The sequence below is a fragment of the Populus nigra genome, chromosome 17 (genome assembly GCF_951802175.1).
Source record: "Populus nigra chromosome 17, ddPopNigr1.1, whole genome shotgun sequence".
In the NCBI taxonomy this organism is placed as follows: Eukaryota; Viridiplantae; Streptophyta; class Magnoliopsida; order Malpighiales; family Salicaceae; genus Populus; species Populus nigra.
The window spans coordinates 11,237,689-11,308,147 of NC_084868.1; the positions used below are offsets into that span (position 1 = coordinate 11,237,689).

Consider the following 70,459-nt stretch of genomic DNA (forward strand, 5'->3'; position numbering starts at 1 on the left):
AATGGCAACGATCTTCGGATCGCACAGGTGCAATAGATGGCTGCAGTTTCGTTCATGCTCTAAATTTTTATGTTTGAAATAAAAAAAAATCTAGTACATTCATGAGCATGTGCCATGGGGCCCTAAATATAGTTCAAGAGATTGCAGGATTGTTATGCTCCTAGCATTGGCCCATGTAATTTAGTTAACTAGGAATAGCCAATATACCTGCAGATATAGTGTTGACTCTGATTTTGTATTTTCTTCCAGCTTCAAAAGCCAGCACCTGAATCAAGAATGAAAAAATTGGAAAAATCAAAATGAATGCTAGAATATGGTAAGCTAGAGATATAGAAAAAAGAAATGGGAGAGAAATAAGAAACCCACTCGTGTATCACTCTCGAGAGCAGCCTTTGCTGAACTCATGCCTCCACCATATCTGCATATGACAATTTATAATGATGTTTTTAAAAGGGAAAAAAAAGAAAGGCATGGTGACTTCTAGAAGCAATAAAAAAGCATGTGAGTACCCTGGAATGATCCTTTCAGAAGCAATGTAGGTAAGAGAAATTGAAGCGCCACCTGCAATATTAACATTCAACATTGAAACTTAATTTCCAGGAATAATCACTGGTGATGCCCAAGAAAGAAAATAGGATGATAGTTATACCTGGATTCATTACTGAAACAAATTCTTTCAGCAACGAAACAAAGGAATAGCTCGAAGCTGAGATGGCAGCGAGATATCCATTCCTGGATGTCTCTAGGAGAGGTTTGCTAACCTGTGAAGTTAAGTGATTCAGTGACACAAAAATCTTAAAAAGAAGCGCAAGAGGGAAAAATGAATATCACAAGACCTCTGGCCCATTAGCAAGTGAATGCACAAGGATGTCAATGCTCCCAAAATCCTGCTTCACCGATTCAACAAGCTCCTGCAAGACATGTTACTCGTTATAATCTGGTTTAGTATTTTAACTCAGCGGATGGAAAAACAAGTACATCCTAACCACCTACTCGAAAACAACAGATTAAGATAAGTTCAATTAATTTCATGTTTCGCAGATCACCGTAACAGATTGAGAAGGAAATGACTTTGTTTCTGAACAGAACTTGAAGTAAATTGAACACAAGTAGAAGCACTAGATTTATGCCCTCACAAACACTAGCATGCAATGCTGGATTCTTAATTTACGCAAATTATTTCATGAATTAAACCAAGCAGCTAGCCCTCATGAGAAAAGAAAGAACAAAACGATTATGAGAAAATACAATGACCCAGCCATCTTATCAAGCAGTTTGAATTACTTTTGAAAATTCATTTATTGTTACTCGAGTCAATCAGTTCAAATACGTACGGTTGGAATCTGACCAGTATATTATAAATGCAAAAACAATTTCCACATTTGTGTTGACCATCTTATATGTGGATGGCAATTCATAAACAAATAAACTCATTCAAAGAATGTTTTATTACACTTCACGGGAATGTAACTTAAAAATTATAAACTCATTATATCTCATTTTCGGACTTCACCACCAAGTATCAACCAACCAACTAATGAATCAAACAGATGAATGGGTAGATTAGATATTTCATTAAGCATGGTTGGAATAAGACAATTATGATACCTTAACAGTCCATTTTGAGGACCCTGCATAACGTTTGTTTGACTTTACCTGCACAAACCCACTAATAAGAAATGCAAACAAAAATAAAATATTATACGTATCATATATGAAAATTGATTAAATGCTATCATTACATCCTCAGGAACATCATCTAGACTGTCATAGACTGCATCCATTGGGTAAACTTTAGTAATTTCCATTAAAGAACCATCTGGCAATCTGAAAAATCAAATTGCAATAACAATCAGCAGTAAGCAAGAAATTGATCATTAAATATTGAATCATCTGCATACATTTCATGAAATGTTAAATTTTCTCTTACACGCGTGATTCATCAAATTTCCCACGCCGTAGACTGCTTTCAAATATGTTCAATGCCTGCAGAAAGAAAAATATAATTTTTGTCAGAGACTTTATTGTCAGAACTTGAGAATTACAAAGGCCACAAGGGAATAAAGTTGGATCAATTTACATACAGGCACCCATGTACCAACAATAATCTCAGCACCGGCAGCAGCAAGGGACTTCGCTATTGCCCAGCCATATCCATTGTCATCAGCTACACCGGCAATAAATGCTCTCTTACCTGGAGACAATGGTCCCATTGTTAGATGTACTGGATGTTATATTGTTTAGCTGGCAATCATTTCAGATCACAGCAGAAAAACATGTGGCTAGGAATGGCAGCATATCTGGAATTGAAATTTTCTAATGAAATAGAAAATTCAGAGGCAACATGAGAAAGCCTCCAAGTCAAACCTAAGCACTTGCAAACTTGTCGATGAACACAGTAGAAAGCTAGGACCATTTGTGAAGCCATTTTTACTAATATCATTGTTTTACATTTCCTAGTTTTGCATTGTTTAATTTGAACAAAGTATGAAAACTATCAAAGGATACTTAAAGCAGCTATAGTAATTGTGAAAAATATGCAAGGATGTGCATGAATTTTGAAGTCAGCCTTAGAAAGGTTGAAAACTATCAAAGGATCCTTAAAGCAACTATCATAATTGTGAAAAACATGCAAAGATGTGAACGAATTTTGAAGTCAGCCTTAGAAACAATAGGGGGAAAAAGAGACGCCTGACCTCTTAAATCAACAGGCAATCCTGGCAGAGGTTTGTTCTCATTCGCAGCAGACATTGCTCTGGTAACAACCTTCTTAAATTTTATTGGTGCTGAGAAAATGCTCTTGAAAAAAGGTTGCCTTGATGAGATGTGAGAGGAGCTTGTAAGCCTATTCCAAGATGCCTCTTTAGATTCAGTACTGAAACTTGCTGCACTTGACATGAATACTTTGCGAGAAGAAGAAATGCAAGGCTTGATCATTGCCATGTTTGTGGCAGGAGTTGCAGCCGTGGCCATTTTGTAAAGTCAGATCACCAAATATAAAAACAATTCTGCAATATTGAAAAGAAAATATATAATTAAAGCAGAAACATGGTAAGGCCATATATCGAAACATAAACCTGGTTCGTGTAGCTCCCATAGGTAATTTCTAACTCAAGGGAGAAAAACTAAAAGGATGAAAACTTTTTACAGTATCCAATGAAATTCCCAATAACTATAACTAGTTCTTCCAAGAAAATCAAAATTACCAAAAGAATTTGAAATCTACCTTGTTCATAACTGAAAGATATAAAATGACGATGCAACTTTTTACCACTAAATCATGGCCCTAAAAATCACTCCGGTGCTGCTTTTAAAAACAAACAATTCCAAGCCAAAATATAGAATTATTCCACGGGCACAAACATAGTATCAATTAGAAGTCCTGGAATCATTTTCACGTAACAAGTTTTGCCACAAACCTCAAAACTTATCAGGACCACTCTCAATTCCATTATACAGAACAATTTACATGGAAGACATTTATGTACAAAGCATGCGAGGCCTAGATTGACGATGCAAAGAAAACATTGATGAAACATGAAATAAGAGTACATGTCTGGTGTAAACAATCATCCATGTAGCCAATACCAAAGCATTTTGAGGTGCCCAGTTGAGAGATGATCACAAAAACAATAGCAAAATATGTGTTCAGTCAAGATTAAGCGCACCAACATTTCATTTCTTGATCAATATGAAGAGCAGGAAAACACTTGAAATGAGAACCAACAGAAATACTAATGTACTAGATTGAATTGTTAAAACAAAAATCATGAGACACTGGCCTTGTCATGTCAAGACCACTTTGAAACTCACCTCTGTTGTGAGTGTGATGGCCGAGATTTGAGCTAGAAAGATGGGGTGTTCTGTTTGGATACAAAGGAAAATGTGCTGGTTTGGTTTATAAATTAAGTTGGTGGTTTGGGGTTTCGATGAAACCAAAGTTTTGGTTTTGTTTGGTGACAGTTGGTTTGGAAGCTTTGAAATTGCCGCAGGAACTGGTAGGGAGAGCTTTCCCTGTTGGTTTTGGCGCCCGTTTGGAAATACTCTTTTGCCCCCCCTCTTGGGCCTGAGCCCAGTACAACCTTGTAAAAAGTGTTTGATGATGCTTTTACAAAAGTATTTATTAATTTATACTTTTAATTATTTTTCTTTAGTTTACATTTGTTTTTTTTCCCACGCAATGCTGTGAAACAGTTTTTGGGCATACCAACTCAGAGTACATACAAGAACTCTTTTCTAAAAAATTGCATTAATTTGGCTAGCAGCAATTAAGAGGCAAAATCATAATTTTCTAGAATTAGGACTAAACTGTAATTTCTGTTATCTTCAATCGCCACACGGATTTTCTAGCATGCAACACTAATTTTCTCTACACAACCTGAACAATTATTAAAAAAAATCCAAAGATAAAATTAAGAAAAAAAAATTAACATAAAAAATAGGGGAAATGAAAAAAAATGACTTGAAAGGAAAAAAAAAATAAAGAGGAGCATGATAGATCTTTTAGTATAGAAATGTAATGAATTTTGGGTTAACAATATATTTTTCTCAATATTTTATTTTTTAATCCTCTAATGTTTAACTTGGTAATTTTACCATAATTACAAACCCAATTTCTTCTAATTAGGCTATAAAAAGATGTAATTGAAATGAAAACAAAAATTAGAAGACCAAAAAGAAGTTGATATTGGGATGATATGAATATTATAAAGTAATAGATAACTCACACAAAGACCACTTTAAGACTTTAAGGTACAAAAGATACAAAAATAAACAACTCGCTACTCTAAATATATATATCAAATCACCCATTTAGAGATATAAAGTTAAGGTATATATCTACCAGTCACAAATGAGATACAAAACTTGATAGTTTGTCAAAAGACCAAGTCAAAGATTCTGAATTCAAATTTTGCTAAAAAATCCTTAATACATAGTTTGAATCACAAGTATATTATTGGAACAACTCTCCAAGTTCAGAAAAACACTAAAATAACATTATTAAGACCCTAATAAATGACTTTGATATAAAACTAGACTAATATTAACTAGCACATGTTTTTGACTCCTTAAAAACACAAACAAACACCTAAACTAAAACATGCATAACTTCATTTAGAAAACTTCAATACATGTATGGTTGGACAATATGAAAAGATCACATTCTGACCTTGAAAATCATATATGATAAATTTATTTTTCCATGCAATAAAGACATGTAAATTCGATCTTGAAGTTGGCCCACGGGCTGACAAGAAAAAATTATCAAGAACTTCATTCATTTGGATTGCCAACCCAAACTCAAATAGTTTAATATAAGTAGGACCATTTAAGAACGCTTTTTAGTCAATTTTCTTATGGTTGAGAAAAACTCGTCCTTAAATTCAAATAATTCTTTCCCTTAGTCTTGTGGATATTTATTCAAAGCATTTACACTTTCATGATCCTTCATGCAAGCCTTGAATTAGAGTCTTTTAACATCAATTACATTACTTTCTATTCCATGAATGTTCCTTGAATTATCATGAATGAACAACTCAACTTCTTCATCTTTTTCTTAGCTCTATTATGTTTGAGTTATTAATAATTATTTATGAAATGTTGTTGAAAACATTGATAAGTTCATTATTTTTCAATCTAAGAAAATCAATTTTGATCCCATTAATTTTAAAATTCTTCTTAATCACATGTGAAGCATATTCTTTATAATATTTTTCATCAAAACTCACTTTTAAAACAACCCTCTCAACCTGATGCTCAACTAATATAACAAGAATTTCATTAGCATACTTAGGATCATCATAAACTAATATTTATACATCAAAATCTTCTTTTTTAATATCATTTTCCCCATCCTCATTGAATTTCGGTGGTTGATTCCAATCCATAAAAAATCTAAATCATAAAACAAATCTAGTTTTTTTAGCACTTTTTTCTTGCTAAATTCTCTCTTGTATATCCCGATAAAAAGAATGCCTTATCTGATTATTATTGCTAAAAAAACCATTTTCAAGAACATTAACTTTTATATCAAATTCTTGATATGGAATTTTATTACTTTTTCTTTGATGTCAAAAAAAAGAATCATCACTTGAATCACAAAGTGGTTTGTGAAGGGAATGACTAATTTCATTATCATTATGGTTTCGATTCACAAATTGATCAAGTTGCTCCTGGATTTATAGAATATGCCTTTTTATTTTGTTAATTTCAAGAGCATGAATCTGCCTCTCAAATTTTTACACACGACATCCATAAACAACCATAGTTTTAAACTCAAGACTTTGATACTAACTTGATACTGATATGGTATAAATATCACAAAGTAACAGATAATTCACATAAAAAAATGACTTTGCTCATCACTCAAATTTACAAAACCAAATAGATGCAAAATTAAATAACTCACTACTTTAAAGATAAAAATTAAATCACCACTTTAGAGATACAGAGTTAAAGTATAAGTCCACCACTTATAAATGAGATATTAAACTTGATAGTTTGCCAAAAGACCAAGTCAATGACTCTAAATTCAATTTTTGCCAAAAAATCTTTAGTGCGTGGTTTGAATCATAAATTTATACCTGGAACAACCCTCCGAGTATATGAAAACACTAAAATGATATTATTAAGACCCAAATAAATGAATTGGATAGAAAACTAGACTAATAGGAACTAGCACATGATTTTTATGCCTTAAAAACATAAACAAGCACTTACAAAACTTAAAAACTAAAACATGTGTAACTTTTTTAGAAAAACTTCAATGCAAGCACGGTTGGACAACCTGAAAAATTCACATTTTGATATTGAAAAACATATATGATAGACTTATTTTCCTATAGACATTGAAGACATGCAAATCCGGGCTCAAAGTTATCCCACGAGCTAACAGTAAACATTATTAAAAATTTTATTTATGTGAATTTTCAACTCAAACTCAAGTAGTTCAATATAACTAAGACCATTTAAAAGCACTCTCATGTCAAAAACTTACTATTTATATCAATAATGAAACTTTATGATACTTGTTAATTGTTTTAGTATATTAAGGTAACTAAAAATATTTAAAAAATAAATCTAGTTGTAATACTCACCTTTAGTACCATAAAAAAAAGTCTTCAGTTAAAAGGCCTAACTTGTCATGTTGAGCCCAAAAAGTAGAGGCAACAACTTGTCTAGGCTCAGTCCATGCAAATTGGGTGCAACCTTGCTTATGCCCAACCTAGTGTTAGATGAATCCAACCCATTTTATGTATTTCTATACATATTTTTCTTTTATTTTGACTAGTTTTTTTCTACATTATTGTTTTAGTATACTCTATACAATAAATTTTATCATATAATTTAATAAATAAAAATATTTAAATCCACACTTTTTATTGGACGGACATCACGACCAATCAAGCATCATTCACTAAACCAATAAAGTTCATTCTCTTATTTCACAATGTAAAAATCTTTTCAGCGTAGCCTCCTTATAAGGGAAGCTACGAATAGCTTTGTCACCCTCAAGTCTGACCTTTGTATTAGGAAAGGCAAGTCGTGGAATAAGTTTTTACTAGAATTCATAACCCACATTACTACAACCTTATTTTTTGTTTGCCGTGAAAAAATCCAAAGAAATCATTGAAGTTTTTCATCGCCTTAATCACTTATAATTCTAAACAAAAATAGTATTGCAAATTGTAATTTTGTGATATATATATATAGAAGAATGCCCGAAATTAAACTCATTTTATCTTTTTTTTTAACTACAATCCTATTCCGTTCAACCAAGTTTTTATAAATGTAACAAAACATTTTTTTGTCAAATTTTTCTTCATTAACAATAGTAAAAAATAACTTTAAACCAGTTTATATATATATATATATATATATATATATATATATATATATATATATATTGAAACTAAATTTTTTATTATTAAATTTTATGTTCCCTTCATGTTGAAAATAACCTTCTTGAAGTATTGTACCAAGATTTATCACTAAGCCAAACATGCACAAATTAAAATCATCTTATAGACTAACTTCTAAGCCCATTAGAATTATTTGGCCCAATTACTCTTAATCAATTATTCTTGGATTTCTCACTTACATCAATAGATACGGCCCACGTGGGATGCTGACGATTTTTATTTTCCTTTCCTAAACACTCCATCAACCATGTTTGTTTTTTTAACACAAAAAAATCATTGTTTTAAAATTCCTTGTAGGGTGACCCGTCATAGAGGTGATTCAAGATTAAAGCCGAGCTTTAATTAAAAATAAAAAAAGAATTAATTCAGTATAATATTAATAAAAACTTGGATCGAAGAATGAATTATTCAACCCAAAAAAACCTCATATTTTTTTTGTTTTTTAAATGATATTAATTCTATTTTTTTATAAAATAAAAAAATTAATCTAATTTGAATTAACTGAATTAAGTCATTTAATTTCTCGAAACTTGTTCATAATGAATTTTTAAATTGAGTTCAAGTATATATTTAATAATATGATATATAGAGCTTTGCAAAAGTATTTTTTTAATAAAAAATATATTAAAATAATATTTATTTATTTAATTCTTATATCACTTTATTAAATTCATAAAAAATAACTTTAAAAAATATTAATTTAATATATTTTAAAATAAAAAATAATTTAAAAAACATTTTATAAAACGGAATGATGGAGTATAAAAACAGTGGGAAAAAAAAAGCCTCTAATAATCCAGCAAATAAATATAAAATAATAAATAAAACTCCTCTTAAATAACCAATCATTAAAATATAAAAATAGTTATCTCTCTCTCTCTCTTCGAACCCTGCCAGCTTTAGCTGCTTCTCCAGAAAGAAAACCCTTATCTGGGGGTGAGGGTTTATGCTCCTGTATCTCTTGTCAGATTCAGGGCGTTAAATCTTTGAGTTCATTACCTAATTGGGATTTTCCAGCTCGTTTTTATTTGGATCTGAGATTTAAATCGATGATGGATACAAGAAAGAGAGGGAGACCTGACTTCGGCACTAATGGTTATGGTGGATTCAAGAAATCTAAGCAAGGTCAGTTCTTTCTCTTAATCTCAATATCCAGCAACTTAATTTCCTTAATTACTATCTGGGTTTTATGTGGTTCATTTTTTTTTTGTTGTTTTAGTGATTTATTTATGCTTTTGATCATTTTATTATTTTTTTCTGGATTTCTATGTCTTAGCTATTAAGAATTTGTTATCTGCACTGTGTTTCTTTAAGGAGAAACTTAGGCTCATACGTTCAAGGAAAAATCTATAATCCTTTGCTTGTTTTAAAATTTAGGTACACGTCAAGAATGGAACTTCTAATCCGAGTAAAAACTGGCTGATTGTTATCTTTGTATTTTTTTTTGTTCTTTCTAAGATGTAATTTATGGTTTTATATTCTTGTTAGAAAGTTTTAAAGTATGGTGTCTTGGGGGTTAGCTGGTTAGGCTTTCATTTACATTGGTTGTAGCTGTAATTTGGCTTGCATGCATGCCTCACCTTTGTTGCTGTTTCACTGGTAGGAATTAACCTCATTAGCTTTGATTGTAGTTGTGATTTGCTTGCTTATCCCACCTCTTCTGTTCTTTTTTGAATGCTGGCATAGTATTGCCAGGCACTACCTCTAATGTCCTTGTTAAATAAAAAAATTGAACTGTCGTTTGTCGTTGAACATGCAAAATTTTAGTCTGGAGAAACTTGCATTTATTACAAGTTATACTGTAGGCACCGATATTGTAGCATTCATTTATTGGGTGAAATGCTGCAAATAGAATACTTCAAACCATGCAAGCACTCAAATTAAATTATCCACAAACTTTAAGAACAGTTTCTCATTATCAAAAGATTGCCCTTTATTTGAGTAATATAATGTATTATATTAACCCAATCATACTTCAATGACTTTGAGAGATTTTTGGTTTTTCCTCAAACTCACTTTTGTTACATATTTGTAAAATCACCAAACATAACTAACAATATACAGCTGCAAACACAAATACATTTGGCCAAACAAAAACCAAATCATCTCCAAACATCAATTAAACATGCCCTGAACAAAGTGAAACTCACAACAAAAACAACAACACCCATAACTTCATTGGAGACTTTGGTTTACTGATGAAGTAAAAAAACGGTGACAGGGTTACCCATATAAGTGGATGCTACATAAGGGTGAAAAATTTGTTGGAATGTAATTGTCAATGTACATCTCTCATTATGCCTTATGCATTCTTTATGTTAGTTGGACAATTTTATTTAAAGAGCTTCAGTTTTTGTAGGGAATACTACTAGTATTAAACTTGGGAATGTTCTAGAGCAAGCAGATTAAGAATCTGGAAATCTTTTAACTAAGAACAAGTAATTAATGTTTGTAACAGAAATGGACTCCTTATCAACTGGTGTAGGAAGCAAATCAAAGCCATGCACCAAGTTTTTCAGGTTCAAATCTTCTCACCTAAATAAGTATCTTGAATTTCATCTTTTATCCTTTAATATTTAGAAGTTACTGTAAATTTTTATTTATTTTTTATTTCACAATATAAGTTATGTACTGCCCTAATGAAGTGGGTATTTAGCTGTTATACAGGTCCTTAATCATAACTGTGCTTTGTTCAGATGAAGTTAATTAATGGAATTTCATTAGAGACTTTGGTTTACTATTGAACTACAAAAAAGATAATTGCTTGCTGGAATACAGTTGACGCTAAGACAGTTATTTGAAGATTGATATTATTTCTATACCAAGGAATGCCTTCTGGCTGTCCCTGCTTCCCTAACAACAGTAATATTTAACATTAGCTTCAGCTATTGAACCCACTTCCTGTTGATAAATGTGGAATCTGTTAAGATAAATCTCAGGTATGATGCCAGAAATTTTGAATAAAGGATTTTGCTGACATGGACTTGTTTTACTATAGCAGCAAGTTCTATTTTTATAGATTTGTATCAGTTTGTGATCGCTATGTTATTAGTCATGCCACTGAAGTTTATGCTATGCTTTCTTCTAGTCAATGATAAAGTTAACAGTTTGGAGTCTTGTTACCTTAGCATGTCATCACATTATGGAATCTTAGTTTAAATGCACCAGCTATTTCCCTTATTTCTGGTTATAACAGAATTTTGACATGGAATTTCATTTTTATAAATGGTGGATTGACTTGCAGAACTGATTTCTTCTTTTTCCTTGGTTATGCATTGGATTGCAGTACTGCTGGCTGTCCATTTGGCGAGAGCTGCCACTTTCTCCACCATGTTCCCGGTGGCTACAAGGCTGCGGCCCAGATGGTGAATCTGGGACCTAATGTTGCCTTACCGCCTGTACCTAACAGCTCTGCTCCGTCTGCTGTTAAAAGCCGGCTATGCAAAAAATACAATAGTGCTGAAGGTTGCAAATTTGGTGATAAATGCCATTTTGCGCATGGCGAGTGGGAACTTGGCAAGGCTTTTGTTCCATCCCACAACGATCCTCATGCTGCTGGAAGTGTTCCAGGACGTCTGGGTGGTCGGGTGGAGCCACCCCCTCCTGGCCCCGCCACCAGCTTCGGTGTCTTTGCCACCACTACAAGAATCAGTGTAGATGCCTCCCTTGCTGGATCCATCATTGGTAAGGCTGGTGTGCATTCCAAGCAGATCTGCCGCCAAACAGGAATCAAGCTATCTATTAAGGATCATGAAACAAATCCAAATCTCAAGAACATTGAGCTAGAGGGGTCATTGGAACAGATTGCCCAAGCTAGTAAGATGGTAGAAGAGCTTGTGAGGGTGACTTCAGCAAATGCCGCTGCAAAATCCTCTGGGGGTCATGCCAACCCAGGAAGCAACTATAAGACTAAGCTGTGTGACAATTTTGCCAAAGGGTCTTGCACTTTTGGTCAAAGGTGCCATTTTGCTCATGGGGCTGCTGAATTGCGCAAGTCATCAGTGTGAGTGGACTCTTCAGTTTTCCTAGTTAGTTTATGGCTTTAGCTGTCGTGCAGCCTTTGTATGAGTGAGCTCTATTTTAGTTCTGGCTGTGCAATGGTACTTAGCGAGAGAAAATTATGATCTTACTTTTTTGGGTCTTCTTGTATACTTTTTAGAACTATCATAGCTTTAGCTTCCAATCTTCCTCAATTTTATGTATCATACTCTGCCAGCTTGTCGATGCTGAACCTGGATTTATGTTTCCGAGTAGATAATAATAGCTTTGTCTAATTTGCTAGAAACCCTGGACTTTTGTATGTTATGACATTACTTTCTCAAAAGACTTGTATTGCAAACTGCAATTCTTCTGTTTCACACTCCAAAGCCTTCGGAATTATTCAATGACTATTTCTACCTGATCATTACCAGGTGCAAAAGTTTCTATAATTGTTCGGTTTCTCTATCATGGTTTGAAAGGTTTTAATGGGACAAGGTTTTTCCCTGTAATGCAATAAAATACAGAGACTACAAACATACAGAGTGTAAAATATCACTGCAGAATAAAATCATTGCCCTTGGAATTCAATTTCGCAAATCAATGCCGAGGCACATTAACCGTAATTACCTCATGAAGTGTGCCCAAGTGCTTGCATATGGTTAGTTCAACAGAAAACAGAGATTCTATCTGTCCTATGCTCTCCATTATATAAACACTACGTCTTCTTGGTGGGATTTCTAAAGTTGATGCGAGGGGTGTTTTTGAAAAACGAAGGACGAGAGTTTTTAATGGGTTTCAGATAGTACAAGAATAGCTACAAAACACGTCGCGGTATATTTTATTATACATTGCTTTTCTGATACTTTTTTTTTTTATTTGAGGAAACCCCACTTCTCGAAAAGCACACTTTGTAGGTCTAGGTGAGTGAGTAAAATCCCAGCTGTCCGAGGCTCTTACAAGAGGTGCACGCCCTGACTCGAACTCGAGACCTGCTGTGCAGATCTCAAGCCCTTTACCACCACGCTACACCCTTTAGGGATTTTTCTGATACCCCTCGTGGGTCAAATTGAAGTGGACGATATTTAAATTATTATTTTAACATTATTTATGCTCCTTTTTTTAGATGGAAAACTAGGTAGGTTACCATGCTAGTTGCTGACTCACTTTTCTTTTTATTTATTGTAGAAAATATATCAAAGTGATATAATTATTTTTCAAAAAAATAATAATTTAAAATTCTAGTAATTGAGTTGAATAAAGTTAATAAACTTAATTAATTTAATAACATAATTAAAAAATAAGATATTAAGAGGAAAAAACAACAACAACAATTCAATACAAAAGATAAATATTTTTCAATATTATAAAAATATATTTGTACAATATTCATAAAACATCTTAATATTCTTATTTGTACACTATTCCTATAACATTTGAGCTTCAATTTTTTTATTTGGAAAGAAAAAAGAGACTCATGTTCTTAAAGAGGTAAAAAAAATTCAATATCCAAATTAAATCTTGATTAATTTAATAATATGATAAAAATATGAGATAACAAAAAAATAAAAAAAATATATAATAATGAAATTAAAAAATAAAAAATAAAAAAATTTCCAATCCCTGTTAACTTTTTAATTTGCATTAATAAAAGAAAAGAAAAACAATACTATATAAGGTTTCATATATTAAAAATTTTATAAAAAAAATCAATATTTTTAAAAACAAATTCAATCTATATAATTTTTTTTAAAACAGCACTCAATGAAATATATCACTCTTTAAAAATTAAATACACCTATCATAAAACATAATTGCAATCTAAAAAAGGCTAAATAAACCAACCAAACCACGTAGAAGTGATTAATTAAATCATATACTAAAAAAATATTTTAAAAGATTCATATAAAATAAGGCATTAATTAAAAATAATCATCTTTATTTTTTTAAAAAAATTAGATCAGGTGTTGTTGGATTTAGTAAGCTAGGGCATGTGTGCGAGCCTTTTATTTTTTTTTAAGTTTAAAGAGGTGGACAACATGTCGTCCTCCCCAACCAATTCCAAAAAAAATTAACATATTGTCCGCTAAGTCTAGAATCCAACCAGTGGCAATTCCAGAAAAACATGATTTTTTTTAAACTTGAAAACTCATTTTTAACCTAAAACACTCATAAAACACTTTAGAAATCTTGTTAAACCAATTCATTGCCTAATCATTCTTCATTTTTTTTTTATGATTGCATAGATAATTCTCTATTTATTTAATTAAATACTTGCATAATTTTTTTAATTTGAAATTAAATTTTTTTATATTAAAAAACATGTAAAGAATGTTGTTCGTGTTGAAATTTTTTTTATCTAATCCACCAAGAAATACAGGTCAGATAAGAGTGTTTTTTTTAATTTATTTATTTATTCTAGTAACAATCTAGTTTATGAGAATGTGTCAATTAAATTTTCCTTCGGAAAGTTTCTTCTTAGTAAACCATATAGAAAAGTCACATACCTCAACATTGATACTCCATTTCGGCTTAATGTTTGATAAAAAATCAAACAAGATCATATGTGTATGTGTTTCCAGATTAATTAACATAATTATTTAGCTAGTTGAAGCCTCCGATTTATTAATTAGCTTAAGCCAACAGTAGCATGCCACTTGATTGAATATCTGTGAAAAAAACTAGTAGAAAGGTGAAGCTGCCATGAAGCCAACCATTAAAGAAAAAAAAGAACCATTCTACTTGCTAAAAAAAACTTAGATTGAAATACGTGGATCTCACTAATGAATACTAGAATTCAACGATGGCAACCAAAAAATAAATGAAAAAAAAACCCTCAAAACAAAACAACAATGGCAGCCACTCAAATGGATCAAACTCCCTTTTGACTTGAGCTGTTAAACAACGATTGTAGCAACGAGTGGAAGGTTTTTGGAAGTCCAAGTTTGGCCGTTTTCCAGGTTTGATACTGGTGCTTATAGCAGACGCGCCGGTGCAACCCATGTTCCACCTCTGTTCATGTCGACTCAGTAATCTTTGAAGATGGATTTCAAACTCAAAATGTATTTTATTGCTTATTTTAAATTATTTTTAATATATTATTGATTTTTATACATATTGTGATGGTATATTAAAATGTTGGGTTTCATATATAAAGTGAGGATTCATTTTAATTGGAGAAATAAGGATAGAAGTAATACCCGTGATGGGGTTAAGAGGATTGGGATGATTTTGATTTATCCGAGGCATAATAAATTAACCTTGGTGTTAAACATTTTGTTTGAATATCCATGTTTGCTTGTTGTGTAAAGAGCTTAATCTCTAATTTGATTTTGTTTTTTGGGTTAAAAATCATGGGTTTTAGTGATTTTGATGAATGGTGGCGTTTGAGACAGTTTTTGTTGGAGATATTAAGCAGAAGCTGACTAGTGATTTACATTGAATTTGATATGTGAGTGAGGAAATTCTTGGATAGTGTATGAATCTGTTTTGTGAGAAATGATTTGGTTAAAAGAATATAATGTCTGTTCTTGCAACTGATGATCAATCATAAAAGTTTCATATATGAATTTGTTGTGTTAAAAGGATAAGATATCCTTCCTAGACCTTTTGGTTAAGGATTTTAGAAAATTTAATGTAATGTTAGCTTTGAATAAGTATATTTTATTGTGGATATATATATTTTTATTGTGGTTTATTAAATGTTGTTGTTGTATATTTATCTGAAAATTATAGGCTTGGAAAATATAACAATTAACCCAAAAATTTATGAAAATATTGATGAATTCATCAACAAAAAAATAAAATTCTGTCAGCATTTTTGTCAGGAATTTCATCGGAATCTTTGCACCTATTCAAGAACTTTTGATAAAATTTACAAAATGTTAGATTTAATTATGGAATTCATGACGAACAATTCTATCAACAAACTAGTTGTCGATTAAAAATTAGTAGCAAAATCTAATTTTTTTAACGTAAATATTTCATTACTCACTCTATCAGCATTTGATATTGCTAATGAAAATACAGAAAGAAATAAGATCAGTGACTATATATTTTTGATGACATGTTTTTGTTGGCAATTAAAATGATGATAGAATATTTGCCTGAACTCCGACGTGTGTGTATGCGCGCGGCGGGGCAGGTAAAGTGTAGTGACTGAATGAGACTAGGAAGTAATTAATGGATGGTTTTGGATGCCTAAATTGCTCCAGAGGAAATGCAAGAACACGGTTCTGTTTTCTTTAATAGATAATTACCATGAAAGCACCTAAACCACGATGTATTTGATTAGAAGTCTAGTCTGGAAGCAACTCACTTCTGCGAAGCATGGCAGAGGAGATAGTCTGGAATTCAAGGAGAGCTTACAGAAAAAACACACATAACAAAATGCTTCTATTATTTGTAATTGTAGACACTTGATCAAGCATGACTTTTGTCACTCGACAGAGTAAAGTAACCAATTGACCAGAATAGCAAACACTAATTATTATCTGCTGGCAAAATATGCCAAGAACAAAGGGAGAAAAATCATCGCAACGCCAAAGACAGGTTCTGGATAGATAGAAAAAACGAAAGCCACACCGAAGTCGCTCCAAGATTGTTCTGATGAGCGTAGAAATATTGAAGTTTTCAGATTTAGGCGTCAGGATTTGCCAAGAAGTAAGCTTCAACAGCCTTGAACAAGCCTGCAGTTTTTTTGCCATACACATCCTTGATTTGATCTTTGTTCACCTCAGCATCACCCTTGATGTAATATGTGCTGGTTCTCTTGCAGATGGATCCTCCTTCAGGAGCGGGTATAAATTTGTGCTCGTAAGTGACCTTCTCAACTGCATCCTTCCAGACATCAGCTTCAATCAAGCTAAAGCTGTAGGTTAAGTTCTCTTCATCAATTGCTTCAATCTTCTGCTTGGCATAATTGAGTTCCTTACCTGTAAGTGAAAAGTTGGACCATTACCTCTTTGTGCAATACATATTTTGATACGCAGTTTCAGAAGTTACGTTGCTGCTAGGCTATAACTTAATCCGCAAGGATATTTCTTGATTTTGAAGACAAAAGGCAAGAGTTTTCAATAACTAAACAGGTTGATTAATTAAGCTAACTAGAAGAGAAAAATGAATAACCTTCAGTAAAAGTGATCTTTCTAATGGTTCCCGGCCCTCCATTTCCTTCAATTATCTCAGAGCTCTTAATGTGTCCGGGTAGAATTTTAGGCATAAGAGTGTCGATATCAAGGCAATATGCCTTGAAGAGCTTGGCTGGTACGACGGCAACGGGAAACTCGTTTTCCAAAGTGATGACACCCATTGTAATCCTGGTTTTGGAGAACGTACAAGTTTGAGAAGGAGAGGAACTTGTTGAGTCGTGGGATGGTTTACAGGTGAAGAAATGAAAGAAGCAGAGGTGCTATTTATAGGATGAGCTAAAGGTGATGCTGTGTGAAATATCATCTTAAAAATGGTCAAAGCCATCGACAAGATTCTTCATATCTTATGGATGGCCAGGCGATCAATTATTTTAGAGGCCAAAACTCAATTTTTTAATGAAAATTGTTATCCAATTCAAAGGAACTGCCTATAAAAATAGACATATACTCTGTTCTAGATGCTGCACCTGTAAGCCGTCCCATTGTTTAATAGAATGTGAGAAAAACATTAGCATTCGGGTAATTGAAGCATATAATACATTTTTCTCTTTCTTTTTTAGGTTTTGAATTTTTAGGTGAATGAGTGAGAGCACCATTGTTGAAAGTTAAGGAGGCGATTTAATTGAACTATACTTTGAGCCAGTGCTGTTGTCGATCGTCGGTGTTACAATTTTGGCTAAATATGTCTCCTCTCTCCCTTTTCTTATCAATTTCATCTCATCGTTTGTCTTGTTCAGGATGTAGAGATATTCAGTGCATGCAGACATAGCCCAGTGCGCGCAGGCAGGTTGGATCAGGTTGGATAATGTAACATAATTCCTCAAATTGCACTTTTAATTCATCAAATTTAACTTTTAATTCAGAATTGTCGTCCTGAAACAAGTTTTCAGGATTGATTGGTAATTATTTATAGAGTTAAAACATTTTTAGAGGTAAAAAAACCCTTAAAGCTAAAAACAAACTTGGCAGATCTAAGCTCATATGGAGCTTGACATCCTCCAAACGCCAAAACTAGATTTCATGGTAATTATTCAAATAAAAACATTACAATTTATGGTTAACACGCCAAAGTAGATAGAGAACACATGAAAAGTAACAAAAGAAACAACATTCTGAACATAAAGACACCAAATACTTAAAAACTACAATTGATGAAAGCCCAAATGACCCATAAAGTATTCAGACCACCCATAATTTAAAGCTGCCAGCCAGGTGCATTGCTTCCGGTTCCCGTCCCTGTAGTATATCCGGTGCCACCAGTCCCAGTGCCAAATGCAGCGCCACCGGCACGCGTATTATGGCCAGTGGTGTCACCTGGAAGCCCACCTGGATGTGTCCTCACCACACCCTCCTCCACTTGCCCACCATATGGCTGTCCGGCTCCATGTCCTGGCATAGCCGACGTTTGATGAGTGCCCATGGGGTAACCAGTGACCCCAGTGGCTGAATGGGTGTGGGTGTCATGGCCACTTGTCATGTAACCACCAGTAGCTTGACCTCCAGTTGCTGAAGCAGCATGCTTCGATGCCGCATTGTGCTGTTTTGCCTCTTGTTTATTGAGCTCTGCTTGTGTCATCCTCTCTTGTTTCTTTTCTCTTGCCATTTCTTTCTGCACTGGATCATGTGCAGACATCTTCTCTACCTGCAAAAAGTTGTACCATTGGCCTTTAGGAACAAAATTTGCCAAAAGCCTAATTAGTTAAAACTAAAAAAACGTTACTAGATCGTTTGATTTCGATCTTTTATCCTTTCTGAGGGAGATTTTGTCTTAAAAAAATGTAACCGGTATATAATTTCATAAACGAAAATGTAAAAAGTTTCGTTGATGCAAATTTTTTCCACGTTTTTGCTCATTGAAAATTAAATTTTCAATGTCTACAATCATTCGACATCAACATCTCTAAATCATTGAACTTTAATTGACATCCTAAACAGTGAAAAAAGGAATATTTTTTAACTTAAACAAGACAGGTAAAAAAAATTACTTAACAGACAAATAATTGAAAAAAATAAAAAAGGAAACGAAGAATCAAAATGATAAACCTTCTCTTGCACAGTAGCTTTGGTCTTCTCCATGCCAGCCGTGGCAGAGGCGGCAACGTTAGCAGCGGTTTCCTTCATGCCTTTCATTTTCTCTTCTTGTTTTCTTTCTATCAACTGATCAGATGTTTTTTCTTCTCGGATGATCATTACCACCCTAACAGTCAGGATTATATAGATTCATACAGTTTCTGGGTTGTTGACACGTGTAACTTGCATGGCACACGTGGTGCTTCATGGGAGATCCTTTGTGTCTTCTTCCGGTAGATTTTAGCCAAATGGAATCTGGATAAGCATAAATGGAGGTTCCCGTCGGTTCAAGGAGCTAGTTTCTGTACGTGGCAGGTAGGGTGAGAAGCGTGGCGACACGAAAGAGCTTGTATTTCTTACACGTATGGTCCTTGTTAAACGTGACCCGAGGAGGCTATGAGTTGGACCCGCACATCTGTACCTTTTTGAAATTGACGGCTAGATCTTTTCTAGAATCCATCAATAGGCTTTAGATTGTAGATATTTTTTGCATCAGGGGGGTCGATGAAGCATAGTTTTGAAACCAGCTGACGAGTTGATTTTCAACCTAGCTGATACAGGATTGAATTCAGGTTTTAAAAAATAAAAATAAATAAAATTTAAGATGACCCGGCAAAATTTAATTAAAAATTTGATTATAATTCGTTAATTTTTGTTATTTTATTAAAACGATGTTATTTTAATTTTTTTAAAAATATTAACCAGATCAAAATCCAGAATCCGGACCTTAAAATAAAATTTGGGATGACCCAGTAAAATTTGATTAAAAATCTAGTTGTAATTCATTGATTTTTATTTTTTTATTAAAATAATATTTTTTTAATTTTTTTTAAAAAATTAACCCAATTAAAATTCAAAACTCAAGCTTTGAATCAGATCGGATTTAAAAGCTATGCAATGAAATGTAAAATTGATTTTGAAAAAATTAATTTATGCAACTTGAAAGTTATTAGAAATCAATAAATAGAGATGTCAATTTATCCAATGCTTAAAATGTGTTTTGTGAATAACCAATTTGGTTGTGGTTTTGACATTTAATTTATTTTTAAATATTTCGTAATATTTTAAAAACTAATATCTTAATATTTTTAATGTGTTATTTTTAAAAATTATATTTTATGAATTTTTAAAAATCAAAGCCAAAACCGCTATTCAAACTAGTTGATCCACCAGCGCTTTTTTTTATGGGTGGGATAAAAAAATTTGAAATGTAAAAAAAAAAAAACATATTTAAATTATTTAAAAAAAAATTAATATTGTAACTTAAAAAATCCTTATCTAACTCTTTAATTGATTTTTCATTAATTTGTCAACCTCTGAATTATGAATTTCATTGAGTTGAATTTATTTTTTGTTTTATTATATAATAGAAAATATCAAGATTAATTTATTATCAATCCAATACTAAAAAATAAAATTTTAAAAAAAACTCATATAAAATAATATAATTAACAAAAAAATAAATATATAAAAAATACAAAAAAAATCCAAACTTGACTCGTTGATTAATATTTAATCAATTTATCAAATTCACCATTCAGATTGTCCACTCCACTTTGTCAATTGAATTTTTTTATTTTATTATATGAAAAAAAAAATATATAAAATGATTTATTATTATTTAATATTAAAATATAAAATTATTCAAAAGATAGACTTTGAAAAAAAATTTAAATAATCCAAAAAATCAAGATGGCTAAGAAAAAAACCTCAGTCACAATGGGTGGGTTGAATTTGACTGAAAGAGCTTGGTGCGTGGGCTTAAGGGAAGCCCACACACTTGAATAACAGGTCGTATATGTTTGTTTTAAATTAAATAGTGTTTTAAATCAAATAGCTCGCTCAGCATGACTCGAACCTGTGACCTTGCAGGTGCCAGAGTATTTCAACAATTGGAGCAAAGGCACCAATTTGTTCTAAAACGCTTTAAACAATACACTAACCTTTTTTTGTTAGTTAAAAAAACCTTCCTGGCGCCCCGAGTTTCGAACAGACGACATCACCTTGCTTCAAGGCTATGACCACTGAGCTACGACACACAGCTTGAAACCAGTCACTTAAAACGATATATTAACTTGTTAAACTAATTATATGAACAGTGTAATTAACCTTCAACTTTTTTAGTTTTTGGTGATTACACGCGCATCAAATTTGATGTGGCCAGGCTTGATGATTTCTCGTGGATAGATTACATGATGGGTTCGTATATGCTTTCATGAATCAATAAAATAAGTTTAGGTTTAAAAAAAAAATTAATTATAATATATTAAAATAGTATGTTAAAAATATTATAATTTTTTATCTGATTATTAGATCAAACTGAAATTTTTATAAGAGATTTTAATTGAATCATGAAATATAAAAAAACTCGACTAAACCTCTAATTTTAATAGTTTTGTTATTTTTTTTATTATTTTTAAATTTTATGGTTGTTTCCATGGTATTTTTAAATTTTTATTTTTGTTTTCTAGTTGAAGTAAGGTTTCTGACATATTTAAGGTTTTATAATTTTTTTAAAGAGGTAGACTTTATTAATATTATTTTTAGAGATAATAAACCAATTAATTTAAGGTTCATATCTATAGTTTTTTCTATTCATTAAATATCTATATTCTGTGTTTATTGTTATCTTTATCTTCCATCTGCATCATAATTTTTTCACTAAATGGTTTAAGTGACGGATGCTCTTTTACTTCTTCAAGCGGCCATAAAAAATACATTTATTATCCATGTAAGTATATTATAATTTTAGAAAGTGACTCATTCTTATATCAATATGTTCTTGTTGCAATCGATTGAGATTTACATGTTCTATTATTATAGTGTGTTTTTTATATTATTTGCCTCGAAACTGTACCACTTTGGAAAATATTTAGCAATCATTTTCACAATACATATAATAGATAATATTTAAGTTTTATTAAAAATATTTTTTCCTTAATTTTTTCGAGAATCTAGAAACTTCAACATCAAGAACTCGCATATATAAAAGAATCATTGCTTTCTCTACTAAAAGGGTTAGAAAACATTATGGTGATTCATTATTTATATGAACAATGAAGTAATAAAATAGATATTCTATTATTATTTTGATATCAATAAGCAATTTTTTTAAAAGAAAAATTATTCATATTAGGTTAACATATAATAAATTGTAAAGTAATTATTAATATTGTCATAAAAATTTTATTGCTCATGAAAAATATTGTATAATTGTTTAAATATTATTTTAATAAATCTATTTTAAAATATTTTTATCCTAAAAAACAAATGATAATGAAAAAATAAGCTAAGGGCCATTTTAAAACAAGCCATGCACGCTTAGGGCCAAAACATAAAATCCATAAACTTCATGAACCAACTAATATGTAAATTGAGACTCAGTGATGAAAATAAAGTTTCCCATAGCTTTCCAACATTGGGCTCTATTCCTTGTTTTTTCATTACTCTTTGACCCTTTACATATGTGAGAACATACAAAGCAAAAAATAAATCTTGACAGATAAAATTATTTAACATAATTTTAAAAGATAAAGATCCAAAAAAAACTAAAGTTCAATCACTAAAATTAAAAAAATATTATAAAATTAACAATATAGTTGACATTCAAATGTTTGAAAGAGAGTTGTAATAAGACGTAAAGAAACTCCTTCATCAAGCTGCAGTATAGTTTTTAAATCCGGTCTAGTTTAAAGTTTGAGTTTTTGGTTTTGATCGGATTACCGGATTAATTTTTTTTAAAATCAAAATAGTGTTGTTTTAATAAAAAAATAAAAGTCAATGAGTTGTAATTGAATTTTGGACCAGGTATTACCAGATCATCTGAGTCAATTCAAGTTATATATTTTTTTATTTTTTTTTAAACCTGATCTGATTTTAACCCTGAATTCTATATCGACACGGCTGGGCTGAATTTCAAAAGAATAGGTGGCAGAATTCAAATCAAAACTTCGATTTTATCAATGGATCCTTTTCTTATCGCCCTGATCAACCCCTTGAAAGCATGCTACAAGTTTCCAAGTTTAGAAAAATGGACTTCTCATTTATGCAAACGAACACGGGTTTTAATTTTCCAAACATAGACAAATTTTCTAATTTTTCTGTAAAATTTATTGTTTGGTTTTTTTTTTAAATTTCTTCCCTGCAATTCTCTCAATATATAATATACTAACCGTAAAAATTTATGGATGTAGCTATTTATATTTGTTAATTTTCTGATAATATTACTCCTGCTGAACTGGCTCTCCAACATGTTCCAACCACTTTCAAAATTCATGGAAAAAAAAACACAAAACCTTTGGCCATTTTATTGCAAGTTCATTAACTCGATTTCTCTGATATCTGGAAGACATGTTTCTACGGAGGATTCAATTGCTTTCTTGAATGAAATCTTGTGTGTGCATTTACGTTACGTTATATAAGACATCTGTCTCAATTTTCAAGCTAATCTTGAATTTATGGGAAGGTTTTGCCAGTCATTGAATGATGCATTCCATGGAAAACTACTAAAATCGTGAAGATCATAATTTGTGTTTTTCGAGAAGTCAAACTTCATACTCATCACCGTATGGGATAATTTGATCACCATAGAAAAGCAGGTGCTGGCTATACAAACTCAATTTCAAAAACATTGTAAGCAGCTTTTAATTCGAGTTTGGGTTAGGCATGAGTTGGGTTGGTTCGAGTCGAGTTTTTTATGTACTAAATGTGATGTGTTAAACGAGTCGAGTAAAGAGTCTTTTCATCTAGATAATACATACTGATCTTAATTGTTTTTATAAAAAAATATATAAATTATCACTTTAAATTTAGTGTAACACCTCACAATATTACATCCTAATTTTTTAGTGTAAAGAATCTTACATATGGCAAATAATCTTGCTTTCCAAAATCACATTTAAAAAATAATAATGCATGTGATTAAAAAAATATAAATTCTGTTTTAAAACATATTATTGATTTAATGATAGTATATTTATAATTATGAAGCGTTTGAGATTTGTTATTATATATAGTTAGTTGAGTTATCTTATATTTTTTAAAAAATACATCAATTATCTAATTTATATCATATATTATTTAACACTTGACATATAAGTATTACCACAAACACACTAATATATTAATTTTATATATTCTTAATTATCCATAATATTTGTATCATAGTTTAACGATGGACCAACCTATGGGTTAGGCAAATGACCCAACAAAGACTAGGGCAAGGTCAAACAAAGATATTATCCTTTTTTAATTTTTAGCTATATGTCCAAAGTAATTTAATATCTTGTCAAACCTAATTTTTTCTTAGCCATGTCTTTTTTTAGAAACAAGTACTCGACGTGAGAATATAAGGTTATCATCTCCCTATTTTTTGGTAGGTAAAAATATCTTATAAGGGTCATTTTTGTGTCAAATCAATATTAATATTGTGTAAGAAATAACATGTAGAAATTCTTTAAAGACCCATCATATTTTCATCTACATTAATACATGTGTCAGAGATATTTTCTCTTATTAATACATACGTGAGAGATATTTTTCATTAACATTAATATAAATATGTTATGGATATTTTCCATCAACATTAATATATATGACATAGATTTTTTTAAAAATATTATTAGTGTAATATTACACTTTATTCCGTCATTTTCATAAAAAGACTCATAAGTTATAAATAGATTATGAATCTTTTAAACAAAAGGCTCGGAATCTGTATTTTTTATTGTATATTTATTTCCAGAATATTTTTCTATAATATTATTGTATTTTTTTTTAAAAAAATTACCGACTTAATCATAAAAAAATCCCTAAAATCATCAAAGAGAATCTTTTTGTAGATACCCGATAACAACCATCAAAGCTAGGAAAAATAGAATAAATTTTCAAAACAAAAAAAACAACTAATTATACAAGACATAAACCTTGACCTAAGAATAATTATAAATTAAACTTTAAAGCTAGAAATTTACATTGAATTTTACACAAGATTTGCAATCATATAATATTTCAACACATCCTCAGATATAACCATATAAAAACAAATGAGTTGGAGCCTTCTATTATGACGCAAAATCATCTCTCTCTACTTAAAATATCTCTTTCATGTTTCTTTTTTATATTGTAGTTAAAATATTATTTGTTTTAAAAAAATATTTTAATATTATTTTATTATATTAATATAAAAAAATAATTTTTTAACATAACTTTTACTACAATCCGAGAGATACTATACATGTCACTCGGGTCATCAACTTATCAGCTCACGTGATTACATGGTGGACTGTAAATTAGTCAAACTAGCAGGGGCAACTCCGTCAATATAACAAACTAATATTTCTTCATCGGCGCTATTGAAAGGGACGGCTAAGATTTAGGCCACGGCATCTTATAGAGACTGGATACGCATTAGCAACACCGAAACCATACAAAAACAACTGACAAGGCGTCACGTGAACCATACCAGAACTCTAAACAAGTCCCCTAATGATGATTGGGATGTCAATTTGGTCCTTATACAACAAAAACCGAATATTTCTATCAATTATTATCAACCTAGCAATCAAATACCCACATTTTATTGGGATAAGAAAAGGTAACGGTTTTTGTAAATTTCACACATTTACGTGATTTTGATTTTGCTTGCATTAATATTAATAAAAAAAAATATACCACATTAAATAAGATATAAAAAAACAACCTTTTAACTTGAGGGATGTAACTTAATTGATCAGACTTTATGTTTGCTTCTTAGAGATCACTAGTTCGAATCCCACAAACCTCAAGGTCACTAGAAGCTTATATAATCGTTATTTTTTTATTGAAAAACACATGTGATGCATGATGGATACCCAATCATTAATTACTTTGTTTTTTAAAAAAAAATAACAAATAGACTTGAATATTTTAGATAAACTGATGTAAACGTCAAAATCACAGTAATTTGTTGTTTGAGAATGGAATTGTGATCTCCATAATAGTCAAGGGACTGATTTGTGGTTACCCGTAAAACATTAAAGAATCGGCCGACGAAATTAAAAAAAAAAAGGCAAATGTATAAACGACAAGTTGATCTTTATATATGTGGTGCCCATATTTGTTAACGGTCGACATTTTGCTTAAATACTGACCTCTTCCTCTTCAACGTTCTTCGCTCAAGGGGTCGGCTATTTGTAGAGAGGATTTTGAGGCGAGGAGAGAGAGAGAGAGAGAGAGAGAGAGAGAGAGAGAGGGGCTTTGACAGAAGGAGAACCACTCCCTTTCTCTTTTTATCAGGTATTTATTACATTTTCTTTTTCGTTTGATCGTTTTTTAGCTCTCTCTGTTCTTGCTGGTTCAATCAATCATGAACTTGCGCTTTGTGTTTGATCCTCTCGTGGGCTATGTTAAACAATGTCTGTTTTCTGCTCTTCTTCTCCAGGGTCTTATATATTTTAGTTAGATCCAGGTACCAAAGATGATAGATTTGTTCAAGATTAATAACAATTTTCTTAAAAAATCTTGGGATATGTTCATTTTTCTTCTCTTAATAAAAGAAAACGTAGCTGATCTAACACTGGCATCATGTTTACTGATAATCTCTAAGAATCCAATGACTCTGTTCAAGTGACATCTTGTTTTTTGCTGTTAGATTTTAATGCATGTCCAGTCAACTACATATATTTCTTCTATACATCTCTCTGATATTTTCGTTATTATATTTAGATTGGTTGGCATGGATGCTTGTTTTGTAATCAAGTGTTTTTTTTTTTTTAATTATTATTATTATTATTTGGCGGTGTAGATCTGCAAGCATGGTCAGGTATTATTTTTTTCTCAAACTGTAAGCAAGCGTGTTGCTTTCTTTCTTTGATTGCAACTGGTTTGGTGTTTTGCAATTTTTGACAGCTTTTCTGGGTCTTTTTCAACAAGCTCTGCACTTAGCAAATTAATGAAATATAGTTACGGTGGAAGAATTATTTTCTTGTGAAATATTGTTAAATAACCATCTCAATTTCATAGTTTTAAATTATTAGATGAAGTTTTAAAATTTGATTTATTTTTTAACACACCTCCTTAAATAAAACTTTTTTGGACTTGAAATTTGCAAATATTCATGTTATATTTTGCTTGATTTTTATCAAATAATAAGGATGATGAGATTCGAACTCGTGACCACTTGGTCATCAAGGCTCTTTGACTTGGTATCAGAGCCTTGATAACCAAACGGTCACGAGTTTGAATCTCACCATTCTCATTATTTGATAAAAATCAAGCACAAGGTAATGTGATCTTTTATAAGTTTCAAAAATAATATAAATTATATTTTAAAAATTTATCTAGTAACTTAAACTATTAGATTGAGATGATTATTTCACGAATATAACTCTACACCCTCTTATATTTAGTTTTATTAACTAAACCATTTCGACACCAAACTTTAATATTATATTAAAAAAAATCGAATAATTTCAACGTCTTTTTTTTTTTTTTAGTACTTGTCTGATTTTGTTAATTCTTTATTAATCGTTGAACCAAGATGATTAGCTGAATTTGGATGCTGTTCTTGATTTGGTTTCTATAATATAATATCGAAAATCTTGGTAGACCCAAGTGACTAAAGAATCGAAACGGCGCTGGTGATTTTTTTTTTATTTTTTATTTTTTATATAGTAGAGGGTGGTGGCTCTTGACTCTTGAGTGGCAGGCAAAAGGGGCCTGACTTTCAGCCTTAGCTTTCGACTGTAGTTATAGGCTTCTAGCTGTTTTCGTGCATTTCTTTGACCACATTTTTTGACGCCCATATATTTTCTCCATCTTACTGGCTGCTTGTGGAATTTGAATTCTGTTTTTACAAGTTTAAATGTCCGTTTTGGATTACAGAGTCAAAATTTAATTTAATTTTTTATATATTTTAAAATTATTTTGATATGTTTATTTTGACAATAATTTTTAAAAAATATATTTTAAAAAATAAATAATACTATAATATAAAAAACATGCTAAATTGATGTTGGATTCGAGGAAGATGGAGCAACAATTTTTGACCTGGGCACTTTGACAGGCGTTTCTTATTTACAAAAAAATTCTCAAAATCGATTCAAGGGAAGTGCTGGGCTAGATTGCCAAACTAATATACTATAACCCGTTTATTGCAATATTTTATATGTATTTTTAAAAGAAAAATTAATTATTTTTTTAATATTCTTAGATTGTTTTGATCTCCTGTGTTAAAATTATATTTTTTAAAATAAAAATATATATTATTTTGATAAATTTTCAAACGAAAATATTTTGAAAAGCAACAGCTACCACATTCTCAAACACCCTAACATTAACTAGTATATTGCCCCACACTCTGCTGCAGGTTGAACTAATTTCTTAAAAAAATATTAAGAGCACATAGAATTTTTTAACAGTGTTATTAAACATGATCAAGTGAGTTAAATTTGAAACCTCTCGACTCAATTTTTTTTTATCTAACTCAAGTTTTTAATTAAACCATATGAAAGCTAGCACGACTTAAATCGAACGATTTCATAAGTCTAAATATAACTTGATGATTGATAAAAACATGAGTTAACTTTAAAAAAAAATTCAAGATAATAATTTTCTTTTAAAATATTGAAACAATGACAGATTGAATCGACATCGCTCCCCTGCAATCCAGGCTATGGACTTTATTGGGTTTAATAACTTTTTTTATAAACTTTTTCTATTTAATTATATGATAAAAATAGCTACTTATAAAATTTAGCACCAACCAAAAAATAGACACTAGTTTGACACAATTATCCATAGAAAACAAACATAAATCAATAATGCAGTCTATTTTCTGCGAATAAACTCATCAAACCTGTAAATCATGTAAACCGAGCTTTTATGCTAAACCTATAAACTAAGTTATAGATTTCACTAGAATTATAATTTGTTTTTTAAAAAATATTTTTTATTTAACTATATGATAACAATAATAATTGACTGCAAAATCAAACACTAACCCAATACTAAAATATTTTTTAGATTACTATAATTTCATAAAAGACGAAATGAAACCAATTATAAAATTAAATTTTCAATTAATCCGATATTTAAGGATGGAAAAAAAACTAATTTAAAAAAGTTAAACTTGTCAGACTCATGAGTCAAGTCAACCAGTTAAACCTGTGAATAGGTACATGGACTTTATAAAGTTTAATAACATAATTTTTTTTCAAAACTATTTTTTTTAACCATATGAGAAAAAAATGGACGATAAAAAAATCAAGTTTAATAAAAAAACACCCCATCAAACTCGTAAACCAAGGCAACCCAACTTATCCTGACAAACCCGCAAACCATGTTGCCTTATAAAAGATAAAATAAAAATAAATAAATTATGAGGTTAAATTCTTAATTATCGCAATATTAAAAGATAAAATCAATAAAAAAAATTTTAAAATAAAAATTATAACTAAAATTTAAAAACAAAAAGAAAAAACAAAACACCGGAATTACCATTGTTATTTACAGTGCAGTTTGTAGGTAAATAGTAATTTACTAAAACAATCCACCGTTTTTTTCAGGCAAAGTCCCCACGAATTTGTGTAGTATCTGTTTGTAGGTAAATAGTAATTTACTAGCGCGAGAGCTGAGTCTTACGGTTCCGGCATAAAAAAACATATCTTAAAAGAATAAAAGTTCTTCTGCTAATCAAACAGATACTACAATGCTAGACGGTTTCTCGATCTCTGTGTTCTCAAATTTGTGGGGATGGTGCATGGTGCATGCTGTAAGGTTTGTGAATGGTGTGACATGACTGCCTCGTTTTGTTTCTCCAGAATTTATGAATTTGGAATATCTTCCGTGTCAGTTTCTTGTTGTTATGGGGTTCACTTGTCCTTAAAGAAAAATGGGAAGGCCCGACAAGCAGAGGAGGGGAGAAATTACAAGGCACAGACTCCTTTCTGCCGCTGTCATGACCCCTACAATTCTACAAAACCTCCCTCTCAATGCTTTGTTGCTCCACCCCACGGGGAATATCTTCCGTCTTAGTTTCTTGCTGTTATGGGGATCATTTGTCTTTAAAGAAAAATAGGAAAGTCCGAGAGGAGGAGAGAAATTACTAGGCATTTACTCCTTTCTTCATTTGTCATGACCCCTGCAAAAACCTCCATCTCACTGCTCTGTTACCCCACCCCACGGGGAAAAAGAAAAGAAACTGTGCTATGCCAGGGGACCTCATATTGGCAGCTAGCGCTCCTTTAGTGTTCTAGTGTTCTAGTGTGCTTGGCGAATCCTGGATGTCTGTGTTATAAGGATAATATCACTTTTTTTCTTCACTTTTTTCTTATGATAATAAAAAAAAGACAAATATCACTCTTTTATTTATTTATTTATCTCCAGCATAAATTAATAATTTAGACAACAAATATCTTGCAATAATGGATGGTGGGCAGTTATTGATCTGCGCCAATAGGGTAAATTATGGGCATGGTATGGTTACCAAAGTAATTTCTCTGGCCCAAGGCTAGCAGACTTCTCAAACATTAATTTGAACTTGTCTGGTCGTCTCACCAATCTTCAACACGACTGGGTGGCCACAAGGATAATAAGCCACGTTGAGTAGTTCACATGGAGTTTAGTACTTTACGCGTAATCGAAGATTAATCAGTTCTTCTCCGGGTCAATTACGTTCTTAACACCCAATTATCTACTTGCTTGCATTGATAATTCCATGCTTACGGAAGGAGTTGTCTTCTAATATCTAATTAACAAGTGATTGCGCTCAAAACTGAGCAAAACCTGGATAAATACAAGGCAATTACTTTCTTTATCCCATTACGTTTTATTTTTCTTTGCTTGCATTGAAAGAACTGTTAATTTTAAACGGGGGAAAAGCTTGTGCTATGTATATGTGCATATTTTCCACAAATTTAATAATTGCATGTTTACTTTGAAGCCCTCGAGTTGTTGGGAGGAAAGTTGGGTGTTGATGTACACTGCTTACTGGTCCAACGTTAATTAATACCACTCGCTGTCCATATATACAACTCTGATAGATTGCCGGGTTTACGGAAGTTATTATAAACCTGCGGAAAAACTTACACTTACAGGATTTTTGTTTTCAGGTCGTGAAACAATGGGTGCTGGTGGCAGAATGTCTCCTCCTTATTCCCCGGGGAAGGTGGAATCTCATGTCTTGAAGCGAGCTCCTGACTCGAAGCCACCATTCACGCTCGGGCAGCTCAAGAAAGCCATTCCACCGCATTGCTTCCGGCGTTCTGTTCTTCGCTCATTCTCATACGTTGTTTATGACCTGATCATTGCCTCTCTCTTTTATTACGTTGCTACCAATTACTTCCACCTCCTTCCTCACCCTCTCTCTTATGTGGCCTGGCCGATTTATTGTGCTGTCCAGGGATGTGTCCTAACTGGCGTTTGGGTCTTGGCTCATGAGTGTGGTCATCATGCCTTTAGTGACTATCAATGGCTCGATGACATCGTTGGTCTTATCCTCCACTCTTGTCTCCTTGTCCCTTATTTTTCATGGAAACACAGCCATCGCCGCCATCATTCCAACACGGGCTCTTTGGAGAGGGATGAAGTTTTTGTCCCCAAACAGAAATCTTCTATCTCCTGGTTCTCCAAATACCTCAACAACCCACCAGGTCGTTTTCTCACTATTACCATCACGCTTACTCTCGGCTGGCCTCTTTACCTAGCATGCAATGTTTCAGGCAGGCCTTATGACAGGTTTGCCTGCCACTACGATCCATATGGCCCTATCTTCAATGATCGTGAGCGTGCGGAGATATATATTTCCGATGCTGGTGTTCTTGCTGTCACTTATGGGCTCTACCGCCTTGCAGTCGCAAAGGGGCTTGCTTGGGTTCTTTGTGTCTATGGAGGACCATTACTTGTGGTGAATGCGTTTCTTGTTCTGATCACATATTTGCAGCACACTCACGTCGCTTTGCCACATTATGATTCTTCGGAGTGGGACTGGTTGAGAGGAGCTCTAGCAACTGTTGATAGAGATTATGGAATCTTGAACAAGGTTTTCCATAACATAACAGACACTCATGTAGCTCACCATTTGTTCTCAACGATGCCACACTATCACGCCATGGAGGCTACCAAGGCAATAAAACCAATTTTGGGAGAATACTACCAATTCGACGGAACTCCATTCTACAAGGCAATGTGGAGAGAGGGCAAGGAGTGTATTTATGTTCAGCAAGACGAAGGTAAGCCGAAGAGCAAAGGTGTCTATTGGTACTCGAACAAATTTGATTGAAAATGTCATCACGAATGCATCAGGGAAGTTTCATTTTCCTGTTATAGGAATCTAGCTTCCCTTTCTTCATGGCTTAGGGAGCATCGAATCTTAGAGCTGTTCTTCCTTCCGAATAATTGTCAGCTATTTGAAGGTCCAGTTTGTATTAGTTGCTGTTAATTAAAACCTTGGTTTTAATGTTGGCAAACAAACATTATTTCTTACAAAAACCACTAGAAAATCCATATCCTTGGATGCATGCATTAATTAGCATCTATCTATGATTAAATGAAGAGTTTAAAACGTTATGGGCAACATTGCACGGCATTCTGTAAGGGAATGCCCACAAAAATGGGTCTGTGATCAATGTCATTGCTGTCATGTCATGCAGCCATGAAAGATGAAAAAATGGATCATCTTTAAAAAAATATATTTCGCATAAAACGTGTGAATAAACTACTTGAAAAACATGTCATGTCATTGCTGATTTACATGTTTTTTTAACGTAAAAAAAAAACACAAAACAATAGTAAAAAAGTAAAAATCAAAGTAACCCCTGATGAATATCTTTAAACCACGTAAATATACTCTAAATTTAAATATTTAACAAAGAAAAAAAAATTAAAAAAATAAAAGTTAATTCTAATAGGTTTTTTTTAAAAAAACAAATTAGCACTGTAATTAAACAAATTTAGTAGAATAACTCTCCTTTTAAGATTTTTTTTGAAGAAATAATATTATCTTATCGCGCTTGAAAAGCAAAATATTAACTAAATATCACTAACACGACACATTTCAAATGAGTAAATTTCTAGCTTCTCAATAATCAATATACCTATCCAGTTCGCGTGCCTCAAAACCCTTTTTCTGCTTCCTCTTTCTCTCCCCCTTTCTCTTCGTTAGTCTTTCTCAGTCCGCCGCTGATTACAGCACCTCGGTCTACAAGGGCTGAGCACAGCAAGCTTTTCAAGATTCAAATGGTGTGTATTCACAAGCCATCTCTGCTCTTTTTGGTTCTATAGTTTCTCAGTCTACCAAAACTAAGTTCTTTAAAAGCACCACCGACACTGGCCTAACCACAATAACTGGTCTCTTTCATTGTCAGCAAACTCCCTCCTTTAACAGACAAACTTTGTGGCAAAACAATAGCGGCAAGAATGCAGCTTTATGGATGCCCGCGGTTTTTAATTTTCACGGTTTAGAATCTTAAATATTTAATAAATATTACAGTTAAAAATCTGTTATTTCACCAAATTTTTTCACTGTTGTATTAATTCATTTATTTTTTAAATTTCTATCCTAACTGCCCAATTTATACAAGTAGAAAAGATGGTGGGTTGGCGTCGCCATCATTTTGATTCAATGTATGGGCTCTCTCCGGTCAGAATTGATGAGATTGGGGACTCCTATCAAAGGATTCAAAAAAAAAAAAACCCTTTTGAAATCCGATTGATAAATAAAAAAAAAAAAACCATCATATATTTAGAGGATAATAGCATGAGAATTATCCATAAAAGCAATCCAGGCAGGAAGGCAGCCACCCATGTATGAAAGTGGAAACCTTTGGGCCAAGGCTGATCTGATCAAGGATTAGGCTTGGACTGTCTTTTGCATTGGCTATGGACCAAGTGTAAAAATAGGCTCCACATTTGTGGCAGAGTGAGCCCGTTCTCGCTGTTATTTGAAAACGTTCTGCAGCTGCTCCCATCTCTCCAAACCTCACCCTCCCCAATTTTTTTTTATAATGTTATTAAACCTAACCAAAATCTCTAGAATGAATTTCTTTTCTAACTTAAAATTTTAATTAAATTATATAAAAATTAACATAATTTAAATGAAACAATTTTATTAGTCTAAATACAACTTGATGATTAATAAAAACATGAGTTAACTTTTTAAAAGATTTCAATATGATCATTTTTTTTTTAAATATGGAGAAAATGATAGATTGAATCGACATCTTTTCCCCCACGTCCCGGGTCATGAATTTTATTGGGTTTAATAACTTTTTTTATAAGCTTTTTCTATTTAATTATATGATAAAAATAAACACTCATAAAATTTAGCACAAACCTAAAAATAAACACTAATTTGAGACAATTATCCCTAGAAAACAAACATAAATCAATAATGCAGTCTATTTCCTACGAATAAACTCGTAAAACCCGTGAATCATGTAAGCCGAGCTTGTATGCCAAATCTATGAATTAAGTTATAAATTTTTCTAGAATTATAATTTGTATTTTAAAAAACTGTTTTTTTAACTATATGATAACAATAATAAATGACCGCAGAATCAAACACCAACCCAATATCAAAATTGTTTTTAGATTGCGATAATCTCATAAAAGATGAAATGAAACTAATTATGAAACTGAATTCCCAATTAACCTGATATTTAAGGATGAAAAAAAAATAATTTTAAAAAGCTAAACTTGTCAGACTCATGAGCCAAGTCAACGAGTCAAACCTGTGAATAGTACATGAACTTTAAAAAGTTTAATAACAAAGTTTTTTCCAAAACTATTTTTTTTAACTATATAAGAAAAAAATGGATGATAAAAAAATCAAGTTTAATAAAAAAACACCCCACCAAACTCGTAAACCAAGGCATCCCGGTTTACCCTAACAAACTCATAAACCATGTTAACCTTATAGAAAATAAAATAAAAGGAAACAAAAAGATGAAATCAACGAAAACAAATTTGAAAAACAAATTATAAAAAAAATTAAAAAAAAAACACCGGGAATTACCATTATTATTTACAGTGGAACGTATGTAGGTAAATAGTAATTTACTATAACAATCCACAGTTTTTTTCAGGCAAAATCCTCATGAATTTTAGCTTAATAACGAGATGTATGCCCGCGCGCTGCTGCGGGCTTATAAAACAAATATATTTAATAGGGTTATAATTGTGAACCAGCACTAGATAAGTAATATAAACTAAATGTATGGTGGAATCAATATTTTATGACGGAAAAAAAAGTTGTGTTGATGATCAAAACTTAGAGAATGAACAAAATGATTTGTAGCAATCCACAGTGTTTTGGGAGAAAAGATACAGTGCTTTCGCTACATGATTTAACTTTTCTGTTAATAAAAAAATAAAAAAATTACAAAGCTAAATTCTTTACCAGCTTAATTTTTTTAAAAAAAACCAGCAAAGATAATTTTGGAAGGGAAAAAACCCATGAGGAAAAACATTGTAGCAATTGACAATGTTTTGTAAGGAAAACTATAGTGTTTTTCCCAATAAAATAAAATAAAAAACCATTTAGAGAAATACTGTAGCAATCCATAGTGTTTTGTGAGAAAAATTACAACTTTCCCATATGATTTAACTTTTTTGTAATTATAATTTTTAACCAACTTAATATTAAAAAAAATGGACAAAGATAATTTTGGAAAAAATAATAAAAAAATCATACGGGAAAACACTGCAATAATTCATAGTGTTTTAAAGAAAAAAAATATAAAACTAAATTCTTAATTAGCTTAATATTAAAAAAATCAAATCTACAGATACAATTTTAGAAAAAATATATTAAAAAAACACAAAAAAAATCATGTTGGAAACACTGTAGCAATTTATAGTGTTTTGTGATGAAAGCTACAATGCTTCCTCACGTGATTTAACATTATTTGTAATGACTTGTAATTGTAATTTTCAACAATGTTTTGTGAGGAAAGCTACAATGCTTTCCCAATATGATTAAGTTTTATTACAAAGTTAAATTCTAACCAACTCAATATTAAAAAAATAAAATCGATGAAAATAATTTTTGAAACAAATATTATAAAAATAGAAAACACAAAAGAAACTGGAAAAAAATCATGTGAGGAAAAACTGTATCAATTCATAGTGTTTTGTGAGGAAAAACTTGTGTTCACTTGTAATTGCAATTCTTAACTAGCTTAATATTTAAAAAATAAAATTAACAAAGAAAATTTTAGAGAAAAACATAACAAAGTAGAAAAAAATCATATGAGAAAAAATACTATAGCAATCCACAGTAATTTGTGAGGAAAGTTATAGTACTTTCCTCATATATTGTAACTGTATTTTTTAACCAGCGCAATATTAAAAAATAAAATAAAAAAAAATAATTTCAAAGAAAATCATAAAAAAATAAAAAAAATCATGCGAAGAAACACTGTAGCAATCAACAATGTTTAAAAGAAAAAAATTATAAAACTAAATTCTCAATCAACTCAATATAAAAAAAATCAACAAACATAGTTTTGAAAAAATAAAAAAAACTAAAATAGAAAAACTATGTGGGAAAATACTGTAACAATCTATATTATTTTAAAGAAAAAAAATTATGAAATATAATTTTTAACCAGCTTAATATTGAAAAATTAAAATCAATAAAGATAATTTTTTAAAAAAAATTAAATAAAAAAAAAGCAAAGGTGGCAAAAAAAAAAAGAAAGAAATTTTGAAAAAAAAAAAAAAAAGAGAGGAAAAGTTAGAAAAAAAATAAAAAATAAAAAAAAATACTGTAATAATTCGTGGGGAAAGCACTAATTATAACGGCTAGTTAGGCTAGATTGCCAAACCAGTTAGGCTAGATTGCCAAACCAGTACATTCATGGTATCTGTGGCTGATCGTGACTGATTACCCTCGGAGATTTCTGAACGATTAGATTTGGAAGATAATGAATAGACGCTAGTTGTTGCTGATCTGTTAGGACCCGAGTACTAGGCCCACATGGGTAACCAGGGCGTCAATTTCTGGGTCAGGGTTCCATGACCCATGATGTCTTCGTCTGTCAGTGATTTTAGGTGAGTGAGATTCTTACACTATCGCGAGAGCTGAGTCTTACGGTTCCGGTATAATTAAACATATCTTAAAAGAATAAAAGTTCTTCCGCCAATCAAACATAGACTACAATGCTAGACGGTTTCTCGATCTCTGTGTTCTCAAATTTGTGGGGATGGTGCATGGTGCATGGTGCATGCTGTAAGGTTTGTGAATGGTGTGACATGACTGCCTCGTTTTGTTTCTCCAGAATTTATGAATTTGGAATATCTTCCGTGTCAGTTTCTTGTTGTTATGGGGTTCACTTGTCCTTAAAGAAAGATGGGAAGGCCCGACAAGCAGAGGAGGGGAGAAATTACAAGGCACAGACTCCTTTCTGCCGCTGTCATGACCCCTACAATTCTACAAAACCTCCCTCTCACTGCTTTGTTGCTCCACCCCACGGGGAATATCTTCAGTGTTAGTTTCTTGCTGTTATGGGGATCATTTGTCTTTAAAGAAAAATAGGAAAGCCCGAGAGCAGGGGAGAAATTACTAGGCATCTACTCCTTTCTTCATTTGTCATGACCTCTGCAAAAACCTCCATCTCACTGCTCTGTTACCCCACCGCACGGGGAAAAAGAAAAGAAACGAAACTGTGCTCTGCCAAGGGACTTCATGTTCCACTAGATATGACCGGTAGTGGCAGCTAGCGCTCCTATAGTGGTCTAGTGTTGTTTTCTTATGATAATAAAAAAAAAAGAAAAAAAATATCACCTTTTTTTTTAATCTCCAGCATAAATTAATAATTTAGACAACAAATATCTTGCAATAATGGATGGTGGGCAGTTGTTGATCTGCGCCACTAGGGTAAATTATGGGCATGGTATGGTTACCAATGTAATTTCTCTGGTCCCATGCTAGCAGGCTTCTCAAACATGAATTTGAACATGTCTGGTCGTCTCACCAAGCTTTAACACGACTGGGTGGCCACAAGGATAATAAGCCACGTGGAGTAGTTTGTTAAATAATATTTATGTAATCTTATTTATTAAGAGTATAATATTACTTTCAGTTTGACCTATATATACTTTATTTGTATTTAGGTTAAGACTAAACATTCATAATATACTGATTATTCAGAATTCTAACCTCATTTCTCTATTTGAGCTTAATTAATTTAACATGGTATCAGAGCTGGTTTTATGAAACGAGGCTTAATCCCAAGCACAAGTTCGCGGATCCAACTCTGCGGTGAGTAAGATTTTGTCTTCCGCTTCTGCAAAATTTGATATTTCGTCAGTTTCTGCAATTATTTTGGTATTTCATCTACCCTTCAGCTTTTGCAATTTGGTATTTGCATTCAGTTTCTGCAAATTGGTTTTGTGTTTTGGAGTAATCGTATAATTTTGAGAAGATATTTGTTTAGTTTCTGCAATCTCTGTTTAGTTTCTGCAATTTGGTATTTTGTTTTCCGCTGCTTTTGCATTCTGGTTCTCTGTGATTGTTAATTATGGCTACTGAAAGAGATGATTCGCTTCAGTCTGTGAGTGTGAGGTTGGATGGGAAGAACTATTCGTATTGGAGCTATGTAATGCGAACTTTTCTTAAGGGTAAGAAGATGTGGGGGTATGTTAGTGGAACTTATATAGTACCTAAGAATATTGAGGAGGGGGATGCTGTTTTGATAGATACATGGGAAGCAAATAATGCAAAGATCATTACTTGGATCAACAATTCTGTTGAGCATTCGATAGGTACGCAGTTGGCGAAGTATGAGACAACAAAAGAGGTTTGGGATCATCTGCAAAGGTTATTCACGCAATCAAATTTTGCAAAACAGTATCAATTAGAGAATGACATACGAGCTCTTCATCAGATGAATATGAGTATTCAAGAGTTTTATTCTGCTATGACAGATCTTTAGGATCAATTGGCTCTTACAGAATCAGCAGAATTAAAGGCATGTGGTGCCTATATTGAGCGTAGAGAGCAGCAACGATTGGTACAGTTTTTAACAGCGCTTCGCAGTGACTTCGAAGGACTTAGAGGTTCAATTCTGCATCGTACTCCACTGCCTTCTGTTGAATCTATTGTCAGTGAGTTATTGGCTGAAGAAATACGTCTTCACTCTTATTCTGAAAAGGGAATTCTTTCTGCTTCAAATCCTTCTGTACTAGCAGTACCTTCTAAGCCATTCTCTAATCATCAGAACAAGCCTTACACAAGGGTTGGCTTTGATGAGTGCAGTTTCTGTAAGCAGAAGGTCATTGGAAGGCTCAGTGTTCTAAGTTGAGACAGCAGAATCAAGCTTGGAAGTCTAGCAGTCAGTCACAATCTAATGCTCATCGACCACCTCAGGGTTATAAACCACCACACCACAATACTACAACAGTAGCTTCCCCAGGCTCTATTACCGATCCTAATACTTTGGCTGAGCAATTTCAGAAGTTTCTCTCCTTACAGCCACAAGCAATGTCCGTTTCTTCCATAAGTCAGTTGCCTCATAATTCCTCAGGTATGTCACACTCTAAATGGGTCTTGGATTCTGGTGCTTCCCATCATATGTCTCCAGATTCCTCATCTTTTACCTCAGTGTCCCCTTTGTCCTCCATTCCTGTTATGACTGCTGATGGCACTCCCATGCCCTTAGCAGGAGTTAGTTCTGTTGTCACGCCTTACTTGTCTCTCCCTAATGTTTATCTTATTCCAAAACTCAAATTGAATCTTGCGACTGTTGGTCAAATATGTGATTCTGGTGATTATTTAGTCATGTTTTCTGGTTCTTTTTGTTGTGTACAGGATCTGCAGTCTCAGAAGCTGATTGGGACGGGCCGTAGGGAGAATGGACTATATATTTTGGATGAGTTAAAAGTGCTAGTTGCTGCTGCTACTACTGCTAATTTGTCTTCTTTTCGTTTGAGTCTTTCATCTTCTAGTTTTTATTTATGGCATTCCCGTCTAGGTCATGTTTCATCTTCTCATTTGAGATTTTTGGCATCCACAAGAGCTTTAGGAAATTTGAAAACTTGTGACATTTCTGATTGTAGTGGATGTAAACTGGCAAAATTTTCTGCTTTACCTTTTAATCGAAGTATTTCTGTTTCATCTTCACCATTTGATTTGATTCATTCTGATGTATGGGGACCTTCACCTGTTTCCATAAAAGGAGGGTCTTGATATTATGTCTCTTTTATTAATGATCATACTCGTTATTGTTGGGTTTATTTAATGAAACATCGTTCTGAATTCTTTGAGATATACGCAGCTTTTCGAGCTCTTATCAAAACTCAACATTCTACTGTGATCAAATGCTTTAGATGTGATTTGGGTGGGGAATACACCTCTAATAAATTTTGTCAAATGCTTGCCTTAGATGGAACCATCCACCAAACTTCATGTACAGATACTCCTGAACAAAATGGTGTAGCTGAAAGAAAACATAGGCACATTATTGAAACTGCTCGTTCTCTCTTGTTGTCTGCCTTTGTTCCTAGTGAGTTTTGGGGAGAAGCTGTTCTTACTGCTGTAAGTTTGATTAATACAATTCCATCTTCTCATAGTTTGGGTCTATCTCCTTTTGAAAAGTTATATGGGTATGTCCCTGATTATTCCTCATTTAGAGTCTTTGGTTGTACTTGTTTCGTTCTTCGTCCTCATGTAGAACGCAGTGAGCTATCCTCTCAATCCGCTATTTGTGTCTTTCTGGGTTATGGTGAAGGTAAAAAGGGGTATCGTTGTTTTGATCCAATAACTCAGAAACTTTATGTGTCTCGTCATGTTGTCTTCCTTGAGCATATACCTTTCTTTTCTATTCCATCCACTACTCATAGCCTGACAAAATCTGATCTTATTCATATAGATCCTTTTTCTGAGGATTCTGGTAATGATACCTCTTCCTATGTTCGATCAATTTGTACTCATAACTCTGCAGGTACTGGTACTTTACTCTCTGGCACGCCTGAAGCTCCATTCTCATCTACAGCCCCTCAAGCTTCATCTGAGATTGTGGATCCACCTCCACGTCAGTCCATCCACATTCGTAAGTCCATAAAACTACCAGATTTTGCTTATTCTTGTTATTCTTCATCATTTACTTTCTTTTTTAGCTTCTATTCATTGTCTCTTTGAGCCCTCTTCCTATAAAGAGGCAATTCTTGATCCGCTTTGGCAGCAAGCTATGGATGAGGAACTTTCTGCTTTGCATAAGACAGATACTTGGGATCTGGTTCCTCTACCTCCTGGTAAGAGTGTTGTTGGTTGTCGTTGGGTGTATAAGATCAAGACTAATTCTGATGGGTCTATTGAGCGATACAAAGCTAGGCTGGTTGCAAAAGGATACTCTCAACAATATGGTATGGACTTTGAGGAGACATTTGCCCCGGTTGCAAAAATGACTACTATTCGCACTTTTATTGCCGCAGCTTCGGTTCGTCAGTGGCATATTTCTCAGCTTGATGTTAAAAATGCATTCTTGAATGGAGATCTTCAAGAAGAAGTTTATATGGCACCCCTTCCTGGTATTTCACATGACTCCGGATATGTTTATAAGCTTAAAAAAGCATTATATGGTCTCAAACAAGCACCTCGTGCTTGGTTTGAGAAATTCTCTATTGTGATCTCGTCTCTTGGCTTTGTTTGTAGCAGTCATGATTCTGCTCTTTTTATTAAGTGCACTGATGCAGGTCGTATCATTCTGTCTTTATATGTTGATGACATGATTATTACTGGTAATGATATTGATGGTATTTCAGTTTTGAAGACAGAGTTGGCTAGACGATTTGAAATGAAGGATTTGGGTTATCTTCGATATTTCCTGGGTATTGAGGTAGCATACTCACCTAGAGGTTACCTTCTTTCTCAGTCGAAATATGTTGCAGATATTCTTGAGCGGGCTAGACTTACTGATAACAAAACTGTAGATACTCCTATTGAGGTTAACGCAAGGTACTCTTTTTCTGATGGTTTACCTTTGACAGATCCTACTTTATACCGCACTATTGTTGGGAGTTTGGTATATCTCACCATTACTCGTCCAGATATTGCATATGCTATTCATATTGTTAGTCAGTTTGTTGCTTCTCCTACTACTGTTCACTGGGCAGTTGTTCTTCGTATTTTGCGATATCTTCGGGGTACAGTTTTTCAGAGTCTTTTACTTTCATCCACCTCTTCCTTGGAGTTGCGTGCATACTCTGATGCTGATCATGGTAGTAATCCCACAGATCGCAAGTCTGTTACCGAGTTCTGTATCTTTTTAGGTGATTCTCTTATTTCTTGGAAGAGCAAGAAACAATCTATTGTTTCTCAATCATCCACCGAAGCAGAATATCGTGCCATGACATCTACTACCAAGGAGATTGTTTGGTTACGTTGGTTACTTGCTGATATGGGAATTTCCTTTTCTCATCCTACTCCTATGTATTGTGAAAACCAGAGTTCTATTCAGATTGCTCATAACTCGGTCTTTCATGAGCGCACTAAGCACATTGAGATCGATTGTCATCTTACTCGTCATCATCTCAAACATGGCACCATTGCTTTGCCTTTTGTTCCTTCTTCCTTGCAGATTGCAGATTTCTTTAATAAGGCGCATTCCATCTCTCGTTTTTGTTTTTTGGTTGGCAAATTCTCGATGATTGTAGCTGCCGCATCGTGAGTTTGAGGGGAGATGTTAAATAATATTTATGTAATCTTATTTATTAAGGGTAGAATAGTACTTTCAGTTTGACCTATATATACTTTATTTGTATTTAGGTTAAGACTAAGCATTCATAATATACTGATTATTCAGAATTCTAGCCTCCTTTTTCTATTTGATCTTAATTAATTTACCATAGTTCACATGGAGCTTACTACTTTATGATTAATTGAATATTAATCAATTCTTTTCCGGGTCAATTACGTTATTAACACCCAATTATCTACGTGCTTGCATTGATAATTTCATGCTTACGGAAGGAGTTCTCTTCTAATATCTAATTAACAAGTGATTGCGCTCAAAACTGAGCAAAACCTGGATAAATACAAGGCAATTACTTTCTTTATCCCATTACGTTTTATTTTTCTTTGCTTGCATTGAAAGAACTGTTAATCTTAAACGTGGGAAAAGCTTGTGCTATGTATATATGCATATTTTCCACAAATTTAATAATTGCATGTTTACTTTGAAGCCCTCGAGTTGTTGGGAGGAAAGTTGGTGTTGATGTACACTGCTTACTGGTCCAACGTTAATTAATACCACTCGCTGTCCATATATACAACTCTGATAGATTGCCGGGTTTACGGAAGTTATTATAAACCTGCGGAAAAACTTACACTTATAGGATTTTTGTTTTCAGGTCGTGAAACAATGGGTGCTGGTGGCAGAATGTCTCCTCCTTATTCCCCCGGGAAGGTGGAATCTCATGTCTTGAAGCGAGCTCCTGACTCGAAGCCACCATTCACGCTCGGGCAGCTCAAGAAAGCCATTCCACCGCATTGCTTCCGGCGTTCTGTTCTTCGCTCATTCTCATACGTTGTTTATGACCTGATCATTGCCTCTCTCTTTTATTACGTTGCTACCAATTACTTCCACCTCCTTCCTCAGTACCCTCTCTCTTATGTGGCCTGGCCGATTTATTGGGCTGTCCAGGGATGTGTCCTAACTGGCGTTTGGGTCTTGGCTCATGAGTGTGGTCATCATGCCTTTAGTGACTATCAATGGCTCGATGACATCGTTGGTCTTATCCTCCACTCTGGTCTCCTTGTCCCTTATTTTTCATGGAAACACAGTCATCGCCGCCATCATTCCAACACAGGCTCTTTGGAGAGGGATGAAGTTTTTGTCCCCAAACAGAAATCTTCTATCTCCTGGTTCTCCAAATACCTCAACAACCCACCAGGTCGTTTTCTCACTATTACCATCACGCTTACTCTCGGCTGGCCTCTTTACCTAGCATGCAATGTTTCAGGCAGGCCTTATGACAGGTTTGCCTGCCACTACGATCCATATGGCCCTATCTTCAATGATCGTGAGCGTGCGGAGATATATATTTCCGATGCTGGTGTTCTTGCTGTCACTTATGGGCTCTACCGCCTTGCAGTCGCAAAGGGGCTTGCTTGGGTTCTTTGTGTCTATGGAGGACCATTACTTGTGGTGAATGCGTTTCTTGTTCTGATCACATATTTGCAGCACACTCACGTCGCTTTGCCACATTATGATTCTTCGGAGTGGGACTGGTTGAGAGGAGCTCTAGCAACTGTTGATAGAGATTATGGAATCTTGAACAAGGTTTTCCATAACATAACAGACACTCATGTAGCTCACCATTTGTTCTCAACGATGCCACACTATCACGCCATGGAGGCTACCAAGGCAATAAAACCAATTTTGGGAGAATACTACCAATTCGACGGAACTCCATTCTACAAGGCAATGTGGAGAGAGGGCAAGGAGTGTATTTATGTTCAGCAAGACGAAGGTAAGCCGAAGAGCAAAGGTGTCTATTGGTACTCGAACAAATTTGATTGAAAATGTCATCACGAATGCATCAGGGAAGTTTCATTTTCCTGTTATAGGAATCTAGCTTCCCTTTCTTCATGGCTTAGGGAGCATCGAATCTTAGAGCTGTTCTTCCTTCCGAATAATTGTCAGCTATTTGAAGGTCCAGTTTGTATTAGTTGCTGTTAATTAAAACCTTGGTTTTAATGTTGGCAAACAAACATTATTTCTTACAAAAACCACTAGAAAATCCATATCCTTGGATGCATGCATTAATTAGCATCTATCTATGATTAAATGAAGAGTTTAAAACGTTATGGGCAACATTGCACGGCATTCTGTAAGGGAATGCCCACAAAAATGGGTCTGTGATCAATGTCATTGCTGTCATGTCATGCAGCCATGAAAGATGAAAAAATGGATCATCTTTAAAAAAATATATTTCGCATAAAACGTGTGAATAAACTACTTGAAAAACATGTCATGTCATTGCTGATTTACATGTTTTTTTAACGTAAAAAAAAAACACAAAACAATAGTAAAAAAGTAAAAATCAAAGTAACCCCTGATGAATATCTTTAAACCACGTAAATATACTCTAAATTTAAATATTTAACAAAGAAAAAAAAATTAAAAAAATAAAAGTTAATTCTAATAGGTTTTTTTTAAAAAAACAAATTAGCACTGTAATTAAACAAATTTAGTAGAATAACTCTCCTTTTAAGATTTTTTTTGAAGAAATAATATTATCTTATCGCGCTTGAAAAGCAAAATATTAACTAAATATCACTAACACGACACATTTCAAATGAGTAAATTTCTAGCTTCTCAATAATCAATATACCTATCCAGTTCGCGTGCCTCAAAACCCTTTTTCTGCTTCCTCTTTCTCTCCCCCTTTCTCTTCGTTAGTCTTTCTCAGTCCGCCGCTGATTACAGCACCTCGGTCTACAAGGGCTGAGCACAGCAAGCTTTTCAAGATTCAAATGGTGTGTATTCACAAGCCATCTCTGCTCTTTTTGGTTCTATAGTTTCTCAGTCTACCAAAACTAAGTTCTTTAAAAGCACCACCGACACTGGCCTAACCACAATAACTGGTCTCTTTCATTGTCAGCAAACTCCCTCCTTTAACAGACAAACTTTGTGGCAAAACAATAGCGGCAAGAATGCAGCTTTATGGATGCCCGCGGTTTTTAATTTTCACGGTTTAGAATCTTAAATATTTAATAAATATTACAGTTAAAAATCTGTTATTTCACCAAATTTTTTCACTGTTGTATTAATTCATTTATTTTTTAAATTTCTATCCTAACTGCCCAATTTATACAAGTAGAAAAGATGGTGGGTTGGCGTCGCCATCATTTTGATTCAATGTATGGGCTCTCTCCGGTCAGAATTGATGAGATTGGGGACTCCTATCAAAGGATTCAAAAAAAAAAAAACCCTTTTGAAATCCGATTGATAAATAAAAAAAAAAAAACCATCATATATTTAGAGGATAATAGCATGAGAATTATCCATAAAAGCAATCCAGGCAGGAAGGCAGCCACCCATGTATGAAAGTGGAAACCTTTGGGCCAAGGCTGATCTGATCAAGGATTAGGCTTGGACTGTCTTTTGCATTGGCTATGGACCAAGTGTAAAAATAGGCTCCACATTTGTGGCAGAGTGAGCCCGTTCTCGCTGTTATTTGAAAACGTTCTGCAGCTGCTCCCATCTCTCCAAACCTCACCCTCCCCAATTTTTCCAAATTATTGATAGTTACAGTTATTTCCAAAAAATTAATTTACATTATTAATATAATTAATAATGTGAATCTTCGTCTAAACTTAAATTACTATAACCTTTTAATTTCCTTCTCGTGGTTGAATATGGACCAAGTTTTTGTTACAGTATTCCTATCAGAAAACTATATGAACGATCATATATCTCCATGACGATTTTAATGTCATTCTCATGAATCATAAAAATGGTTGTATATATTAAAGTTAATTTTATTTTCAAGTGGAGGTTTGAAGTTTTAACTCAAAACCTTTAAATAGCATTATCGAACATCGATCTTGTTTAAATATTATGTTTGATTAGTATTTCAAAATATAAAAATAATAAAAATATATTTGGTTAAAATATATAAATAAAAATATAAAATAAATTTATTTCTAGAATAATATAAAAAACTTGTTTTTTTGTCCCTATTATATCTGTGTCATATCCATATTAATCAAATGCTATTTAAAACAACTATTAAAATACAATTTGATATTAGTATATATATAGTGTTTTTACATTTTTTTATCAACAAATTGAAGATGACTCTGAATTTTTCAGCAAGTTGTTTATTAAACACTGGTAGAGCTGTTTCTACTGTCCAGTCATTTATTTATTTATCTACAGTGTGTGTCGTCTGTAAAATTGATTAATGTTGGAGTGATTAAAAGTTTTTATTAGTTTTTGTGTTTTAAAAATGTTTTTGAAAAATATTAATTTTTTTTATTTTTTTCTTTAAACTAATATATTTTTAGTATTTTTAGATTATTTTAAATAAAAATTACTTTAAAAAACAATCACAATTACACTCTCAAACATGCTATAAATATCAAGGTTCTTCTTACGTTCAGCTTTTTAAGCCAGACGTATTTATCTCATTCTAGTTATTGAAATTACAATAGATTTGGATGGTAGAAGATAAAGATTAAGACACATCTTTATTTTTATATTTTAAAAGTATGTTAAAAAATTAATTTAATTTTAATTTAATTATTTTTATATTATTTTGACATGTTGAATAAAAAAATATTTTCATATATTTTCAAAAAAAAAAAAAACAATCATTATATTATCAAACAAGCTCCGGAATATTAAGAGACGATGTTATTTGATCTTGAACTAGCTTTTCCAAGGAAGCTATAGATGCATGGATCTTAGGCTAAGCATGTCGTTTGGTTAATTAAAAGAGATGATAGGTGAAATGTTAGCATACCTATTGCTTTATGAAATTCAAAGTATCAAATTGAATTTTTTATTTATTTTTTTGATGTACATATAAATGGTATCTAGCTAGTTTTGTTGGTGTCTAAAAATGGGTTGCAATCTTACACTAGTTAGATTATTTATCATCATATTTAAATTAAATGTTTGATTATATTCACTTTCTTCTTCGTATAATAATCCAACAAACTGCACGTTGGCTTGTTTGTTTTTGTATTTTAAAAGTGTTTTTAAGAAAATTTAATTTTTTTTTATTTTTTTTACTATAAATTAATATGTTTTTTATTTTTTAAATTATTTTGATGTACTGATATCAAAAATAATTTTTTAAAAATAAAAAAATTTTATTTTGATATATTTCAAAATGAATAACACTTTAAAAAACAACTGACATTTCCAAACAGGTAATATTGTAAAATGTTTTAATTTCTAAATAAAACAATGTCTCAGTATAATATTCAAATAAAAAAAATAAAAACAAAACACTCGCTACCCACTCATAATAGTAGGAATTTCTATTATCATTTCACACGAGTTTATCAAGTGTTTAGCGTGGATTTTCTTATAACTTTTGATTAAATAAATAGTTTTTTTAATTAATGAAAATAAAAAACACTTTAAAACGTGTTTTCAAACCCCTAATAATTAATACAGTTAAATAAATTCCACGTGTCTCAAGAATATAACGGTACAATTTGGTTTTATAATTATTAGAGAGGGAGGTTGAGTTTAACCAAGTTGTCTCATATTCGGTCTCCCGGCACCAAGTTCTCCGAGCCGACTAGGAAAGGGCACCTATCCACTTCTTCGAGTGTCGTGTCCTCGGAGTAGAGACCTTCCAAGTGTGGTGTGGTGCCAAATAATAATTAATAATGCTTTGCTACATGCTCGTGCTTTCCCGTGGAGCGAACAAATTATTCTTTTTCAACCACTAAAAAAGAGATAAGAGTTGTTGGAAATGCACTTTCCAACGTCATGAAATTGTTTTTAATTGCGAGCTAAAAAAGATGGTGCATGTCTTTAATAAAAAACAATAGAGAATTATATGTTTTAATAATTAACAATTTTAATTAAAAAAGATATAATTAAATGTTAAGAGAAAAATCTTTTTTAGAGTCATTGCTAATGTATTTTTCAGAAGAAAAAAAAATCATAAGTTTAGAATCCAATCCTACGTATTAAAATGATAATACAGTAGTCATAGTTTTTTTTTTAAATCAGGACAATTATATACTAAACTGACTCGGGTTAAATCGGGTTAATTTATAAAATCTATGATCCTGGTCACGAGATTATGATAATATTATAGAAAAAAAAATTCAAATAAATTATGAAGTTAAATCTTTAATTAACTCAATGTCAAAAGACAAAAATGATAAAAATAATATTTAATAAAAAAAAGGATAAAAAAGATTGGAATCAACTTGAGTAAATTTATCAAACCCTCAACTAATATCATGAGAATTGAATAACTTCGTAGAAAACAAACAAAAAAAATTACAAAAGAAAATATCCAACCAAGTTAAATTTGAATGACAAAATTAAAATAAACCAATTTTAAAAAATAACCCAGAAAATTCGAGTAAACTCGGATAAACTTGTTGAACTCATAACTCATGTCATAAGATAAAGCTATCCTTATACAAAAAAATAAAATAAAAAATTATGAAACTTAATCCCAAAACAACCCAATAATAAATGATAAAATAAAAATATCAATTTTAAAAAAAATAACTCAAGTCAATTTAAGCAAATAAATAAAAAAAATCAATGCAAAAAAAAAAAATTAAAAGAATTAGATAAAAAAAAAAAACTCGCAGGTGACTTTACTATTATGGAGATTGCAAGGAACAAACCACTAGAGGAATGGACTAAGTAGCTAGGAGAGGAGATAAAAGAGGGAGAAGAATAAAGAAAAGAGAAATTCGACTACTAGAGCCACATCGAACTTATAAATCTAACATGTGTCGCCCCCGCTAAAATGTCAGCATTAGACAATTCTAGCGGTACCATTGTACCAAGAAAAGACGTCCACCTTTGGAGCGCGGATGATAATGCACGCGCCACCCCATCATTGTGACCATCCTCATTCATTGGCGTGTGCAGCTGGTTTTCCCTTTTCTTTCACTTTTTTCAAAACAGGTCTGAATAATTGTTTTTTTTTTTCAAATATGGTCCCTAAAAAATAAATCACAAATTTCAATAGCAAGAAAAGGCAGCGTAGAAGGACAAATTTGAAAAGAAAGAAAAAAAAATGATGGAAAAAACCAAAAGAAAAAAGAAAAAAGAAAAGGGGTCACTGGTGAAATCCATTTACTCACAATTCACAATGCACAATGGATTCAATAATAAAACCCCCCATCTCCTTCAGTGTTTTTGTTATCTTGAATTAAGGGGTCTCTTTTTAGATAAATCTCTATTCCGGGCCGGATATGATTAAAAAAAAAAAAAACTTAATTTGTGAAAGAATAAATCTTGCTTTAACACTCGATATATATTTCATCAGCCAAGAATAAATCTTGCTAAGTAACATATATCGTGTTGTTAGAAGAAGTCAAGAAACCACGACTAGGTAACAATATAGACTTTTTCCATATAAACCTGGCTTTTTTCTCCGAAGCAGTTGGGACTTGTCCACAATTATTGCATATAAATGTGAAAAATATTAAACTTTCAAATTCGGTAACCCTTTATAATATGCATGAAGATGAAGTGTCTTTCCCAGTCGTCACAGTTAAACTTGCTGCTTGACAATGTAATAAACTTATTTCAACAGATGTGAACATGAAACCGCGTATTTCCTGGTGTGAAACTACGAGAAACAACGTCCGAAACAATATTCTTCAGGCAAGAGCTGTCAACATCACAAATGTTCAGAAACTAAGATATGTACTACGCTGCATGTTAATCCAATAGAATAGAGGTGGGAAAAGACGACTAGTTCATCAAACAAGAAATGGTCCCATGCTTAAAGCAGATGAGAACGGCAGCTTCCGGCTGTTCGATCCTCGAAAGGTGGCGAATGGATTTGCATTTTACCCTATCATCCATCGTTCTAATTCCTTAAAACACATCAAAGTTCTTAATAATTTGTTGGCACGAAGACTCATCCAGGAAAGATCTTCTATTTTTCCTTGGTAATTGTAGGTGTTAAACGGACTCTAAAATCAACAATCTCCAGTAGCTTTTAAGGGAACTCAAACCTGTGAATATTAAAAAACAAAACTTAAACCAGAGTAGCTCAGCTACCTCATGATTAACATCCAAGAAGATCTTGATGTTGATAAAAGATGTTAAAGAGATAATGGGAGATGCAAGAGGCTGAAGTACTGTACCAAAGATTGCAGTCGTGCAGGCCTTGAACCATGTCAAAGAATTAATGGGTCCCTCTCTTCTCTTTATGACACCTACTTGCTGTCTGTTAGGGTTTGGTTGGCTGGCTCCCGCTAAGGGAACCCAATGGCACTCACGCACCCACGTTGCCTCGCGGACGTAACGTCTTGCTGTGTCAATGTACTCGGTGTATACGGTTTGGGTTGGCCGGCACGAGACTCGTTCGATGATGATGACGTGAACATTAACTGAACGTCTGATCTATTCGAATCTCCGCTTCACGTGTACATCCTACGGTTATTATTCTCTCTCTCTCGCCCGCTCGCTCCCACGCGCTGCACTTGTTTTGTATTTTTCATTTTTTTAAAGTATTGTACCATTTAATTTAGTGGGCTTACATGAGAAATGACTACTACTCTTACATCTCTGGATTTTATTTTTATTTTGTTGCCTGTATCATGCCCTCCAGTATCCTTCAATCAATGTACTTAATCTAAAATATGGATTTTCTACGTTTATTCACGATTTGCGAGGGTGGAAATGATTTCAACGAGAAATCTATTGATATTGATCAGTAGCTGCAAAGGGATAGAGGAAGAGAAAGAAAATAGCATATGAATAAATCTAAAATATGTGGTTTTCAGCATTTTAGTCATTTTCACTTTACATTAAGGAACAACTGTGATCACACAGAAAGTGTCATGGCTTATGGAATTTCCATTTGGAATGTGAACTTGCAGTGCTTTTCTAGTTAATGGGATCCAGTTAGTGTATATCCATCCATATGAAGAAATACAAAACCCTAGCTAGCTAGCTAGCCTTCTTTCTTTGTAAATATTGTAATCGACCTACACCGATGGAAATAATTGGAATGACGACTAAAGGCTTCCGAGAGATTTTTTATTTTATTTTTAGGAGATAGCTAGCCTCTTGAGCTCTTAGTTGCATGTATCAACTTTGAGAACTTTGAAATTGATTGAAGTTTTTGCAATTAAAGGTTGAAAAAAGAATAATGACATGTAAGAAGTGTTAAAGAATAATATAAATTATATTCTAGATTTTATTTAATATGTTAAATTATTAGGTTGAGATGATTATTTGACATAATATCAGAGTCTTGATAACTAAGTGGTTAAGAGTTCGAATCTTATTATCTCTATTTATTTAATAAAAATTAAACATGCAAAAGATAATGTAAATCCGTACAAGTTTTAATGGGACCTTACCAAATAATTTAAACTATTAAGTTGAAATAATTTTTAATTTGACATGAAGTGATATTGGAAAAAATGCTAAAAATCACCTGGTTAATTTAAATCCAGTAACTTGAGTAATTATGAGGCCCGCATTACATTTGATTAAATTGTATCCATGATCACTTGAAGCGTAGAAGTGGTTTTTATCCAAAATATAGCAGGTGATTTAGTGGTACTAATCTTGTCTTCGTGAGTTTTTGTAACATTATGCAAGACATTATTAAAAATTATCCGCTAAGAAGAAGATTAGTCCTAGCCTTTGTATGTTATTGTCCGCTAGATATGTACAAGGATTCTAGCTTTGCTCATAAACCACATGCAGTGTTTTTAGCCATAATTACTTATTGCAAAACTCAATCAATCTCAAAAACGAAGTTGGATTGTTTCCATGACATTTGTTTGTGTACCTTCCAACTACGCGGATTCTTTGTCACAACCAAGTAGTGGTTGAATCCCAGTACGTACATTAGCCTGAAATTAGTTTTTTATTTATTTAATTAAGCTATTAATTTTACAAGTCATTAAATTAAGTTTGCACAATCCACTTAAAGCAAGTTTTATATAACATAAAAATAGTTAGATAATAATATAAATTATATTTTATAATCTCTCCTAACAGGTTTACTTTTAAGGTTTAGATGGTTCTTTTACATGACATTAAAACTACAAGTTTAAATTTCACAACTCTCATTCCTTCTTCTAATTAATAGCACAATAATCTCAAAATATGTTTACATGAAAGAACATGTTAAATAATAATATAAATCACATCTTGAAATCTCACCTAACTTAAACTTTTAATTGAGATAGTTTTTTGATAAAGATATATAATAATGAATATATGTAGTTATTTTTCAAGTATATGGAATAACCTTCATCAACTATAGTGATTAGTATAATTGTGTAGGTTTGTCTTCTGTTGGCGTTATACATTATTATATGTTACATTAATATTAAAAAGAAAGGTGAAGAAGAATCTAAAAACATGGGTTCGTTTACAAGTTGGGATCAGAAACAAGAGGTAATTAATTAATGTCCATATACTAGTTAGTAATATATATATATATATATTAATTAATTATCTTGTGTTGCAGGATGGAGCTGATCCACTCTTCTTTTAGATTATCCATTGACAATGATGCATGCGTTATTCTGTAATGTCTAAAAGATGTTGCGTGAGCTGAGTGTGTTAAGCCCAGTTTGTCAATAATGAATTATTAATTAAGAATTCATTTAGCATGACTTTTAAAAAAAATTATTTTTGACTTTAAATCATAATTTAAAAGTGTTTTTTTAATATAAATAATTTATGACATAAATTAATAATACTCCTCCCAGTTAGATATATATTTGATAAGAATTACTCAAAGCAATTTTCGTAAAGAGTAGATGTAGTATAAGTTAGAGTCCAAAAAATTAGTTTTTGATTAAATAAGAATTAATCTGATTCAATTAATTTTGTAATAAATTATTTATTTAAATTAAAAACCAATTATATTTATGACTTTTGTATGAGTCAAAAAAGTTAAAAAATAAATCAAATCAATTTGCAAAAATCATACCAAATTAACAAAACCTAAATAAATTCTTCCCAAGCTCCCAATACGTAATTTAATATGGATGGATCTTGCAAAGGTAATCGATCTGTGTCAATCTGCGCTGGTGGTGGTTCTTGGATCCGTGGTCTTTCTGGATATATAATTTAGCGTTTGTTCTTCTACAAGGGGCTGAATGTGGGTTGTTGTCGAAATATTGGCATGGCGATTAGACGACAACAAATTGAACTTGAAATTAATTCTGCAGTAGTTCTGTGATTAATGATGGAGGGTATGCTTCATGCTGATTAATATAATCATGATTTTGTGTATTTTCTTTGAATTTATGTCTCGATCGTTTATTAAAAATACTTTCTCGCAGGAACATTGATTAAATTATGAACACTTGTTAATCATGCTGCAAGACTAAAATCAGTTCTTTAATATCAAAACATGATCATCATAAATTATTTAATTAACACTTTCGAATTTAATTGACCTAAGGCGATTCTTATTCCCTTGGTAGCTCAAGAAAGTAATTAAGTTTGCTTTGTGTTTAGCTAGATCCTGGTTTTATGTCTGCAATAAATCATGTAAATCTCAACATCCAAGTCGACATTAAACACAAGTTAATATTAATTTGAAGTACCTAATAGAGAGAACATTAAAATGTCAACTGACTGTCTCTTGTTGGGTTTAGTTGGGGGGATTAGATTTAGAAAAAATAATATTTAAGGAGGTTAAAATTTAAATTTCAATAGCTTTAGGATTAGAACTATAAATTGTTCAGGGGAGGCTGGAAAAAAAATAATTCTGCGTCACTGTCTCCATCCCTTTTGTTAACCCTAATGCTTGAATTTGATTAGTGTAATTAATAAACAATTAACCACTAGCCAGGATGTCAACAAGAAGGGAAAAAATCATTAGCACTGCCACGTTTTTCTTTCCAAAACAAAGGAAAAAAAAATGAAAGTTAACAGCACAAGAACGAGCCCATGATCAACCTGGGTTCAGAGATCAGGGGCTTTTCAGTCATTTCAAGTTCCTCCCCCTCTCAAAATACACACAATAAACCTAGACAGTTGTATATATTAAAAGGTAATTTTTAATAGGGAAATTGTGGGGCCAATGGGTTCTATTACTTTATTGAGTCGTCCTTGCCATTTCGTCGTACAATCCTTCCTCTAAGCAGACAGCTTGTTTCTGTCTTAAAAATTTCTCCTTTCGTCCTGCCACTAAACAAATCTTTCTTGTGAGTTCTCCTTCCCCCTCTATATACAAGCTAACCCTCTCTTCTCCTCTAAACAACTACACCAACTCCCTCACCTCTCTCTCTCTCTCTCTCTCTCTATCTATCTGTTTCTGATCATATCAAAACATCTTCAATATTAATGGAGGAACTTATGATGAGGAAACAACCAGCAGCTTGTATCCCTACTTCAATTACTCCATCGCCAATCACCATGCATAAAAACTCACACACAATAGCCAAAGTCAAGCCAAAGATACGCATAATTCACATCTTTGCTCCAGAAATCATCAAGACAGATGCCGCGAACTTCAGAGAGTTGGTACAAAGACTCACAGGGAAACCAAGTGATCAAAAGGGGGGTTGCAGGCAGAAACCAAGAAGGGCAAGAACACAAGATCAACCAAGAAACTGCAACAGAGACTTATGTGAAGAAAAGCCTGTTATGACCAAGAAAGTTGAGCCGAGAAGTGGGTTTGGGAGTAGTCTGGGGTCTAGAGAAAGAGTTAAGGAGGAAGAAGAAATGTGGAATGGAGCATATTCAGGAAGCTTCCTAGGTGGATTTACAGACTTGGATGGCTTCATTCAAGAACTTGGTGAATTTCCATTGCTGCCAATGGACGCTAATCACATACATGAGCTTGGACAGACTCAACTTGCCTAGATCAATAATGGTTTTCCTTTTATTCCCTTGCACAAGCTTGATTATACCAGGCTTTTTTTTCCTTTTGGATATATATAATATGGATCTAATTTAGATGGTTTGATTAACTGAGTTCTTCTGCATATCATTATGTCCATATTTTCTAATTTTCCCAATCTCTATTTGATTTCTCTTGATGTAAATACAAGGGGACAATCTTCTTTTTATTTTTTTCTAACTTGTAGACCAGAAATTGCATTTTCTGCTATTTGAATGTGATAGAAGTAAATTGAAAATATATTTTTCTTAATTTTCCTAAAATTTCTGATTGCTCTTGTTTCTTTCATTTGGGTCGACGGGGCGATGACCCATGTCTTATCTATGAGGGTCTCTCTCGCTCTCTCACTCAGTGAAGAACATATTTAGGGTTTGGTAGACCACACATGAACGTGCAAAACTCTTAACACATTTATATATATATTTGATCAATAAATTACTTTTCTTGAAAGACTTATATTGTATTTCAAGAATTGATTTTTATTACAGCTAGCCGTCTCTCATTAATATCTTTGTACATCGTGCATGCATCTGTCTCCTCATCTGTCTCCTTCTCTCTCTCGCTCTCTCTAAATTTTAGCTAATTATCCACAAATATCACCATATATGCAGTGAATGTTGTCGGGATCTTGAGTGACTTCAAAAATTAACCCTAAGGAAGCTATCTGTGTAGCTTCACTATCAATACTAGTAATTGTTGGAATACGACATGTACAAGTCCTATATGTGAAATCATTTTTCCTGCTAATTTGAAAGATTATCGATAATCTTCGATTAACAATTTCTTCAATCTTGTATATTTTCTATAGCATTGTTTATTATATATCCTAAATTGCTTTTTTAGAGTAAAATAATACTTGCCTATTTTTTATTTTGAGAAGTGTGTGTATATATATATATATAATTAATTGTTTCTATATATAATTAACCAATAGATATTAATTTGCAACAATTCAAAAAAATTAATTTCTAAAGCTATCAACTCATTTATGGATCCATGAAGGATTCATTAATTGATTCCAAACTGAAATATATATCTTCGTTGATTATAAAGTCTAATCTGTATTTGGCGATGTAAAACTTATATTTTCTATTTTAAATGCGTTGGTAGCAGAATAAAATGACAGCTTGATTATAAATATGACAAGAAGAAATCGTTCGCTCTTTACCAATAAAACCCAAGTGTGTTGGTAAGATTTTTATTAAACAATGACTTGGGAAGAACAGTCACAAGTCAACGATTTTCTAAACTGTAAGTATTTGCAAATTGCAGTATTATTAGTTAGTGTTTGAGGCGGCTCGTCAAAAGATAATTGAACCATTACCCCTTACCAAGAGCTAAAGGGTAACTTACCTGGCATGGGTTAATGTTGAATATTTCTTAATTTGACGGCTTGGACTAGTGATCTTAGGCCACAACACCTCTTGGATCGATGAGGTTTTGTAGAAGGAGACCCCATCGCCATGGCAGGAAGACCTAAGATTTAAATCCATGAGCTCCCCATATTCTAGGCCATGATCAAGTCCTAATGCTAACACTTGCAGGTCGAGGTTTACTGGATGTTGGAAAGGTTCCAATGGGGTTTGAAAGCATTATGGGTTCGAGTTGGGATTGTTTTGGGAATGGCATATCTGATTCTGACTGGTAAGGCTTGCCATTAGAACCAGATGCGAGCCCCCGAGCAGTATAAAGGGATCGGAGGCCATATATAGGCTTCCACTATTAATTTGTCGACAAGCCAAGAACAATTTACACAAGAATGGGAAGAAATCATGATTTCACAGATATGAAAACTACAACTAAATTGTAAAGGGATTTCTGATTTTAATATTAAACTATAAACCCTGATTATTCAAATGTTAATAAGGCACACCAAATTGTTAAACTAATAAAATAAATCAGACTAACTAATAAAACTCGAATTAAATAAAACTCTTGAAAATAAGGAAAACTCTGAAACGTCAGCTTAGGTATGAACAGAACTTCATATGATGACATTTAGCTGACCTTTTAGAGAACAAAGTTTGTAGAAATGCCTTCATAAAGTCCCCAGCCCAATCTATCAGTCATATTAAAAATATTTATCTTCATTTTCATCAACGAGCTTGATTTACTCATTCGTATTTCTTTTAGATTTGGACCTGTCAATCTGGTTTACAATGTAATTTCCACTTCAGCTCTCCCATGGGTACTTAATGCAAGTCAAAGGGGCTAAGCATACATGTAATCAATAGAATCCTCTTTGGAGATCGTCATTCTCATTGCTTTCTTGCTTCTTTTTTTATATATATATGTAAATGTCAGTGTTCAGTTTCTTAGACACTCTGAATTTGTTAAGTTGAAAAGCCATTCAGATCATTCCGATAATCACAAATTAAGAACACTATAAACTGACCAGCCCTTCTATTTGGTACCACAAATTTTGATACCTTCCCTCCCACTAATGGCTATTTCCAGCATTATTAATGGCTGTTGGCGATTGCCAGCCATTACTTCTGCCAAAGTCAAAAGAAACCCGATTAGAAAATTGGGATGAATATCTAACTACATATGTATTGGAGTCCGAGGAAAGCCCTGAGAAGGAAGAACTATATAACATGGACAGGAGGGCAAAAATCCTTCTCTCAGAGTGACCTAAAGGCAAGCTTTCGAAACAATATGCGTTGAGGTTTTAGAAGCATTACAGCAAAGCACATTGTCGCAACACCGCACGGCACCCTCTTAATCAATCATATTCACACTTCTCACCAAACTCTTCTCAATATTTTTTTCAATCCTCTACAACTTTTGGCAAAAGCTTTCATTTTCAAGCAGTAAATAATACACTTTGTCAAATGATTTTATGCTTAGTACTATGGAACTGTACAGATTGCAAGTGTTGTATGAAATAGAGAATTAGACAAAACCACGAGGGTTGAAAGTATGCGCAGATGGTGACCCTCAAACAAATCCACGGTATCCGCCCACTAATTTTGAATAGAAACCAACAACTTGATTAAACCTCGAGAACACTTCTGAGAGGAAAGCTTCAACAATCTTTGTCAGTGAAGCGTTATATTTCCAATCAGCAAGCATTTAATGAACAAAATCAAACGAGCAAATAAGCATACAAGGGAATGAATCCCCCATCTTATTGAGACTGATTGAGAGAGAGGGAGGGAGAGATTGTTGACTCTACATTGTATTAGAGGGTGGAGAAAAAATAATAAACAGTCTGTTTTCACATCTCTAGCTCTCATACTCTGCAATTGGTTCTGCCATTAGAGAGGCTGGTGCATCCAACCTTGTAACAACTTCGGGTACTCCAGTTGAATCCCTTAGAATCTGTGTCAAAAACCAGGAAAAGACTCATAATTAATTTGATAATGTCTACCTCTCCTGGTTCACGTTCCTACATATCTGTCACAAAACTAGCTGCTAATTCTGAGATTATCCTTTTCTTTCGCAAATGAATGATGTGGTTAAAATATAGATTTATGTCCATGCAAGGTATTTCTGCATGACCATCCTTTGGCAAAACAATACAAGTGATTATATTTCACAGGCTATATCTGTACCTAACACGTACCATATTATGTGTTGAATCTAAAATGGCTACAAGAGATGATAGGAATGGGTAAGGAATGAAGACCAAATGGACAAGTTCAAGCTTCTTATAAGAGAGCCAGGAGAAAAGTTAGGTGACATCATTTATTATGTATGAGCCTTCTTGACTCTAGGTAGATGGAGACATCCCCACCCATGATAGTTCTTCTAGTTAATAAGCACAATAGATAGTAGTCTAGAATTCCTAAAGATTCTTTTCTTTTCTTTTTTACATTATCACATGAGAATGAAACATCACATGTACTAATGAAATTTTCATATTTAATTCCTTTTGCAATTTATGCAAAGACTTTTCTTGAGGTTCTAATGAAACAAAATTCAGATGGCAGATTAATCCTATATATATGCACTTTTCATCCACTTTTGCAATGAGAACACTTGGATGATAATCCAAGGACAAGATGCTTATAACTGCAAAATGATGTGATAAATTATATAAGTTGAATACTCACAAGTATCTCATCATCAAGATAAGAAATCATGAAGAGTCTCTGGAAAGTACTAGCTGCAGGCATAGAGAAATGAACTTAGCAATTTGCAAACATCCAAGCATGAAAAGCACAGCATCATTAGGTATTATAACCTTATAAACCCTGAAACTCGAGTTTCTTTTCATTCAAAATTTGTTGCATTGAGCAGGATATTAGAAGTAAATAACTCCCAGTACTATGAAAAAAAGAAAAGAAAATTAGAACTTTGAAACGAGATCATCATCCCATATTCCTAAATCAATTCCAAGGGACCCAATATATTGAAAGAGAGTGGAATTTCTAGACCCCTTACACTTAATGGATTAGAATTAATCTCTATTGCTGACGACATCATAGTAGGTCTAAGCACATGCAGTTGGTTAATAACAGCACACATAAAATGTCTCACTATTTATCATGTACACTGCAAGGTAAACTTTTTTAAATACAGTGTTCTAATACCATCCTTGGTATACCGATGGAACACAATTCAGAAAAACACAAAAAACTGTAGAAGACTTTAATTGATGATTATTAAGTAGTAGATAAAGAACTAATCAATGATAAATTAAAAAGAAAAACAGTTTTATTTGGAAATTCTTACATATCTATAAATAATTAGAAGCACAAACGAAAACTTCAGAGATGCATATGATATTCGCAAACACCTCAGGACAGGTTTCTGACTCAAAATTTTGATTGTTTTTAAAGAAGATTAGCAGAAACATTGCATGTAATTGGCAGAACAGCATAGAAAGAGTTAGACATCCTGATATGTAGAACAGATGAGCAATGTGAATTTCAAGCTACAATTACAGCATTATGAGTTGCTAGAAGGGAGCATCCCTAAAATGTCCAGGACAATGGAAAGTTGAAGTTATAGTCAAGGGGCTGGGGTACAGGGACAACAAAATGCCTGTCGCTTCATAACTTATATGGCTTGAGGTCCAGATATTCTCTATTCTTCTTTGCTGGCTAGGAAGAAGAATTGTAAATAAGATAGAAAGGAAATGATCCAAGTATCAAAATGCTTACATAGAGGAATTTTCAGCCCGCTAGAAAAGGCATCCCTAATAGAAACAGGAATCTGTTGGACTGTGCTAAGAGCCTGACCAAATGCACCTTTTAGCTGTTCAGGTACTGTTTCTTCAATGACTGTTGGTGTCTCAAGGATCCCTTCAACATATTCCTCTTTCATTCTGAGAGGTCCCTCCACTGTTAACTTGGAGGACAGAATGAATTTGCTTTCTATCTGCAGTACACAGAAGAATTCAAACCAAAGCTCAAAAGCATAAAACAAGAAAAAACATAAATTTACAACGGTATCAACTGGAGGTTGTCTTCATCTGATCACGGTCACTATATCAATTCCATGACATTTATGGTTACTTCATTTCCATTACACAGATATCACTATCAGCAGGTATGTCATTATTATATATATCAATTTAAGCAAATGTTAACTGCAGGACACTAGTTTTGAGGTGTATTTTGATCGTGCATAAATTTAGACCTTGGTTTTAACTCAACTAGCCAACATCTTCATAAAGTACGCTTCTCAGTAAGATTCTGCTTGCAGTATGCGGGTATAAGAAACTTCTCCTTTATTTTTAAGAAATTTTGTGCAAGGGTATTTTTCTAATTTCTTTCATTGATCACACGTTTTTGCAGATATTGCGACTAGGGCATTCAAAGATGGAAGGATACCGAGTATAATAGTTTCATATGTGCAGTAACCTTTGCATTTCCATCCTTAATCACCACGTCCATTTTGGACAAATTAGCCAAATTTGAAGGAAATCTCCTGCAACAAGCAAGACAATCAACTGCCATTCAAATTGACTAACCCAGTTGAAGTTAGGATTCCCATGTAAGACTATTGCAACAATAAAAATTATCACATTCATAGTAGGAGTTAGAAAAGCATGAAAAATGCAATTTAGAAACAAAGACTCGTCAATATGGTACTCACTCAAATATAAACCTCGCAGCAGATAATCCAGGGCTTCCAGCTCCAAACCACTCAAAATTCCATCGACCTTCCAAAAATGGTGACCTGTATATTGATAAACAAATAAACATCTCACAAAAACAACATAGAAGCAAATTGAAGTGCTTTGTTAAGCACCTACGTAGTTGGTCGAGGTGTTGGATTAAGCCGCTCAAGACCAGTTATTCTTTCATTCACATCAATCCGCTGCATATCTGTTGTCTTTCCAGTGACCAGAGCTTCAAAGCCCCCAGAATCTTTGAACTAAATCAATAGCATAGCATTAGACAAACATTAAAAGAAAATCTTAACAAACATCAAGAATTTCCAAAGCCATACAATTTACTGTTTTAATCAAACAAACTATAAATGACCAACATTTAAAGCAAGGGTATTGGTGTTTGCCATACAAATTATTGCTATAATTCTGTGAATTAGTGAATCAGGGATTCTTTTCAAAGCTTGAGAAAGCTTATGAAGCTTAGACCAGTAGCTGGAGTCATACTGATTACATCATTTGTAATGGCAAAATGGCATTCCTTTGGCGGGACAATTGACGCCAAGGGCCTATTGATCCAGGCTTTTGGGCAAAGGTTTATTTTTTATTCAAATATCCAAGAGAATGCAGCAGTTGCTGCTGTTATTCAAGGAAATGATTGGACATGGCTTCCTGGAAGATCTGAAGCAAAGGCAGGATTACAGACAGCCATTTGTGGCATAATCTTTCCCTGTTCAGAACAACTTTCATTGGCACAAACTGTTACGGGCCTCTTGACACATTCCAAAAAACATGCTTCACAGCTCTATCAGCTATCCTAAAAAGGCTGCATCAACAAACGAAAGAAAGATATATACAGCAAGAAGCATTAATCCTGTCCATTCCCTATGTAATCAAGCATCAGAGAGCAAGAACATTCACTTATTTTTCTCATCTCCAGATGCAAGAATAATTTGCAGGGCAAATAATCTTGCATGTGGGATTGGGATATTAAATTTTTTCAGTCCAAGAATAATCTGAGAAAGAGCCATTTGTGTTTTTTGTTTTTGCTAAAATTCACATCCCATATTCGCATGGCATCATGTATATGCTATCTACTTGAAGGAAATGAATCATTGGGGGGTTATTTTTTAACAAAGAAAACAGGTAGTGAAGGTTAATAGAATGGTTCGGGATATTTTGATCGGAGTCAACATTTTCTTTTTGCAGGAATTGGGGCTTGGCACTCTTAACTACTTCAGTTTTATACAGTTGATTGTACAGCAACGTTTTTAGCATAAATAATAATAATAAAAAACATGTATACGCAGATGTCCATTCCAAAAAATTCAATTGTACACATAAATCATTAAATTGCATCGAATTTAACCTCAAAACAGAGAAACGAATAAAGTTTCTTATAATCTAAGGAAGAGGAGAGAGATAGAGAGTAATTACAGCGAGAAGCAGAGATTCCTTAGCAGCGAGTCTCTCCATTTCCTTAGCATAGGTTGCTGGAGATCCTCCCTGTACAGCCTGCTGCACCATAGCGGTGCAGGTCATTCTCCGGCGGATTCCCCAGTAGCCTGGGCTCCTCCGGCAATTCTCTGGTAACTTGGTCAAAGATTGAAACGAACAGAGCGAAGGAGAAAGGCGTGAGCGAAGTGCAGAGATTGGAGGAACTGAGCATCCTTGAATTAAGGAAGATGATGATGAAGAAGCCATAAATTTGAAGAGCAGCTGAGATTTTTCTTTCGGTACTGTCTATTGTATTCGTCTGTTCTGTCATGGTTCGAGCACGAACCGGTTTTTACTCCTTTTTTTTTAATCTTAAATAAATAAATTCTATATTTGAGAATACATGAAAACAGCAAACACGTTACATGTGATATGAGCACATTACAACTCAGTCCTTGTTTTCTATGAGAATAATGAAGTTAGTCCTTCGGTTTTTTTTTCTCAATTTAAAAGCAGGGTTGTTAAACTCGCCGTCGACGATAAATTAACTTAGAAAACTAGAGAGGTGCTTAATTTCTAGTTGAATTACAAAAAGATATTAACTTGATTAGATTTTTAATGACTAAATTAACCTAACTAAACCTAATAAAATTAATACTAAAATAGCTCTGAGAGGTATAGTTTAACTGGTCAGATTCTAGATTTGTTTTCTAGAGGTTATCAATTCGAATCTTACAAACCTCATGACCACTAGAAACTTACATGGTAGTTAACTTCAAGGTTTATGGGATTAGTCGAGGTACGCGCAAGCTGATCTAAACACTCATGTTAATCTAAAAAAATTAACACTAAAATAAAAAAATATTTGTTTTAATAAAATTTATGAATTTTAATTGATTCAGTGACGTATGAGTTAATTTAAAAACTCAATAACTCAAGTTCTTTTGTAAATCAATTATTGTATTATATTTTATAATTATATTTAAAAGAGTTGGATATACAATAATCTTTTCAAAAAATAAATAACAATGGATCTTGTCTATCCCATATTTTGCTTGAATTGTTGGTATTTTACCCACAAATATGGCATGTATATTATATTGAGCAAATAATTTCTCTTTGTTTATTTTGTTAAAAAGGGGTTTTTTACAAGGATGATTTATTTTAACTTCCCTTAATTTTCACTCCCTTTACAATTCATTCCCTGAGCTCCCGGTGTATTTTACATATAATATAAGAAAAATAAATAAATATCATGTCAACTATTTATTTTTTCCCTCTGAAATTATCCAAAAATATCATGTATTCACAACTTGAAGAGTATTATAGGAAATGAATCAATTAATTTTAAATATCCTTTCATTTTTTTACAATAATTCCATCAAATAAAATCTATCAAAGTTCTAAAAGCCACCAACCAATTTTCACCATAATTCATTAACTACATTTTCCTTGTCAAAATTCACAATATTTGGTTGTTAGACGTATAGGAATTCAGCATAAAGTGCTTTGAGCTAAAACAACTAATTTATTAATTTCTCGAAAGTATAAGGATTAAGTTGCAATTTAAGTGAAAGGAAAGCACAGGCATGACGAGTGGAGAGGAGGAGATAGCGTGACAAAAGAGAGAGCTACAGGGTAAGACAAATTGTCATCTTGATTAAGATTTTATTCAACTAATAAAAATATTGGTTAATTTTATATGGAACATTGGCAGGAGCTCGGGCCCTAAAAAAAACATTAATGTTATGCCCACTTCAAAAAATAATTTTAATTTTAGAACCAAAATATTAAAATTTAAGTTTTGATCCCTTCTAGAAAGACTTTCTTAATTTCAACCCTTTAAAAAATTCTCTTCCTCTCCCTTTCCATTGTTTAATAGAATATCTAATGAAACTATTTGGGTGGTGGTCCGATTATAAAATCTTGGGACCAAGAGATTTGGTCTCTCTGTAATCTAGATTTGAGCCATGTGGTTGCTCATACAATGGCCACTGGAGACTTACATTGTCGTTAACTTCAGGGCCCGTGAAATTAGTCGAGGTGCGTGCAAATTAGCCCGGACACTCATGTTAAACTAAAAAAAAAGTATCTAATGATTATTTTTTAAAATTTTTTATTTTAAAATAATATTTTTTTTAAATCAACACATCAAAACGATATAAAAATATAAAAAAATAATTAGTTGTTTTTTTAAAAAACTAAAATTTAAAAAATACATTCCAAAATAACCTCAAAATCTCCTTTATCCTATCATCCTCTCGTAATCTAAAAAAAATAATACAAAACTAGCAACAAAGGAATCCTCTTTTTGAACAAGTCATTAATTAAAAAGCAAAGAGAAATTCATTAAACTCCAACTGACAAAATCATCCCCATTTTTTATGACATATATTTGAAGGCATAGAAAAAAGAAGAAAATGGAGATGCGGGGGATCGAACCCCGTGCCTCTCGCATGCAAAGCGAGCGCTCTACCATTTGAGCTACATCCCCGTTCGGTCGAGGATCTCTGTTGACAGATAATAATCCTTATAATGCCAGTGCACGAGGACTGTCATTTAAGGACCCGCTGCACTGATGGAGGGAGAGCCGAGTGAAAGTGCTGGGTGCTGCTGCTATTTGTTTCTGTTTTCCCGCCATGGCTGCAATGGAAATCGACACAGAGAAAAATCTTCAGAGAAAGCAATCCACTTACCAATCCCTGGTCACTATCTCCCGTTATCTCTTCCCATTCTTCTCTTGTTAAAAAAAAATACCAGTGGAGCTTCAAAGCTTCCTTTTGTTTTCTCAAAAGTGTTGCTAATACTGCAGGATGAGACATTTGAGATTCAAAATGAGGCGTACAGAGGTCAGCAATACAGTCAAATATACTTTGCTCGTCTTCACATGATGAGGACTCTGCTTTACTCTCTTGTTACCCATTGGAAACCCCATGTCCCTGGTATCTCTCTATCTTTCTTTTCCTTCTTTTTTTTTGTTGAATTGAAGTTAATTGTTGCATTTTTTGTTCGTTTAGGTGATTTGGGTTTTGATTTGTTGTGTGTTTTGAGCTTAATTATGGCATTAAATGTTCTAATTTTGGAAGAAGGGAGGAGTAATTTCTGGAATGGTTATCTTTTTAGAGTGAAGTTGGGGTCTTTGCGGAGATCTTTTATGTAGGTGTCTTGTTATTTTGCTGATGGGCTGGTATGTAAGAGGGAATTCGTAAGTTATGCTGATATTTAAGGCTTAGGGTTTTAGCATTTGCGTTTCTTTTTTTCTTTGCCATTTCTTTTCTTTTCTTTTATAGGTTTTTGTTGATTTAGTTCATACATAATTTGAAAATTTTGTCATTGGTTCTAGGATTTCAATGAAATTAGTTTGTTGTGAAGGTTTATGTTTGAGTTCGTGCACGTTAGGTCACTTTCTTGATGGGTACTGGCTAATTGTACATGGTGTTGATAAATTTCCTGGTTGGCTTATTTTCCAAGTTTCTTCATTTCCGGCTTTTGTAAGGGTCTTGGATGTAGTTAGCTTGAATTTTTAATGATATGATAATGCTAAATGGTTTTAAGTTGCATGGAGTAGTTTTTCTTAGCCAGCTTCTTTTTGTTGCAGTTTGTACAGTTTTGGAATTGGAAGAAGGCAAGGAATGCATCATTGTTGGAACCCTGTACAAGCACATGAAACTTAAACCTTGCATTCTTGATGAATACTCGAAGGAGGTATGTGGTTGTTAATAATAATTTCATGATCTTATTATTTCTATTTTTTTTCTTGAAATTGAGAAAACAAATTAGGTTGCTAAGGTGTTTGATTTTTAAAAAAAACTTGAGTGCAATGTGCAGAGATCTGCATTGCCTCTTGTCAAGCCTCATAACTTCATGCATCCAGATGATCATTTGGTTTTGGAAGATGAAAGTGGAAGAGTTAAGCTTGGTGGCACCGTGCTTTCACCTTCAGTATATGTCACAGGTATCTCTCATGCACGAGAAATAATAAACTCTTGTGAGATCGAATGCAGTTTGTTGGCAGATATTAGAGCAGCACAACATCTTAATCTCTTTTTGGCAACAAATTGCTAAGGCCTGGTTGATCACTGTTCTTCTTGTCTTGCATTCATGCTTTTGTCAGGCATTATCTGTTTATGACATGAAAATCATGTGGTAATAATTCCATGCTCCTCATACTTTTGTTTTTAAAACATAAATATATGGTTGGACTGGAATTGTGTGGATGACTAAGTTAGGAATAGTTCTCATGGAACTATTTGTTTTCTACAAGTTGTTGAGCGATAATTTTTTAATATTTGCTTTTCACACATGTTGATTTTGTGGTGATGTGATGCATTTGATAGGTGTTGTTGTCGCTTTGCATGGAAAGGAAACTGGTGCTGGTGACTTTATGGTGCTAGATGTCCTTGAAGCTGGTTTAGCACCACAGATTGAACCCCAACTTAAATCAAGTATGATATGAGTTATATTTCTGGCATCCATATTCGTGATTTTTTTTTCTACCTGGATCAGATATATACATATCTTTCTATTTGTTGCTTATAAACGTCCCTATTCATTATGTCCTTTTGAAGATGTATTCATCTGCATTGTCATCTATTTGCTTTGGATCTAATAAAAGCTTCATAGAATTGAAAGATAAATTTTAAATTTATTGGCAAACAAATTGTATTTACAGAAGCATTTTGGAATTACTAACTAGCATGGAGTTTTTGTTACAAGAAGTTTTAACATACGAGAAATACATTTGGGACTAGTTTCACAAATTATGACCTAAAAGATTAAAAAAGAAAACACAGTATAACTTAAAGATGAAAAAAAAATGAGGATCAAAATCTCGTTATCTGTTGAAACTTTGAATGTGAATTTCAAGCTGCTTCCTTAGTAGATGAATCACTTAATGCCTATTTCAATAATGTAGACTTTGACCCTTCTTAAGTTTGATATTTGGATTCCATTTCCCATGTTATCTTTTTGGAGCTCACCTTTTATTTTTCTTTGAGAAGTAAAATTGTCTTTTAGACTTAACACTTGTGTTTTCTGCTAGTATTGGTTTAAAGAATTCAATTCCAATTGTATACAGGAGAGGATAAGTATGTTGTTTTTATTTCTGGGGTGAATGCTGGAAGCAGCTTATCAAACCCTCTCCAATTTCAGCTTCTTGTGGATCATATAACAGGACATTTGGGAGATGAAAAGGTATTTGCAGTTTCTTGGTTTTTTTTTTTTTTTTTTAAGGCTGGTCTGCTGCCTATCTTGCTTGAAATTCTTAACTGAACAGGAACAGGGTATTGCAGCAGAGATAGTTCATGTTGTGATTGCAGGTAATTCCGTGGAAATTCCCCTTGGTCTTCTAAATGGACAGGTAAGAGTTTTATACTTTTCCTGTCTCCTTTATCCAGTTGCAGTTCTGAAGTTCTCTTTTTCAATTTTTGTTTTATCTTTCCATAAAATGCTTTGTGCTATTATCTTTGTTTTTTTCTGCCTCTGTGAAATTGTGTAAAGTGAAAGCTAGTGCTCTGCTTAGATATAAGAGTAGCTTCCCTGATAGCGGCTATGCTATTTTTGCTACATTGATTAAACCTGAATGAACTATCGATGGCTGCAGAAGGAGAGAGAGACTATGCTAATTAGCTACTATAAGAATTAACAACATATGTAGATAATTCGCTTTATCGGTTGAAATATTTACTGGGATTTATTTTTTTTCAGAATTGAACATCCTACATTGTGTCATGTCACCTAAACAAGATAACCATCTTTTGTCCCCTGGTCATTTGGCAGAATTTGGCTTCAAAGGATCAGTCTAGGCTCTCTGAGCCAGTTCAAGAGCTGGATATTTTGTTGACTCAGGTTGTTTTTGTTATTTTGACTATTATATTTTAGTTACCTTTTGTTGTCCCATTTTGTCTTTCATTTGGATCTGCTTATCATGATCACCCTGTTTAACACCTCTGTTTAGATTGCTGCAGGTGTGCCTGTGGATATCATGCCAGGATCCAATGATCCAGCAAACTTTTCTTTACCTCAACAGGTTTACCCTTTCTTTATCTTTTCCTTCTTTTGGGAATATATGTGCATCCTCACTTCAACTTATAAGATTTTTTTCTCTTTTCACTTCAGCCATTGAACAGATGGCTTTTCCCTGGATCCAGAGCTTATAACACTTTTAGGTCGTGTACTAATCCTCATTGTTTTGAGCTTGATGGTGTCAGGTAAGAAATGAGTGCATAATTCAACAGCGAGCTGTGATAATTAGATGCATTTTGACAATGTTTTTTTTTTCTCTTGTCCTTTTCAGGATTCTTGGAACGTCAGGTCAGAACATTGATGATCTTAAAAAATATTCGGAGGGAAAGGATGAGCTTGAATTTATGGAAAGGACGTTAAAGTGGAGGCATCTGGCACCAACAACACCTAACACACTCGGTAGAAACACCTGCTATGCTATATATTTATGTTTTAACAGCATAAATTTTAGCGATTGATTTTGCATTTTTTTTTATATAAGCTTGATTGTTTGGATTCAAACAAAGACGTCAGGAATACTTGCAATTAAAATTCAACTTTTTTTTCATGAGCTCCAAGTTCAAGAATCCACTCTCAACAATGTTTTTCAGGATGTTATCCTTTCACTGATAGGGATCCTTTCCTGATTGAGAGCTGTCCTCATGTTTACTTTGTTGGTAACCAAGATACATATGGAACTCGCATTTTAAAGGGTACTCTCTCATAATCTCATACTTAACAAATAAAGCAAAATAGATTGTAGTTGAATTTTCTCGCAGTTAAATTTAATGTTGAAGTAATTGCAGGTTCAGAAGGGCAGTTGGTGAGACTTATTTCCATTCCTAAATTCTGTAATACTGGAATGGTGGTTGTGGTAAGTTTTTATATGTATTATATTTTTCCAGGGTCTGAAACAATTAAACCTAAACTTGTGTTACACAAGCTTTTATCATGCATGTTTACATGTGGATTCATGTCTTGCATTTGTTCTTTTCTGGATTTGGAGCACGTGGAAGACCTCCTCTTTCTGATTTACTCATCGTTTGTTTCTAAAATATATTTTTTTTTATAACGACAACGAAGCCTTGATCACAAACTAGTTGTTGGCTGGCTATATGGATCCTCTACACCATTCAACTCGATAACAAACCAAATCCCCACCAGCATCAAGAGGTTTTAAATCCCTCAACACCACTTCCATCCATGTTAAAATATTATTTCATTTAAGAGAGAAAATAGCGCTTCTGCTAAAATGAGAAGAAAAGTTAGTCTGTTGCTTGATGTCAGTGCCACTGGAAGATCTA

The 70,459-nt window shown here is 32.9% G+C and overlaps 9 protein-coding genes and 1 non-coding gene across 11 annotated transcripts in view; 5 read left to right on the top strand and 5 right to left on the bottom strand.

Annotated features, from left to right (window-relative positions):
- Positions 1–4,000, bottom strand: part of LOC133677338 (enoyl-[acyl-carrier-protein] reductase [NADH] 1, chloroplastic-like) — a 5,238-nt gene extending 1,238 nt beyond the window's left edge. The window contains exons 1-11 of the mRNA XM_062099313.1: positions 3,814–4,000; positions 2,697–3,008; positions 2,085–2,194; positions 1,931–1,986; positions 1,743–1,827; positions 1,609–1,656; positions 837–911; positions 650–761; positions 510–561; positions 367–418; positions 208–265 (exon numbers count right to left, since the gene is read on the bottom strand). Coding sequence (XP_061955297.1) covers positions 208–265; positions 367–418; positions 510–561; positions 650–761; positions 837–911; positions 1,609–1,656; positions 1,743–1,827; positions 1,931–1,986; positions 2,085–2,194; positions 2,697–2,973 — 925 coding nt within the window. The 5' untranslated portion in view covers positions 2,974–3,008; positions 3,814–4,000. The remainder of the gene's footprint in view (positions 1–207; positions 266–366; positions 419–509; positions 562–649; positions 762–836; positions 912–1,608; positions 1,657–1,742; positions 1,828–1,930; positions 1,987–2,084; positions 2,195–2,696; positions 3,009–3,813) is intronic.
- A 4,774-nt stretch (positions 4,001–8,774) lies between these two features.
- Positions 8,775–12,207, top strand: LOC133676652 (zinc finger CCCH domain-containing protein 31-like). Its single transcript, XM_062098365.1, has 3 exons — positions 8,775–9,047; positions 10,381–10,441; positions 11,209–12,207. Exons 1-3 carry the CDS (start codon positions 8,972–8,974, stop codon positions 11,927–11,929), a joined length of 858 nt encoding a protein of 285 aa, XP_061954349.1. The 5' UTR covers positions 8,775–8,971; the 3' UTR covers positions 11,930–12,207.
- A 4,062-nt stretch (positions 12,208–16,269) lies between these two features.
- On the bottom strand, positions 16,270–17,299 carry LOC133677666 (major allergen Pru ar 1-like). The gene is made up of 2 exons (XM_062099783.1): positions 17,028–17,299; positions 16,270–16,834 (listed from the first exon to the last, which is right to left on the bottom strand). Exons 1-2 carry the CDS (start codon positions 17,209–17,211, stop codon positions 16,539–16,541), a joined length of 480 nt encoding a protein of 159 aa, XP_061955767.1. The 5' UTR covers positions 17,212–17,299; the 3' UTR covers positions 16,270–16,538.
- Positions 17,300–18,044: 745 nt separating this feature from the next.
- Positions 18,045–19,353, bottom strand: LOC133677129 (18 kDa seed maturation protein). The gene is made up of 2 exons (XM_062098962.1): positions 19,094–19,353; positions 18,045–18,692 (listed from the first exon to the last, which is right to left on the bottom strand). Exons 1-2 carry the CDS (start codon positions 19,238–19,240, stop codon positions 18,246–18,248), a joined length of 594 nt encoding a protein of 197 aa, XP_061954946.1. The 5' UTR covers positions 19,241–19,353; the 3' UTR covers positions 18,045–18,245.
- A 6,909-nt stretch (positions 19,354–26,262) lies between these two features.
- LOC133677328 (delta(12)-fatty-acid desaturase FAD2) lies at positions 26,263–32,587 on the top strand. The gene is made up of 2 exons (XM_062099302.1): positions 26,263–26,395; positions 31,210–32,587. The coding sequence occupies exon 2, from the start codon at positions 31,221–31,223 to the stop codon at positions 32,376–32,378; it is 1,158 nt and encodes a 385-aa protein (XP_061955286.1). The 5' UTR covers positions 26,263–26,395; positions 31,210–31,220; the 3' UTR covers positions 32,379–32,587.
- LOC133677327 (delta(12)-fatty-acid desaturase FAD2-like) lies at positions 26,268–44,828 on the top strand. Its single transcript, XM_062099301.1, has 2 exons — positions 26,268–26,395; positions 43,448–44,828. Exon 2 carries the CDS (start codon positions 43,459–43,461, stop codon positions 44,617–44,619), a length of 1,161 nt encoding a protein of 386 aa, XP_061955285.1. The 5' UTR covers positions 26,268–26,395; positions 43,448–43,458; the 3' UTR covers positions 44,620–44,828.
- A 10,061-nt stretch (positions 44,829–54,889) lies between these two features.
- Positions 54,890–55,820, top strand: LOC133676428 (VQ motif-containing protein 25-like). Its single transcript, XM_062098072.1, has one exon. The coding sequence runs from the start codon at positions 55,093–55,095 to the stop codon at positions 55,612–55,614; it is 522 nt and encodes a 173-aa protein (XP_061954056.1). The 5' UTR covers positions 54,890–55,092; the 3' UTR covers positions 55,615–55,820.
- A 2,801-nt stretch (positions 55,821–58,621) lies between these two features.
- LOC133676656 (probable plastid-lipid-associated protein 13, chloroplastic) lies at positions 58,622–63,500 on the bottom strand. The gene is made up of 7 exons (XM_062098371.1): positions 63,153–63,500; positions 61,860–61,981; positions 61,700–61,783; positions 61,435–61,531; positions 60,763–60,979; positions 59,710–59,762; positions 58,622–58,975 (listed from the first exon to the last, which is right to left on the bottom strand). The coding sequence occupies exons 1-7, from the start codon at positions 63,417–63,419 to the stop codon at positions 58,880–58,882; spliced, it is 936 nt and encodes a 311-aa protein (XP_061954355.1). The 5' UTR covers positions 63,420–63,500; the 3' UTR covers positions 58,622–58,879.
- Positions 63,501–65,573: 2,073 nt separating this feature from the next.
- Positions 65,574–65,646, bottom strand: TRNAA-UGC (transfer RNA alanine (anticodon UGC)). Its single transcript has one exon. It is a non-coding gene; the product is annotated as a tRNA-Ala (tRNA).
- A 16-nt stretch (positions 65,647–65,662) lies between these two features.
- LOC133677424 (DNA polymerase delta small subunit-like) overlaps positions 65,663–70,459 on the top strand; it is a 5,672-nt gene continuing 875 nt past the window's right edge. The window contains exons 1-13 of one of the 2 annotated variants that reach the window (XM_062099483.1): positions 65,663–65,857; positions 65,965–66,094; positions 66,751–66,857; positions 66,981–67,107; positions 67,490–67,597; positions 68,230–68,345; positions 68,434–68,511; positions 68,931–68,999; positions 69,109–69,180; positions 69,270–69,361; positions 69,448–69,575; positions 69,767–69,868; positions 69,962–70,029. In XM_062099483.1, coding sequence (XP_061955467.1) covers positions 65,792–65,857; positions 65,965–66,094; positions 66,751–66,857; positions 66,981–67,107; positions 67,490–67,597; positions 68,230–68,345; positions 68,434–68,511; positions 68,931–68,999; positions 69,109–69,180; positions 69,270–69,361; positions 69,448–69,575; positions 69,767–69,868; positions 69,962–70,029 — 1,263 coding nt within the window. In that variant the 5' untranslated portion in view covers positions 65,663–65,791. Of the gene's footprint in view, positions 65,858–65,964; positions 66,095–66,750; positions 66,858–66,980; positions 67,108–67,489; positions 67,598–68,229; positions 68,346–68,427; positions 68,512–68,930; positions 69,000–69,108; positions 69,181–69,269; positions 69,362–69,447; positions 69,576–69,766; positions 69,869–69,961; positions 70,030–70,459 lie in introns of both variants that reach the window. The other variant, XM_062099482.1, reaches the window with a different exon arrangement.

What these genes read in the sequence shown, in the direction of transcription:
- LOC133676652 (XM_062098365.1), top strand. Translation starts at nt 8,972, where the DNA reads ATGATGGATACAAGAAAGAGAGGGAGACCTGACTTCGGCACTAATGGT. An exon ending in ATTCAAGAAATCTAAGCAAG is followed by an intron (nt 9,048 to 10,380) that starts GTCAGTTCTTTC and finishes TGTTTGTAACAG; the next exon opens with AAATGGACTCCTTATCAACT. An exon ending in CCATGCACCAAGTTTTTCAG is followed by an intron (nt 10,442 to 11,208) that starts GTTCAAATCTTC and finishes ATTGGATTGCAG; the next exon opens with TACTGCTGGCTGTCCATTTG.
- LOC133677666 (XM_062099783.1), bottom strand. Translation starts at nt 17,211, where the DNA reads ATGGGTGTCATCACTTTGGAAAACGAGTTTCCCGTTGCCGTCGTACCA. An exon ending in AAAGATCACTTTTACTGAAG is followed by an intron (nt 16,835 to 17,027) that starts GTTATTCATTTT and finishes TTTCACTTACAG; the next exon opens with GTAAGGAACTCAATTATGCC.
- LOC133677129 (XM_062098962.1), bottom strand. Translation starts at nt 19,240, where the DNA reads ATGATCATCCGAGAAGAAAAAACATCTGATCAGTTGATAGAAAGAAAA. An exon ending in AAGCTACTGTGCAAGAGAAG is followed by an intron (nt 18,693 to 19,093) that starts GTTTATCATTTT and finishes AACTTTTTGCAG; the next exon opens with GTAGAGAAGATGTCTGCACA.
- LOC133677328 (XM_062099302.1), top strand. Translation starts at nt 31,221, where the DNA reads ATGGGTGCTGGTGGCAGAATGTCTCCTCCTTATTCCCCGGGGAAGGTG.
- LOC133677327 (XM_062099301.1), top strand. Translation starts at nt 43,459, where the DNA reads ATGGGTGCTGGTGGCAGAATGTCTCCTCCTTATTCCCCCGGGAAGGTG.
- LOC133676428 (XM_062098072.1), top strand. Translation starts at nt 55,093, where the DNA reads ATGGAGGAACTTATGATGAGGAAACAACCAGCAGCTTGTATCCCTACT.
- LOC133676656 (XM_062098371.1), bottom strand. Translation starts at nt 63,419, where the DNA reads ATGGCTTCTTCATCATCATCTTCCTTAATTCAAGGATGCTCAGTTCCT. An exon ending in ATATGAAACTATTATACTCG is followed by an intron (nt 60,980 to 61,434) that starts GTATCCTTCCAT and finishes TGTGTACTGCAG; the next exon opens with ATAGAAAGCAAATTCATTCT. An exon ending in ATCTTGATGATGAGATACTT is followed by an intron (nt 58,976 to 59,709) that starts GTGAGTATTCAA and finishes TTTTTGACACAG; the next exon opens with ATTCTAAGGGATTCAACTGG.